Source organism: Cyprinus carpio, chromosome A7 (assembly GCF_018340385.1).
Source record: "Cyprinus carpio isolate SPL01 chromosome A7, ASM1834038v1, whole genome shotgun sequence".
Taxonomy (NCBI): domain Eukaryota; kingdom Metazoa; phylum Chordata; class Actinopteri; order Cypriniformes; family Cyprinidae; genus Cyprinus; species Cyprinus carpio.
In genome coordinates, this window is record NC_056578.1 from 40,333,745 (window position 1) to 40,405,323 (window position 71,579).

Consider the following 71,579-nt stretch of genomic DNA (forward strand, 5'->3'; position numbering starts at 1 on the left):
ATTGGCTTCAGCGAACCCCGGTAATCTCTGGCACAATTTCATGGCTACATGTGTGCTCGTGAGTAAAAAGCCATCTATTTAAAAACTTCTTTTTTTTTTTCACCAACAGTCAGAAAAGATCAAAATAAACATGCTAATCTCTTCCATTTGCATATGGCACACGTGGTCGCCTCCTCTCTTCTCATCTACTCCACACGAGCACCCCGCCTCTTTGCTGATATTCCTTTGAAACTTCAATTGAGGGCAAATGCTAACTTAAGGTCGCTTTTTAAGTTTGCGCATCTCGCTCACGTGTCACCTTGCAAGTGGCTCATCCCCTCTCCTCGCACATAACTGTGCTGTATAATGCCATAGGTGAAAAATGGATTTGGTCTTCATCTACGACTAATGGATTAATATGGAAATAGAACAAAAAGACCCCCTGGGTACCGTGTTCTCTCTTATCGAAAATGCAGCAAAACACAACAATGAAACTTTAAAGTCTCAGGGCCAAGGGGAAAGGCATTGCCGTGGATTAATAAGACACTGCCTTCTGTACAGCTCAGGAAAAATGGTGAAACAAATACCCGTGCTCTTTCACAAGACACTGAAAATGAGGCATTAAGCTGTTTTTACTCATCCGTCAGGAGCTCCAAGTGATGCTTTCGTTTTACGATAGCACTACTAAACTACAGCGAAAATGCAATGGCAAAGTAACAACTATGAAATTTTGACCACCGGCTGTCCGATGCACTCGTACAGGGGACCTTAGCTGACCTGGGCCTGAAGGAAGCCACTATTTTCAAGGATGCCCAGCTCAGCTCTACAATTTCTGCTGGTTTCATGCTTCAGCAAACTCAGCAGGACAACAGTTGAGGAAATAGCCTACAGAACTAGAGAAGTTGTTTATCATCACTATAAAAATTGTTTCATGTTTTATTGAATATTTCGGTTAGCTTTAGTTTTTTATGATACTGATAAATCAAATAGTGAGAAAAAGCCTACAAAATTGGTACAAAAATGCATTGCACTTAAAACAAAATAAATATTTATGTATTTACCCACTTGAAGTTGGATTTGTGCAAAGTTCGGAATTTTGAATCCAGTTTTTTTTTTTTTTTTTTTTTTTTGTCAGTTGATGACTTTTAATCAGAATTTGAAGGAATGCACTGAATTGCACAGGGATTTTAAAAGTCTTCGATAAAGCATTTTAAGCCATGAATCAAACAAACCAACCAGCTATAAGGTGAATCACAACACTGAAATTTGATTTGAATTAAAAAAGAATTAAATATTTGCACAAAACGACATTTTGTACTTCACAGCTTTAGTGATGGAAAGAACTACAATCACATGAAGCTTTGCGGATGATAATCAAATTAAAAACAATTGTGCATTATAAAATATGGAGTTGATTATATCTGTAAAAAAAAAAAAAAAATGCATTATTGCAAAATATGCAGAAGACCAACATGGGAGAGGGCCTTCCCAGCAAGCTCTTTTGGCACAAATTTTCTGTACAGCATCATGGGTTATGCAGTTTTTAATCACAAATTCTGCAGTTGAACAAGAACATAAAAAAAAAAAAAAAAAAAAAAAATCTGACCATGGCTTCAGCAGAAGTATCTACCATCAATAAATGACCTCTGAGTCTTTAAATGTTTACAAGTTATTGTTAAAAATCAGTTTCCCTATGGAGAAAATTACGTTTTACTTTCGGAACCTGACTGTTGCATTTAGTTCAAATTCTATGAAATTAATTTAAATTCTACTTCCTTACATTCAAATTCGAACTGCTATCTGCATCCCGTTTCATACCACCGTTCAAACTCAGTAACTAATTTGGAAGTCATTCTCATCCATTCCTCTTTGACAAGCTCAGTCTGGTTTCATGGAGATTGTGAGTGGACAGTCCACCCATAGATTCTCAATTGGATTGAGATCTCGGCTTGGCCACTTCTAGACTTTAACATTGTTTATAAGCACTTCTTGTGTAGCTTTGGCTTCATGCTTGGGTCACTGTCCTGGAAAATAAATCATCTCCTGAGGCGATCGCAGGTGTCTCAGACTGCATCAGGTTTTCCTCCAGGATTAAGCTGTGCTTTGCTGCATTGATTTCATCTGCTACACCCTCACGATGCTTCCAAGACCTGCTGCAGAACTTCATCACCACGCTTCACGGATGGGATGGTGCATTTCTGATGATGCACAGCGATTGGCGAACAGCAAACATGGCATTTGGTTTGACGGCCAAAAGCTCAATTTTGGTCCCATCAGACCAGAGGCTCTTCATCCATCTGGCTTCAGAGTCTTCCTCAATTCTGGCGAAATGCAGCCAAGATGTCATATGACATTTTCAACAGTGGCTTCTCTCTGTCACTCTTCCATAAAGCTGTGACTGCTGCAGCACCCAGATGACAGTTGACGTATCCACGGTCTCTCCAATCTCAGCCACTGAAGCTTTATCTCCTTCATTGGTCTCCAGTGTTCTTCTTGCATGACCACTCATGTTTTGAGTACATCCTTCTCTAAGTATACTGAAAGCCACAGTCCTTCCATTTCTTTATTATTGATTAAACTGTACTCCAAGGGCAAGAACTAATCAATGACTTGTATCCAATTGTTGCCTTGCGCTCTTCAGTTATTTTTTAATTCAGGTTCTGACACCAAAACTGACCTTCCATATCGAGGTGTATTTATATTAGAATCAATTGAAACCCTCTGATGGTGTACAAATGACAAGCATTTTAGATGACCTCAAGTCAATTGCTTCCACTAGAGAAGATATAGATCAAATTAAGATGCTTAGTACTTGAATATTAATGCTTGAAATCAGTTATTTTAGATTTTTAATTGTAATTATTTATATGATTTTGTATACAATGAAGTATTATGTATATGCTATAGCATTTATTATTTTGATTTAGCTTTTATTTCCAATTTTGATTTAAATTTTAGCTCATTTTAGTAATTTTGTGCTGTCATTATTTTATATATATAAAAAACCTGGAGACAAACAAACTGAATCAAATTAAGATAACAGAAAAATTACAATATTAACTTCAATGACCTTGAACTCAATGCAGACAGTTTTAAACAATTTTCAAAGATGTTCAATATTTTATACAACAAACAGCATTCCAGGTCTGCAATTTTATTTACATTTTAGAAATGACAATACATCGGCTGGCTAATTGCTGAGAAAACATATTACATATGGCTTAGTACTCCAAAGATTGACAGTAATCCATCAAATCTATATTTCAGCCATGTTGAGCTTTTATGATTCTACCATAGGACTGTCAAATGACTTGGCCCCATTGTGTTGCATTTTTTTCCTTCATTATTAACAGATAAACAAGTACCCATATACCAGATTGCTGTGTTTATCAAATAGCTTAACAACTATTAAGTATTTCTTCAACCAAACTTTAGAAATCAGACAAAAGAGAAGAAAACTGCTAAAATCCTAAATTGGGTGAATATGATTAAAAACCATGCGGTTAAACATATGCAATTAACCTCATACATGAACACATTAACATGAATGCTCTAATCTCAACGATAAAAAGATGACCACTCGTGGACTTCATTAATTTATAAAGCAATTTATAGAAATAATGGCTGAGCAGCACTTACATTCAGTATATCTTTACCCAAACTATTCATAAACATACTAAGCTACATTATTTTGATAAGTCCTAACTGTTAACTGAGAATGCATTTGTGCATTTTTGTCTTCCTTGTAAATTAATGCTTTAACTATTCAACTATATAATTGATTCTTTCAAGTCAACAAAAAGAATGAACTTGAGCATGACTGATATCAAGGTATTTTTATTATTGAAGTAAAAGCTCCTTTACAGAATAAACAGGGACTTTTCTACTCAATAATATAGCAGGAAGTTCTCAATGTCGATAAGGAATGTCAACATCCACATAAATGCTCAAGCAAAAAGAGTTAATGGTGTTTATTCCTGTTAAGCATTTGCTCCCAACCAATCCTTAGTGCCTAGAGTGACCAATTAAATGATGACCTTTCACCAGGTGCCAAAACACGCGGCGGAGCCGGGAGCAAAGAGTTATAAAAAATAATTATATCTTGACAAATCAAAACAGAAAACGAAACACAGACACAAAACCTAAAGTAGATGGGAGACGATGTACAACTTCAGAAGCATTGCACAGCGCATATCGAATTCAAAACGTACAGTCTTTACACCGTTGCGCAAGTTTAGTATTGAGAGTACTCCTTCGTTTGAAGTTTAGCGACGATGCGCTCCAGTTGTCTCTTAGCCTCGCATTGAGGGAAGTTGCTCATTTCATAGTATCCTGGAGCGATTTTCACCAGCCTGAAGGATGAGAAGATACACAGAATGTTTGCTTGGTTTTTTTTCTTTCTTTGTTGCAGAAGCATTTGCCAACAATGCACAAACAAATTCAATGCATTTGCATGTTTTATCTTACCATTCGGGTTTGATATCAGTGCAGGTGCGGATGTAGTTCTTGGTGGTCAGCACAAACTCGTTATAGAGAACCCACTCGGGCTTGTGGTCCAGTACGGTGGAAGGGTGCAACTGGACCACCTGGTTGTCCTTCACTGTGAGATAGTGGCCGGTGCGCTCCAGGTGAGCAACCTGATAACACCAGAGACACAAATTAAAGAATAAATCAACCACAAGCTAACCAAATGCGTACGCGGCCATTTCTTCCGGCGGCGTAAGGATGTCGAGATTAACCTGGGCAATCAGTCTCAATAAACGACTGACTCAAACAGAGACATCAGCAATAGAGTGTCTGGTAATTCGTACACTAAGACACAAATTTGTCTCACCGGTAAAGGTTAATGTTGACAAATATTTCATTATTAATGGAGTAATTCAACTAGTCAGGTCACTTGTTTCAGGAACCCCCTCCCAGAGAGTGACTCGATAAAAACATCATTTATTTTCGCTACGCCGGATGAAAATTGCCTTGATTTCTTGTATCCATTCAAACCATCATACTTTGATAGAAAGCCATGCATTACATTAACAAGGTCCAATGGTTTTGAATTCTCAACAGACACAATAACTTTTAATTCAGATGGAGTAAAGGAAGAATTCAAGCTCAACTTTAAAACTAGATGTATTTTAGTTTAGGATTAAGAAAAATACAGTGGACTAAGTATTAACTAAAGCATCTATGATAACTCAAGGCTGTGTTTTATTGTAATATATTCATGGCTGAAGGGTGTTTTGACAACCCTATAGCTAGGACTGTATTCACACACACACACACACACATATATACATAAATACAAACTCAATTGCAAGGGAAAAAATAACAGTATTGCAAGTTTATCTTGCAATTCCATGTTTACATTTTTAAATTCTGATGTTTTTTTTTCTTAGAATTGAAAGAAAAAAAAAAGCCTGAAAGTAACACTGAAACAAAAACATGAACTTATGAAGTAGAAATTCAGAATTAAGCGAATTCAAAGGGCATTCTTTGTATATTGTGCATTTTAACTCTTTCCCTACTACTGTCTTTGTGTTTTCACTTTTATACGGTAGGAAGTGCTACTACTCATCTTCTGAAAAAGTATTGAATCTCAGAATCAAAACAGACAAAAAAGCCACAGAAACAAGCAAACACATATGTAAACGGATGCATATGTAAAATAACGTGATTATGTAAAATAAGTGATCATATAGATTAAATCTTGTATATGTTAGGGTGTTTATGTTAGATTTGTGATGTGGTTTAGCACTGTGAAGCTTTGGGGGTATTGATGGAAATTATCGACTTTTTATTTTTGATTGTTTCGATCACTGATCGCGATCCCATCCGGATGTAATCTTCGATAAAAACATGATTTTCTCATCTTTTTGTTCAAAATGCTGCTTTTTTTTAAAAAAAAAAAGAAACTTACATTCAAGTGCTAATAAAAAAAAGAATGCAAGAAACCAGAATAAAACTTTGTTCCTTTCTTTTGAAAATGCATCTTCTGATATTCATACAACAAAATATTATGTGGGCCATGAAAATTTTTGCTGGCGGTGGCTGGCAACTTTCTAAAAATAAAATAAAATAAAAAAACACTGGCAGGGAAAGAGTTAATACAGCTGGATCACTAACACGGACCAATCAGCAACCAGGACTAGTTTTATATTATTGTCTTCAGGCAAACTCCACATAGTATAACCACAGTCAGTGCATATTTATCAAGCTCAGTTAAAGCGATCCCACAAGGCCACATCCATTTTCTGTTGATATGCCAACACATTATGATTTAAGCCTCTGGGTTGAGGACACTTCCACAGGACAAAAAGAGTAATATCTCAACAGACATTACTATTTACCATAAAGCCCATCTCTGTGTGCAATAACATTCAGAGAGACCTAACACTAGACAACTGCACACATTATAGATGTTCAAAACACTGACTCAAAACGCTGGCACCACTAAAGAAGGTTACTGGCATTTTCATTAATTGAATATTATATTTGTGGCACATTTCTAGACAAACATACCTGCATGAAGAAGCCTGTGACGAGAGCGCGGCGGATGTTGATGTAATAGTCTCGGCTGGTGAACTCTGTGCTGCGTCGCGGCAGGTTGAAGCGGTCCATGATGCGTGAGAGCTGCTGCCGCACGTTATCAGCCGACATCAGCGAGCGGTAGTTAACGAAGTTATCGTAGCACCACTGCACCGACTCGTGGTCTTAAACAGAATGGTTATACATTAAAACCATGTTAAGAGCAACATCCAAGCAGCACTGCAAAATCATCTATACATTAATAAAACACTAAATATGCAGCTTAATAACAAAAACTTTTTTATGATTTAAAGCTGCTGCCTTCAAAGTGAAGCATGTAATTTCTGCTGAGCTCGCGTCACATAAAAAAAATGACTGTTTTCAAACAGGTTTCCCAAACACTTCTCCACTTATCTGCTACTGGAAGACCTCAGGCCTCTAGTTGAGTCAATGTAGTCAGGATGTTCAAACCAACAGAGGTGTGTTTCACTAACAATGTTTATGCTTTCGAAGGAATCAACATACAAATGCTTACTTTGTAGCTGTCCTTCAAATTTGGCTAGACAATACTGACAAATTACACGCTTCACTTTTTAAAATTACAGAAATTAATTCATACAGTGTAACAATGAATGACAGAACTATATATACACAAACAATTAAGTTACTGTAATTATAAGGTAAGTTACTACAAATGCAAGAAATATCATGAGCATACCGGCTATTGGCCCATATTGTTTTTTAGCTGGAAGAAATGTAATAATCAGAGAACGAACATCGTATAAAGCAATTGAAAACCTAATTTTCACTCATTGTGAGTAAAAACTAGGGATGCACCGATAGGATTTTTTTGGGGGGCGATACCGATACTGATTTTAACAAACACTTATTGGCTGATACCGATATTTGTCACTTCCTCTCTTATTTGAAATTTTGGCATCAAAATAGTATTTTGAACATGTTTTAAATCAGCAAAGTTTAAAAACAACTGCATTAAATTATACTAGCAGTTTTATTGCTGCATCATCAAATAATTTCTATTGAAGTCACTTCCCATTTAAACAAGCAGGCATATTAAATAAACAGTGCATATTAAGGTAGTGTTTAAACAGTTTTAACAGGTACAGGTAAAGTAAAATTCACTGTATAAATGCATACATAATTAATCCTTCTCACTGTAATACATTATGATTATCTTCTAATTTGTTTTTGAATACATTTTAATATTTTTGTAAGTTTAACTGTATATAGACTTTTTACTAAGGCGGGATGATTTGAATCTTCTAGTCTACGGAGCTTTGTTTTTGCAAGTTTACATTTTAAAGTTTGTAGTTTTTTGTAATCTGTATATAACCGTTATAATAATTGTGTTTGAGATCTCCTTTACTATACAACGGAGAGAATGCGGGACTTCTTGTCTTGGTTTTTGTTTACCTATGTGTTATGGTGTTTTAGTCTGAAAACGGAGCTTATATAAAGGGTAATGAAAGGCACGCTAGTTCTTATGAAAGTTTAAAGTTATTTAGTTAAGAATAGTGTGTGATATTAGCATTTTATTTGATTATCAGCAGCGCTAGGATTATGCAACAGACATTATACAGCTCAGTGCTTTCAAGCAGTTAATTAATAAACCATCGGTTTGTTATATCGGCCTTGTCCCATATACAGCCGATATGCCGGTGCATCCCTAGTAAAAACTACATATAACAGTAGATGACACTGAAATTCATTACAACTACAGTTCAAGTTAGAAAAAAATATTAATTGATTGCATACCTTGGAATTTTTAATGTTTATAAATTTTAGACCATTTTTTCTGAGAGTAGCAAAAATGCAAAGCTGGGCATTATGAGTCAAACTTTTTCTATCGTTCTTGTGAAATGAAGCCTACAAAAACTATTTATGGAAGTTATTATTAGTAGGTTTAGTAGTTTAAGAGTAATTACTACATTACATTTAAAATATGCTTTGATATGAATATACCAGTATCCAAATGGTCAAATAGTGAAATTTCCTTACTTTTCATGACTGTATCCTAACTGGTTAGAATATATTGTTCAAATACATTAGTGTGTTGCACATATTCACTTTTACTTAAGTTTATTGAAAAATACTGGGGATCTTTTGTGCCCCTAAATGCCCAGCGTTACATTTTTGCAACATTTTTCCAAGTTATCCCCCTCAACACAAACTCTGCTAAAACAAAATGTTTTTTATAACCAAAGGCTTCCGAAAGGCATGTTAAAGGGTGAAAAAAATGCATAATGAATATCAATGCTTTTGTCCCTGGAGGTTAACTGTAAACTCGTTTCTGCTAATTCAAGAATTTATATTGGGTTTATTCCCAAGATTACAGATAATAATACCTATAACTAATCTATTGGCTACAACTCTGAATTTTACGGTCAACGTTTTTGAATAGAACCGGCAGTTCTCTATTAACTTATCTATGCACTAATAATAGAGAGTTTTTTTTTTTCTATAGCAGCTTTTAAAAAGAAAGATGTTAATCTGTCATATTGTGTATAACTAACATTGTGACTTTTTGTTTGTACTAACAAATTAAAATGCTGTAACATGAACCTTGTCAGCTTCACATAAACATCAACCTCCTCTCCTGACTGTTAGCACGCTTCATAAAGCTTCAAATGAGTGAGGAGCGAGAAACCCCATGGGAGTTTGCGAGAAAATATGGAAGCTGATGTGACGAATGAACTGCACACAAACAGTTTTAATAGTGCAGTGCCTCGCAGGCACCGATTTTGATGAAACAAATTAAGATTTTTGGCCACCTACAAAAACAACCTGAAAATAGTTGTAATAGATTTAGGCAATTAGGCTAATTAAAAACGGGTGGAGGGAGTCATCTCACATGATGATGAAGATGCTAGTGTGTGTGTGTGTCATGTATACGTACTCTGTTTGAAGGCGTGGTAGACGTTGAGCAGGGTCAGGTGGTCCCCGTCGATGTGGGCGAACCTCATTTTGGACTCGTCGGCTGCCTTCTTAGCTTCGGTGGGCCGCACAAAGCACTGTGGGACTAAACAAGGTTGGTATGGGCCCCAACATAGCCGCCCATAGGGATGAGTCAAGCGTTCACCCAGACAGGACATAAGGCCTAGTTCTGAGGCTAGAGCATGGCACAGGGTACGCTACACCAAATGGTAGGACGGGGTGGGGGGAGAGATGTTTCTCTCGGCTTTTGAATTGCCTTTCTGCGGGCGAGAGATTGGGGTTGTGCAAATTAAGTTAAACCTGGGGTCTGATATTCTTCTGGGAGTCACTCAACCTGACTCGCGTTACTTGGGTACATTCACAAAACATACTGGCTACATGCACTCAAAAAATACTTAGGCCTCAATTTAGGATTAATGCATTTGAATTGCATATACAATTTCCATTCATCTGAACTGCACAGTTTTGATGTGTTGAAGGAATTGGTGAAGTCTTAATCCGCTTGTTAAGTCATGACATAAGGAATGCTGTTTCTGGGTCCAAGCCTCTACTCATTTTATTTGAGAATAATATCTCAATATGAGTACTATTTATTCAAATTAAACATTTAAGCAGTGCACAGAGTGTACACTACACTGAAGTCTCCAAGTTCATAGCGTCCCAGACACCAATATTTTAAAGTTATAAAAGAGGAATCACTGACTGGCCATCTGGGATTTCGGTATGTATTATAATTTTTCAGTAGTACTGCATCACATCGTGAGTGTATATTAGCACCTTTTGTTGTTTTCTTGTGGCATCTGATTGAGGGCTTGGTCCCGGAAGCAGTGACAAGTGACGCAAGTACGGTGGCCGAGAAGGGCAAAACAGATTACAATTATAAAGACAGACTAACAAATTACAAACGCAAATGCAAATCTAAAAAACTAAATTCAGAAAACACAACAAAATTTCTGAAAACTTCATACCAAATTCCAACATTATACCAAAAATTATACACAATGACAAATTTGAAAACAAAATAAGTCATAAAACACAACAACAAATCAGAAAAACCGGAAGAGGTAGGTATAGTTTGAGACAGTGCCATTGGTTTGGGATTACTCACCACTGACTGTACAAGACATCTATCAATCAAAGTATACAGAAATAACCTGCCGAAAAACAGCAGAGTCGTGGTAGAAAGTTCGGAGATGGTCTTAAAGTAGCTTGGTTTAAATGTATTGTATGAATTGCGCTTTCAATGGAATAAAACATATGGAATGTCTATTTACACTTTGTGCAAATGACCTGCCTTATTGGCATTTTGGCATTAGTATTTTGTCAGCTCCAGTGGCACAGATGGTTAAGTGTCTGCCCTTAGCATTTTGACGCGATCGACCCGGATTCGATCCCACCTTTTGCCAAACTTTTTTTCTTCTCCCTTTCAAATTTCGATCACATTGTAAAGGCATTTATTTTAAGGAAATTATCAAAAAGGTGAAAATATAGTATAGGGTAGGATTAGGGTAGGTGTAGGTGTAGGGAGGGCTTTATTGTACCAATAAGGTGGCATCCATTTAATAATTTTAATTAAAATTATAATTTACACTCAATACGTTATTACTGCATACTGTTTTATAATGTACTGCAATACTGAAGTGCAGATAATTGCCACTATTTGCAACAAGTAGTATACATAGCAGAACATCCTGCTATTTTGACACAGTGTAAATAGGTATTTGCACATAGTGTAAATAACCTATTGCTAAAAACACTGATATTTTCGGCTGGTTATTTCTGTATACTTTGACAGATGTCTCGTCCAGTCAGTGGTGAGTAATCCCAAACCTATGGCGCTGTCTCAAACTATACCTACCTCTTCCGGTGTGTCCAATTTGTCGTTGTGTTTTCTGACTTGTCATTGTGTTTTCTGATTTGTTATAATGTTTTCTGAATTGTTGTGTTTTCTGAATTGTTATTTTGTTTTTTAGATTTGCATTTGTAATTTGTTATTTTGTTTTCAGAATTGTAATCTGTTTTGCCCTTCACGGCCACCGTACGTAAGAGTTAACAAGCGGATTATGACGCCTGGTGCGTTCAAATAATTCAGTCTGCACAAGATAGCGATGAACCTTCTCTACAAAAATCAGCAAGGTTTTTAAACTTAAAATGATGAATAAACAATGTGCATCAGTTTGTTTTAGTTTTAGATTTTTTTCAATTGATGAAGGTTCTGTATTTATTTATCAACGCCATGTCAGCAGCAAGACAATCCTCATGGCGAAACAGAATAAATAACAAAAGTCATTCAATTAAAAATGAGCTATATGAGACATTTAAGGTTAATACGAGACCAGAAAAATTTAAAACATTCAGGTGATATTTTAAATAAATCTGTTAAACACATCTCTGTAAATTGAATCTTTTATACAGTCTAATTATACAGTCTATAGTATTTTGCACAACTGCAATTTGGAAAGTTTTATACAGTGCTAAATACATAATTATTTGATTTCAACAAGTTGCATGTGACATGTTTTCTCAATGACACGCTCTGCGATGGCTTTCATGTTGGTTTGAAACAAATACAATCTTTCCGATGTGACTTGAACGCACCATTTTAACAATCGAATACATTTAATGTGATGCATATTTGCCAATCAGACAAATGAACTGGGTAAAAAAAAAAAAAAAAAAAAAAAAAAGGTCAGATTTCTGCATTTAAATTGTGGCATAGTTTATTATGATTCTTTTAATATAATCAAACAAATGCAGAGTTAATATTCATTTTCAAAATGTGTTTACTCAAATTGCTTAGAATCTCCTGAAAACTTTTACATATGTGACCCTGGACCACAAAACCAGTCATAAGAGTAAATTTTTTCGAAATTGGGATTTATATGTCATATGAAAGCTAATTAAACAAGCTTTCCATTGATGTATTGTTTGTTAGGATAGGACAATATTTGTCAGATATATAAATATTTGAAAATCTGGAATCTGAGGGTGCAAAAAAATCAAAATATTGAGAAAATCGTCTTTAAATTTGTACAAATTAAGTTCTTAATGCATATTATCAAAAATGAAGTTTTGATATATTTACAGTAGGAAATTCACAAAATATCTTCATGGAACATGATCTTTACTTAATATCCTAATGATTTTTGGCATATAAGAAAAATCAATAATTTTGACCCATGCAATGTATTTTTGGCTATTGCTACAAATATTCCCCAGCGACTTAAGCTTGGTTTTGTGGTGCAGGTTCACATATAGTTCAGGTAAAATGTATAAACATGGGTAAAATTTGGCTAGCTGTTAAACAAGCAATATTCAATTAGCTGAAATGTAGGAGATTGAATCCATTTGGATTTATTGATAAATATATAGATAGTTATTATGATTGACGAATATGCATCACATTAATTGTGCTAGTTTCAAACTTTGCAACCCAAGTAGATAGAAATTCTTCATGCAATTAAAAAACAAATCTTAAATTTAGACTTAAATATTTTTTCAGTGTAATTAGGAATAAGGTAATGGTTTTAGTTTATATTTGACTTGATCTGAAGCCACGCATTGTTTGAAGGTTTACTCTTGCCAGATCTGAACTGATGGCTAGTAAGTGTGCTCTTAAGCGGCCGTATCCTATGTCCTTCTCTCCCCCACCCCCCTGCATCAGACATTTAATAGCTTCAAGTAGAGGTCGACCGATTATCGGTTTTGCCGATTAATCAGCACCGATGATTGCCGGAATTATCGGCTAAAGTTGATAAAAGCTTTAGAAGTATTGATCCTTGTTAGACTGTGTTAATTTCAACATTTACTAATACATTTGTACATTTTAAAGTTGCTTCCGTTAACATTAATGAAGTACGAACTAACTTTAATGATATATATAAAATATTAATATTTTTATTCATTTACAAAGTCTGGTTTAGTTTTTGCTTGGTGTCCATTTTCCAAATATTCATATTAAAAACCTACCTAGCTATCGGTATTGGTAAAATCAACTACCGGTCAACCTCTAGCTTCAAGCACCATTCTGATTTGGTAGTCTTACGGTGTTTGGACTGTTTGTGAGCACTTCCTTTGAGAGTCATGCTACGTAATGGCTTCAGCCAAGCAGCTAAATGCAGAAGCAGACTGTTTGATTATGCAACCATTATTATTATTAACCGCAGCTTGAAATTGTGCACATGTACACAATAAAACACAAGACTAAAATTTTTTGCTCTGCTTATTGATAATGAGTGAGCTACAAAGTATTCATTTTTCAAAGTCCATTAGGCTACTCTAATTATTCTTAGATCATATGCAGGGGTCGTGTGTACTTGAGCATATACTACCTGATAGCATTGCGGTGATGGAGAGGATCTCATTGGAGCAGTTGAAATCGCAGCTGGCGATGACCATCTTGGCCAGCTGGGGGTCGAGAGGGAACTCAGCCATCATGGAGCCCAGCTCCGTCAGGTCACCGTCGTCATTCAGCGCCGCTAAATAGTTCAACAGCTCCAGGGCTCGCATCAGGGTCTCAGGAGCTAGCAGAAAAACAATATTCTATTATAATTAGGGCTGCCCTCGATTACAGATTTTTCTGGTCGACCAGTAGTCGTTTATGTTAAGCGGTTAGTCGACTAATCGCACGTTTATATTAATAAACCATAAATCATAGTAATTAGCGTTTAACTGCCTATGTAACACACGAATAAGGTTAGTCGTTTTCCATCTGAATTGGTTCATTTGAAAGAAGACATTTAGCTTTCTGTAGATAGGCCTATATTTCTTATGCCTGAGGCATGAATACACAGTTTTGTTTTATTATTTGACGCGCACAAGTTCAAAGACCGCGATGAGACGGCAGAACGCGAATGTGTTTTCTTTCATTATTTTACAAAATCAAAACGTTTTTTTTGTTTTTTTTGTTTTTTGAGTGTAAAAGAATAGTATTTCAGTCTTTCAAGCTTACAAATATGTACAACTCCTTTTGTATGACCAAAAAATATTTATTGCAAGTGATCACACCGGCACGAGCTTCCTCATTCCTTACAAACATTGAAATAGCGCACATTTTTATAGGTTAACGTTAGAGCGAGCGCCCATGAGAAGTTGCTACTACACGCATGTTTCAGATGATAATCCATATTTGAGGCTGATGAATGACAGGCGAGCATTTGAGCAGCTGTTAACGATCTTTCGTCGCAGAATGCATGACTTCGCCACTTACTGTGGATTTATTTTTTTTGTGTGACTAAGCAACTAAAAGAAATGTGGTCAACTAAGCCTTTACTTGTTGACTAACGATTAGTCGACTATAAGGGGGGCAGCCTTAATTATAATACATTTTTTGTAAAGCACACGCTGTCATATTTTGTGTTGCTAGGAGTGTAATGTCAACGTCACAACACCTGAAAATGGCAAAAACTGCACAGAAATTGGGCTTTGCTCCTTTTTTGTTGGGACATTACATGTGTGTACCGAATTTCGCACACATACGTGAAACGTAGCAGGAGGGGCACTTCATTAAAATTTTGTAGGTGGCATTATCGAGCCATTTTGCCACACCTAATTCTGAAAATTTAGATGTAAATTTTCATCAGTTCTGAGGCATATACAAAGCTTCATGAGTTTTAGAGCATGTTTAGGCCCTCAAAAACACGATTTATTTCTGAGAAGAAAAAGAAGAACCTGTGCTTGGGCCCTAAAAATGCCACAGGAAGTTACCAGAGCATTGGAGGTGTTCTGAACGAGGGTATAGACCCTCAAGACCTGTTTGTGTGATTTTTGCAAAGTATAGACGATACATATCCTACACTAAGTGGTTTTAAATTAGATTTTTCAAATCTCTAACCCCAAGCAAGAGAAAAAGTAACAGAGATAATTGCCTTCAATATCTTATCTAAAAAAAATAAAATACAAAAATGCACATAAGGAAAGCCATTTTCTTGCCGTGAAAACATTGTGGCTGTGGTCTTCTGGACAACAACTAACTTTTAATTCAAGACAAAGGGGGCTAATTTTTCATCTGACATGCAAGCAGCTCCAAACAGCAGCCCCACTAATTCAATTACGGGGAGGAACCTCTACTTAATGCATCAACACTGGTCACACACCAACAAATTCAATTACTGACCTTTGGCTCTAGAGAGTTTGGCTCTAACGACCAGTTGCATGTTAACTGAAAATTAGGAGGAGTTTGCTGAATAAGATGAAAGACTGTGGCTGTCTTTATCAACGAGTCAGGAAAACTTAATTTTAAAAAAGTGCGGTGGTCAGTCTGTTATTATGAATGAGTATTGATCTGGTATATCAAACATACATTTTCTATTTGTTTTGAAAGGATGTTGCATTACTCGTGCTAAAGCAAGTAATACGTTTGAGGCAAAAATTAAGTATAGGTGCCATGCAGTGAACCCGGCTGGAAAAAGTAATTTACACACATCAGAAATAAACTATAGTAGGGAATGTGCCAAAGGGTTAACTGAAGGCAAAATCAATGAGAGAGGAAGCTAAAGGTGATTTAAAGAGAGGAAAGTATAAGTAAGCATTTGGCAAATGGCTTCCATCGGCTTCATCCAGCAATACAAGTCCCTGCAGTTTTTTTTTTTTAATTTGTGTGTCTGCATCTAAACTCACGCTTACTGAACACGTCAATGAATGCATAAGCTGTGATATCCTGGGGATGAAAAACTTAAATTAAATGCCTATATTATTTACAGTATTTGTTTGCATCAAAAATGTTTACAATTTTATAATTATTATTTACATTACATTTACGCTTAGACATTTAGCAGACGCTTTTATGCAAAGCGACAAACGAGCACAATGGAAGCAATCAAAAATCAACAAGACAGCAAAGTGCTAAAACAAGCCTCAGTTAGCTTAATGTAGCAAGGTTTTTTAAATCTTATAATAAAAAGAAAACGAATAGAATAGAAAAAGAATAGAGCAAGCTAGTGCTAAAGGCCTTTTTTGCTTTTTTTTAACTGTATAATAAATAAAAAGAAAACAAATAGACAATACAAAAAGATTAGAGAAGCTAGTGTTAGTTTGTGTTGTTTTTTTAAAGAAAACAAGCAGTAAATGATTAGAGTGCAAGTCTAAAAGGGGCAAGATGTTGTTGTTTTTTACTTATAAAAATAAATAAAGTATAAATTAAATGTATTTATTTATTATTATCAGCTTTTTTCCCTTGCTTTGTTTTGAATTTTTATTTATGTATTTATTTATTTTTTGTTTAAAAATCGTTATTTTAAAAATTTATTTATATTTTTAAACTACATTTTCATTTCTATTTCAATTTGTCAAATCTACTTTGTAGCATTGACTGTCTGGTTTTAAAGAATATGGAAATCACCCTTTTAAGATATTTCAGAACAAATGCATTAAAAACTATACTGAATACGGCCTCGTTTTATATTACCCAGCTATAAATGCAGCGGTATGTCAGGAAGTTTCAACACAAGTTTCAACATTTTTAGGGCAACTTTAGAGATCTTTTAGGGTCATGAACCTTTCAGAAAAGACGATGAGCCAATCACACGGAAACGTTCCAGTCGTTACTATTCAGCGATTACAAGTCTGGCCATCATGCAGTTTTAATGAATCTCCACATCAGTCTTCATACTGCATAAAAGCAATTACACGATCAAAGCAAAGCCGGACTCTGAAATATCAGTCAGTTTAGGAAAGGCAGTGTCCAGCTGCTCTTTACCCAAGCTGCACCAGATACTCTGAAATGACCCGGGCAAAGTATGCAAAACACTTAAAGAGCCAAATAAATTTTAATAAAAATGTACTTCAACACATCTATCTATATATCTATCTATCCCAATTCAAATTAAACTATGCCCTGAAAATTTGTTTTCTTTTTGTGAAGAAAAAGTATATACTTGTGAGTGTGTGCCAGAAGAGTTGGAAAGGTTCGGAACTGCTTTAACGAAATGTTCTGTTGCTTAGTTACGAGCATTCCGTCACCTGTCAATCATCTTGTCAGAGTTAACATCCTCAACATTTAGCTCCATTTAATTTCCTGCCGTATCAGAGAGAAATGAAGAGGCACATTGATCTGCCAATTATGGGTCCTTAATGCCGAGAACTCTCTTCAAGTGTTTGCGTAATGATGCATTTAAAAGTTAATGACCAGTACGTTGAGGAAAAGTAAAACTGACGAAATTTTCATTCCCAAAGAAATGGGATAAACTTTCACAGACGAGAATGTGTTGGTTTGTGTTTTTAATATGTATTAATGCTGAATTACAGGTTTTAACCATATTAAACCGTCTGTCATCGCGACTCATCCAACTAAGCTGAATTCATGTTACCGTAACTCTTCAACCGTTTGCGCCATGAAAACAATTCAAATTGCGTTTCTTAACAATATACAGCTTTTACAGTAATGTCCTGATTTCCCTTAGCAAAACACACAGCAGCTTTCAGGAAGCGTGAAAAGGAAGAATTTGAAAGGAACGCAACAGTTAAGAGTCTAAAAATCAAAATATCATTATAAAAACAAACAAAAACATGGTGAAGAACAAGTATACAGCAGATGAGGCGATTGTGATGATTTTTGATGAGACATTGGAGGAAGAAATGGGACTTTTCATACCGACATCTTGGCATGCGGTGTGTGTGTGTGTGTGTGTATGTGTGTGTGTGTGTGTGTGAATTTGTATGCGTGCATGTGCTAAAAAATATCTTGAGTGAAAACTGTGAAACCAGGTGTTACAAAAAGACTTGTATACATGTTTTATAGTCCAGCTTTCAAGTTTGAAATGTTAGTTTCTTTCGTTCATGTGTTTTCAGATTTTTGTCTAAATAGAAACTTCAATTTTTTTTTTTTTTTTTACTTTTACTGTTTTTAAATTATATTTACAAACTGTCAACACGCAATAATGGTCAATAATGGTAATTTAATGAAAGCTAATTGTTTTCTTTAAAGAAAATGACCCCTTGTACTTGAAGACAACATACGTTTGTTTTTATTTTTAACAGTCAAAAAATTTAAATACACAAAAATTATCTATTTTAGCTTCAGGTTCTAATGGGCTTTTAACACGTTTCTGTAGTTTTCTGATAGTTTTCAAGTATACTGCTGTAAAAGAGCTAATATATACTCCATTTTTTAGTATCAGACTCTAAAGAAACCTTGAAGTATTCGTCAAACTCAAGAAAACTTCAATACCTGGTGGGTCCATGAAGTCAAAGTGCACTAGGTCATCGATACCGAGCTTCTTGAGCTGTAGCACCACAGAGCCCAAATTCGACCTGAGAATCTCAGGGTATGTGTTATCCTGAAGGAAAACAAATTAGCAGATTCAATTTACATGGAAATTTCCCATGTTGTATGTACAGAAAGGGGGCTAGAAGTGACCAGAAGTACTAAAGACTTGAAGGAACCAGGGTCATCTGCTGATCGACCAAAACACGATCCAACCAATTTCATTGGCGTATAATAAATTCAGAACAATTGCACTTCCTAGATGCGTGCAGCCGTTATGATTGGTTTCACAAACCTGCATCTCAGTCTTGTAGGCCTTCTCTGTGTAGAGCCGGAAGCACTTTCCTGGGCGAGTACGTCCAGCACGACCGGCTCTCTGCTGGGCCGAAGCCTTACTGATAGCCGTTACGAGCAGCGACTCGACTCGAATACGAGGGTTATACACCTGTGCGACGAAAAGGAAAGAGCTTTGTGAATAATAAATGCACACCATTGCACCACAGCAATATGCCAAAGCGAAGCCATCCTTCATCTCTGACTGGACTACATGTATGACAGCAGCAGCTGGGCTAGGGAAATGTCAGCAGAATAAATAACTAGCTTTTCCATCTCGAGTCGCTGTCAGCCCCGCCACTGGGTTTATCTGGGGATTTCAGAGGCAAGAGAAACAGATGATGGGGCGAGATTAGACAAGTGAGGCAGAGGAGTGAGGACTAACCTTTTGCTTGGCAAAGCCAGGATCAATTACAAACACCACGCCATCGATGGTCAGGGACGTCTCAGCGATGTTTGTAGAAACCACAACCTACGAGAGCAGAAATAATACAATCAAGAGCTCAAACTGACCAGACAGCTTTTATCACACACAAAAAAAGCACATCAAATTCTTGAAAAGTCTTTCAGAGTATGCTCCATTTGGCAGCATGTGCAAAAGCAAGAGATCTAAACAAATTAGATATTTCTATTTTTAGCGTTTAATTAAAGATTAACATTTTATCAACTCACAAACTCACTGCAGTTCTTATATTGAGCCCAGTTTGGGAAACCTGGTTTAATGTAACATTTAACACATTTTATGATGTTGAAATAAAAAAAAAGGAATATATTTTCGTTCTGTTTTTGCTTTTTTATATCGATATGGTACGTCCAATGGTAAGTTTAAAACAAGTTAGATAAAAAGTAACCTAAAATAATCTAAAAAGTAGTCAGAATAAGTTACCTAAAATAAGTAACCTAGATTACGTCACTAACTACAGTTTTTATCATGTAAGGTGTAGTAACAGATTACAGTTAGTAAGTAATCTCTGGTTGCCATCTTGTGGAACAACTGATTAGTGCAAAACAAATTCAATGTGTATACAAAGAACGCACAGTTACAAAAATCGGGTGGTGTACACATACTATTCTGGTATGAAATTTGCATCACACACACTTTATGCAGACCCTCGCGTACGAGTAATAACTGAAGTATACTTTGGGCATTAGATAGTTCTCCTTTTATACACATGGCTCAAGTAAATTTTTTTCAGCCACACTTCAAAAATCTTAAGAATAATATCACTTTACCTAAGCTGCACAATTTGAGACATCATTCATGCCAATTGCACAAGTGGTGGAAGACAACAATGCATGTTTTACATGTCTCCTTAATCAAACACACCTGATTCAGATTATCAGCTCATTAGATGAGACTCAAGAGACATGACATGGGTTTGTCAAGACAAGAGAGACATGCAAAATGTGCAGCGTTGGAGGGAAGCTCCAGGAGCGTGGTTGGGAACCACTGCTCTACACCAGAAGGGTGGCTTTTTTTAGTACATTTCATTGGCGATTACACAATTCTGCACTGCTCTGGGCAATCAAAAAATCGAATTAAAAGAAAAAAGTCTGTGGTATATGGAGAGGGGTGAAAAAGGCGAAAAAAAATCAGTGGGAATTAAATCCTTAAAGACACTTCAGTGAGCTGTCGCAAGTTTGAGGACTAATACAACAGAACAGGGGAGTAAGGCAACAGTTGCTGACATCAAGTCAAATCGGGAGTGAGCTGGCAGAGCCGGATCTTTTCCGCTGAGCAGCCCGTCCAGACACATTACTACTGCTCTTTTAGCGGCAAGATACATGTCTGTGCACAGCATGCAGCCATCTTCCCCTCCCTAGAGAAGCCCACCTCCAAGAAACTCTATTATTCATGCCATGTCTCACTCCTTCATTCTCTCTCGGTCCCTTTACAGTAGAGGTGGTCTTCATCATGTATGCTATAGTGAAATATTCAATCATCTTTGCGCTAGAGACCACGGATATGATATGCTGAGATGACCGTGTCCAAGAAGCTTCGGAAGAGCTTTATAACACTGCATAGGTACGGGTTGCTTACTGGCCCGAGTCAAAAGAGCCAAATGGTGTTCATGAATCACAGGATGGAAAACGTCAATCCGAGTCAAGTCAGAAGTAGGACAGAGTCTCTCGATAATTTAAAGGTTTGCTTTGTGTAGTGTCCCAGAAAAACCTGAGCAGCCAACGGAGTTGTAGCTGGATGCCATACAGCTAGAGTTCTCTTCTTCATTGTGATGTACATTCAATTAAAATGGAAAAAATGTAGGGCGAGGACTTGGTTCTATGCATCGGTCTGATCTGAATGTCAGCCTGCCTGCAGTCTATAGTAATAAAGAGATGGAGTTTAAATGGACTTAATGACTGGAGAAGTCTGGCATATGTCAACAAAGAGAAGACTGTCGCTTCAATGGAAGATTGAGTTATGACATTTTGATCAAAAATAAATGTTAAAAGTAAGACGAATGCATGGATGCATTGTTCATTAAGATCAATAACATGCATTTAGATAATGGATAAAGTTTCATGCCACCTTTAAGTATAATATTATAAACTTAAGTATTATATTTTAAAGAAATTGTCTATATTAATTCTTGACTTAAGACTTAAAAAAAGTATCCTAATGGAAATTACCAATGTAACTAAACAGATAAGATTCCAAGTTAGCCAGGCCATGGTCCCTTAATAACTTTTCTTAAAAATGAAGTAGAGAATTTTTGCACCCTTTTACAGAAAATAAATTTAAATATCTTTCAGTAATACACACACAATCTGAGCTATAATTTATGCCTACAGCAGAAAACATGCTTAAAGTTTGTTTGAATTCCTAAAACCCTAAGTGGGAGCAATAGTATTGCAGATGCTTGCTTTGGCAAGCTCCACTAAAAAGTTTTTTTGCAATGTGAATTTTGAGTTTCATTAAACTTCCTGGCCTCTATTAACAGAAAACAAACAAACCTCATATTTCATGTAACTCACCCTCCTCAAATGCCTTCGAGGCATTTAAATCCTACTTTTATAAGTGGATTTGTTTGGCTTGGTTTGATACTGCAGCAGAGGGTCTATTCATGAAGCCTTTGACCTGATGTAATTCAGCTGCTGAACAGAATCATCTGCCTATATATTCATGGAAAGGCTGGGAGAATTCACAAAAAAAAAAAAAAAAAAAAGTATGTCTGGAGTCTGGAGACTGAGGGCTACGAACCAATGCCCACAGAGCATACTCTTAACAGACTACTGAATGACAACGAGGTCCGGAGCACTTCAGACACAAGATAAAATAAACCAGTTCCTAACCAGTCTGCATCCTTTCAGAAAATAGGACCACCTGGGAAAGACCTTTGAGATTAAATATATTCCAGAGCGGTAGCCATGGAAATTATCGAAAGGTGAGCTCCACTGGAATGAATTGCACAGCAAAAACACTAAATGCATTACCAGTACTTAGTCATAGTCGTTGAACCGTGAGGTGTTGAGAAATTGCATCTTTTAGGAGGCAATGATCCATGTGCAAGTGGTCTGGAAAAAAGTAGGCTGGCTGACCGAACAAGGCTAATGCCAGCAACATTTCACATGAATAAGTGCAATTTCAATCCTCTCCAATGAGTCTCTCATTCAACGTTCCTTTTTCACACACACACACAAAAAAAAAAAAAAAAAAAAAAAAAAAAACTAGATTGGAGACACATACAGGTCAAAAGTTTGGAACAATTAAGATTTTATGTTTTTGAAAAGTCTCATGATCACCAAGGCTGCATTTATTTGATTCAAATTGTGAAATATTATTACAATTTAAAGTAATTATCTATTTGAATATATTGTAAAATGTAATTTATTGCTGTGATGCGCAGCTGAATATTCAGCATCATTACTCCAGTCTTCAGTGTCACATGATCTTTGGAAATCATTCTAATATACTGATTTGATGCTCAATTATAAAATTATTGTTGGTGCTCAATTAGTAATAATAGTTCATATCAATGTTGAAAACAGTTTTTGCTGTGTAATATTTTTGTGAAACAAGGTAACATTTTCAGGATTCTTTGATGAATAGAAATTTCATAAGAATAGCATTTATTTGACCCAAATGTCACTTTTGATCAATTTAATGTGTCCTTGCTCGATAAAAAGTACTTAAAAAAAAATTCAATTTGGGTGGCAGTTTATTACTGTACCCACAAAAGTATTAAGCAGCAAAAACTGTTTTCTACATTGATAATAAATGTTTCTTGAGCAGCAAATCAACATATTAAAATGATTTCTGAACCATCATCTGACACAATTGGAGTTCAATTTTAAAATGAATTAAAATAGAAAACAGTTCTTTTAAATGATAATATTTCACATTATTATTAGTTTTACTGTATTTTTTGACCAAATAAATGGAGCCTTTTAAAAAAAATAAATAAATAAATAAATAAAATTCCTTTACCTTTTGACCATTACTGTGAGTTTGCAAACAGTCACAAATGCTTTCGCAAGTGCATTTTTGCATTACTGTGGCTATAAAGTTAGCTTCAAATGTCCATGCCATTAAATCAGATGCACTGCCATTTAGGAAACTAGCTATAAACACGCTGACAGGACTGAACCAGACATTTCGTCAGCAATAGCATGATATCATTGTACCTCTGGGTTTTTAAGTAGCACGAGTGGAAGGAGCACCAAGCATTATCATCATTACCGGCTGAATCGACAACCCTCTAAAACCAATGTACTTGTCTTCAAATTAAAACCGGCATGCTTTATGACTTGGCTTAGACTGAAGAGTAACGTATCAAATGTTTTAGGCCCGGACATGGTCTCTATCAGGTTAGATGGATCTAAATCTCTTGGAAGACCACTTTCCGTCCGCATACAGTTATTAACAAGCTAGATTCATTAAGGATTGTTTTAGGTGGTTAACATACACGGCAGCCTCACTTATTCCTTAATTTTTCTATAACCCTCCACTCCTGCAGTCAGCACAAGAGAGATCTTACCACAACACAATTAACTCAAGGATTGGATCAAGAACGCTGCTGCCAAAATTTGCCACAGTCCTCGATTTCCCTACATGTGACTGCTAAGCGTCACGTGACGTTACATCCCAACTAATTAATTCACGCATCAGCAGCGCAGTAGAGCTGCTGGATTTGTCCTGAAGGAGGATGTGACTGCACAGGTGCGAGTCTCACAATATCCACACACGCATCCCGTATCTGCCAAAGGTGGCTTATATGCATTGTGTTTAATATATGCCAGAGGGTCTGAAGGGTTGACATTTTACAAGGTAATCTGAGTCTCCTTATGTACTGCTGCCACTGAAGGACAGGAAAACAAAGTGGGTGCCAAAAAGTAAATTCAAGACACTCATCCTCAAAAAAAAAAAAAAAAAAAAAAAATTAGCTTTTCTAAAATGAGCTAATGCTACAAATATTGAACATTGTCAATTTCATTGTTCAATCCATTTAAATGTCAAATTTGTTAAACTAATAATTAACAGGCATCATAAAAAGTACAATTTATTGTTTACATAAACTGGATCTGTAGTTTCCAGCATGCTTTGCATAGGACTGCATTACGAGAAGTCAGTGTTTATTGTTTAGTTATGTTGGCCATTGAGAAGAGTTTATTTATTTTATGTTATACATTTTATTTAATTTAGCTAATACTACCATTTTTCTGCATGTATGTACTGTACAGGTGGAAGAATTGACAATAAAGCAGACTTGACTTGACCAGTCTCTTCAAACTTTATCTCATCACACATAATAATAAACAAAACAGACTTTACCATGCTGTTGCTAGTTATTAACCAACACAAGAATTTATATTTATTAAGTTTCTTCCAGGGTTATTCGTTAAATAAAACTGAAACCATAAATTCCTAACTTAAAATAAACATTAACTGAAATAAAATAAAATATACAAAGGCAACATTTCTCATTTTCATTCAATCTAAACTTGATGTACTAAAATAACTAAAACTGATATACAAATTAATAAATCAGTATATATATAGACATTTGAAAAAATAAAAATATTTAATAAAAAATTAACTATTAAAATGAAATTGGAAAATATAAAAAAAAAACATTCAAAATATTAATTAAAATAATGATCGTATCTTAATGATACAAAAATAACCCTGGTTAGTTAAATAATAATAAATAAAAAAAAAACATCGTGCCGAAATGAAGTTATTGTATTGTGGACCTAAACTAATTACATGGAAGATTCTTAATTTAATAAAGTTCACTAAACAAACTATTTTTGAGGGCATGGAAAGTAGGGAATCATCATTCCTTACCTTGTTATTCTGAGCTTTTGACTAAAAATATCACATTATATATTTAAAAAACAAAACAAAAACAAAAAAACATTTTTTTTTTATAAAATACCACAGATTGCACCAAAAACAATTGTTGTGAAAATCTTTTGTTTCTAGTTTTTTTTTTTAGAATGTTTCTGAATAATAAGCAGTTCTCGGTTCACAACATTTGTTTGCATCACAGGGGTTGCAGCATATTCACATCAGCCCCTGTGAATCCACGTCCACTTTCATTTTCTTCTGAACCGCGCAGGCAAACAGCGGCGGATGTTTGAACTTCTGAAGCAGCTTATGCCCGGGCTTACGAGTAATCAAACCTCTGAGAAACCCAGAGCCTCTTTAAACATGGAAGTGGTCAGGGGAGAGATGAAATGACACAATGCCCTGGTGGAGGGGGATGGAGGAGGCAGATACTTGATATGTGAAGCAGGAGGATGCTGATGCTGTTCGGTACATCAAAACACAAACCAGGAGCTAAGACTTCGTTGCAGCTACAAATATAGCATTATGTTGAAGGAACAAAAAAGTGGAAATTTGCGGTTCAGTGAACGTTTGCATTCGTTCATTAGGACATCAGCAATCTCTGCCTGCCAATAATAACGCACAGAGCCATTTCTGTAGGGGAGCGATGACTCATTAATCAACTCCTCATCAGATGTTCGGCTAAATGTTTGCAAACTCAAAGCTGACGATCAGATGTGATATTCTGTCAGATCTTTGGCCAGTCACGCAGGCGTCCAGGTGCTTTTCACATCAGGCTTGTTTGAGAGACGAAGAAGTGAAATGGGAGTAGAGAAAACAAGAGCGATTGCGTCTGCACAACCTCCTGCTAAGAGTAAAGGATGACAGACGATGAAAGACACTTTACAGTGGATGAGCTCTGATAAAACATCTAGAGTGAGTTTCATTTTTTCAAAGCCAACATGCCAAAAATGCCAGACGACCATATTCAAGTCGGGAAGCAGAACAGGAGGGAGCGAAAGCAAACCATCCAAAACCGACTGCTCCAAAACTTTTCAAACGATCGAAGGATGAGTAATCTTTCTTTCCAAAATTAGAGAAAAGAATCATATGCTGACAAAAGCAGCATATGCTATGAGTCATTGCTTTACCAAAGCTAAAGATGGAAGGAGAGAAAAAAAGAAAACCTAATTTCCCGTTCCCTCTACTGACAGACATGAGTCATTCTCTTATCCTCTTCTTTCTTTAAATAGATTGAAGATGCTACTATAGCTGTGCGATACAATCACATTTCAATGATACCATACTCCACTCACGAAAGTGAAGGGGATCCATAAAATGTTCACTACTTTTACAATCTCTTTATGTTGTCTCTTTAAGTTTTGCTTGAGTGGACTTTTAATGCATGGACAAAAATTATGAGAGAATCCTAAAATTATTTGTGTCCGAAAGATGAATGGAAGTCTTAAAGGCAGTTCTCACAGAACACGTCTTTGTTTCTAAAAAGTGCTAAATGCCTCCTCCGCCATGTTGCCATTAAATAAAACATTTGCCATGCCAACTTGTTACTGTAAACAAAAGCAAGCAACGCTTGCCCCACCTCCGGGGTCTTCTGATTGGTCCACTGTTTTGGAACTGACATTAATGAGCGAGTTGTGGGTGAAAGTTTTAATTACTTTAACTTGATACAGCGTCTTAAAAACCGGCGCTCATGTGCGAGACCCCATACAGGTCCATTTACCACAAGTTTACAGAAAAACAATAGAAAAGCAGCACATTGGAACGCAAAAATGCGTTCTGTGTGAACGGCCCCTTATGGGTCTGGAACATCTGTCTGCGGAATATTCTATTAAAGAATCAAAGCATCTCTTGAACCAAACCAGCTGGGTTTGCTGCAGTTGAAAGCTCTTAAGAGTCATATGTGTGACGGTGATGTGTACCTTCCTGCCGATGGCTCCGCTGGGTTTGCGGGGTGGAGGCGGCTCGAAGATCCTCTGCTGTTGCTGTGGTGGCAGCGTGGAGTAGAGCGGGATGATTTTAATGTCCCCAACATCAGGGCCGAGATCGTCAATCTCACGTTTGATCCGTTTGCAGGCTTCGTCGATTTCCTAGAAGGTGAACAGACTGATGTTAAAGGCCACAGACCGACAATCAGGTGCAAAATTAACACCTGCCAAGTGCCAAAAGACATTTAATAGAGTTACTCAACATATTAGAACCTGCAACATAATACAAGGTAGCACTACATATTTGGACAACTCCAAAAACATACAGTTGACTGCCATTTCCATCTGAAATAAACACTAGTGGCAGTAAAACAACAACTTTTATTACAAATAATTAGGATAACGAGGCAGATTATAAGACTTATATTCACACAGCTCCATGCAAAATGCTGTTTTGACCTCAAAGCACTTTTTTTTTCTGCTCACTAAACATCTCACTTTGAAAGTGTAGCGAAACCTGCAAGAAGCAATGCAATATTTTGAAGATGACACCATAGGCATGTTTTTCCAATGAAGCTCGGTAGTTTTATCATGAAAGTTCAGTATAGAATGGCAAGTTAATTCTTTCAGATCTCTATTTGGACCCAAAAGCCACCAAACAAAAACTAGAACATATTTATAAGGATGTTTCAATTGTTTTGCCCAAACAGCAAATGCCATTAAGGTCCACTGTTGACCCCACTGACCTCCATTCTACGGATTAATTTTTTTTTTTATACATCTTTTTTTTATGTTTTTAATGTTCTCTTCTTTGGAGAATTGATTGTGATAATAAACAATAGGAATTACTTTCATATGCATCCGTACGATCCAAATAAGTGGGTTGTGTAAATCCACCCTCTCTTTGTCCAACTTCACCTCATAGCAACCCATTAAACTCCACCTTAGCCACTTTTACAAACATCATTAACTGCTGGACCAATCCCCCAATGCTGGAAACACCAGCACCACTGAGGCTCGTGTGGTTTAGCTGCGGTACACTTGACGTGCCAGTCGTGTCAACCGAGTGAGAAAACGAAAGCTGGAGTGCAAGGCGTGTGTGGTGCTTGGGTAAGATCCCTATGGCTGTGCCATCAGTGGCAGTCACAAGGGCACGTGTACACTCACACGCATGCTTTATTATTCCAGATGGCAATGTAGTAGAGCTAATGTGAGATGAGAAAGCCGCAATGATGCATAACCAGGAGCAAATCACAACAGATCAGTTAAGTGAAGCTGAACGTTACAATACATAGTGGCTTGAGATCTAGAAATACGTGCCAGTCATCAGAGCAAATTAGAGATCAGAGCAGTTTGAATGTTTTAAAAAGCACACTGTAGTGCAGATTTAACAAAAACATGCTATACAAAAAATTATTACTATTAACACTGTTCACTAAATGCCTTTTATAAATCAGAGAAATATTCACTCTGACACCAATGAAGAATGCTTAGTATTTACTGCAAAGCTTTGTCTTTTCTTCATGCATGAGCACATTACGCTCAACACAAGTGGCACGAGTCCTACTCATTTGAAAGTCAAAGCTTATGCAGTACCGCCATCCTCAGGCCAAAGTGTGCATTGAGACTTGAGCAGGAAATGGTAAAGTCAAGCAATGCTCTCTACAAAAACTTCAGGCTGTTGTAATAAAGCATTTATCGATATCATGACATGCACTGCACCATTGAAAGCCCCTAAAAGTCTCTTACATCTTTTACTTGAGACCCTTTCATTGCATATCAAAGCAGCCATAGCTGATCATTTACCCATAAAAGCATTAAAGCTCATAAGCGTGCTGATATCCCAGACACGGTAGTCCGTGCACGCGCCGAATCGCTCCCTGGGGCACAATATGCGCAGAAAATGGCGCCGGTGGCTATGTGCATCTTAATCAAAGCTCTGCCACAACGGAGCAGGACAAGGCAAATCTGAATGGATTGATCAAATTAGCTAAAGTATTAATAGTCCATCAGCCCTTGGGAAGCGGCAGCTGTCAGGAGGACTGCTATCCGTGCTGCCAAGGCACCGGGGAGAGAGGGACACACGGCTGTGCCAAAGCAGAAGAGCCTGCACCTGGAGCAGGACACCAAATCGAGACCCTCGCTTCTCGCAGTGGCACAATACAATACTGGAGGAAAATATTTTAAATGGACGCTATAATCTACATGCTGCAGATGCAGATTAGCTGGCACAGATCTAAAGGAGAAAACTAATCTTAATCAGTGGTAATTTAGGCCTGATTTGAACAAGCAAAGTTGAACAAATCACCGAAACCGTATCAGTGAGGTTTTTTTTTTTTTTTTTTTTGAAAGATCGTGTGGCTTAAAAACTAATTGCTATTTCTTCTGCAGAGTTTCAATGCATTAGCGGGAACCGGGAAAAGATAAAGAAGCTAAAACGAAGTGGACAAACAGCGTAAATTGCTCAACTAAAAGGCACCTTCATTGACCGAAAGGAGCAAACTGAGCTATTATGTGACCAGCCTAAAAACCATGTTCTTGGCCTAGATTTAAACATGTTCAATCATTCTTTAAATGGGCGGAATATAATGCCCAACTCCACTACAAGATGGGAAATGCTTAAGCAGAGCACCCTTTGAACTGCCCAAGTCCATATGAACTCTATTAACCTAATTAAAAGCACATTAACAAGCGAGTTCTGCTACTATACAGCCAAGAGATGTCCAAATAGTCAGCATGTTAGTGTGAGTTTAAGTTGCACGTAAACATACCAATTAAAGGCACAGTTTACCCAAAAATGAAAATCGTCCTTTGTTCTGTTGAACATAAGATATTTTAAAGAATACTGGCAATCAAACAGTTGCAGCTCATTTATGTGGAGAAAAAAGACAATTAAATCAAAATGAGATATAGACTAGAATGTTTGAATATTATGCCGCTAAAAGACTATTTAAATATGAATCCTGCATGTTCTGCGTGTCTCTGTGTGAATGAATGACGCAGATGCATGGCTTCATTTACTACACAGATCCTGAAGCACGCGTGACACTCGCAGTGTTTTCAGCCTCTGCTGCCTCAATATACGAGTACATGAAATCATGAAACTCATCTTCAGAGTTGCTATGACAGCATTTTATCACTTCACTTGAGAAAAACTATGATATACAAACAGAAACAGGTTTTCACAGCAACCCATTAAAATAAAAGTCTGGTTTAACTAGAAGTATCTGTGACAGAAATATGACTTAATGTAATAATAAAACTACTACTAATAATATTATTAAAACATTTTTTAAGGAATAATCACACAACCTTTTCTTCATGTTTTAATTTTAACTGTAAACCTCTGTTGTGCAGCATTTTGTTTGCCAAAAAAGGGGGAAGGGTTTGTTTAATTTTCTTTAATTTGATTAAAACAAAATGTTTTATGCCTTCATTTATTTACCAGAAAAAATATAAATACACAACAGTATTTAAAAAAAAAATAATAATAATAGTTGTTTTTATAAAATCAATTAATTAGAGATGCTTTTGATTATTAAAATTTAATTAAACCATTAAAATAGATTCCAGAAAACAAAAACAGAAAAAACAATTTGCTAAAAAAAGAAGTGAACTTGATAAATAATTAAAAAATATTTCATATGGCCCTAAAAATGTAAATTGTTAAATATTCAATAAAGTGCTGTTAAATTGTGACAGTTTCATGATTTCAGTTAATTAGACATGATTTTTGATTAATAGAATTACATTTATCCATTAAAACGTTTTTTTTGTTTTTTTTTTGGATTTATACATCACATGAACGCTGAATAAATAGGGTTTCCTGACAAAAAAACAAACAAACAAAAAAAAAAACACGAATAATTAGGTTTGTTAGGATAGGACAATATTTGGCTGAGATAAAACTATTTGAAAATCTGGAATCTGAAGGGCAGTACACACCGGGACGAATATCGGCGGGCGTTATTCGCCAGCGTTTTTCAACGCGTTTTTTGTGTTCACACCCAAGCGATTTTCGCTGACGATGAGCCGAGTGAACATGCAAATTCATTCCCTGACATTAGATGGCGCTTAATGTAAAACAGAAATACTAGAAATACTAGTTCTTTTTTATCAAGATTTTTGTAATCGCTGTCACGATTGTCATATAGTTCTTTGTGTTCCGACACCAACGAGACCAGCAACTCTACATTCATCTTGCCTTGCATCTTCTTCGTCTTATTTCTTCCCGGCAGTGTAGACGCTACTTGGCGTATATCTTCTTCGCCGTTAAGTATGTGTGCTCAGCAAGACAGTTTTGTGTTTGAGCGCCCCCAAGTTGTGTTTTACTGTAACTTCAGAAGCTCCAGACACGTGTGCAAAAGCGCCATTCTCATTGGTCATATAGTTTTTTGACGCGGTGCGTCAAACCAAAAAAAACGAACCTGAGGCGTTTTTTTAAAAAAATGACGCTTTTACGCGTGGCGCGTTTTTCGCGTCGGTGTGCACACGCACATTGGCGCCCTTTGTTTAGTCATGAGGCGTTAAACGTCGGCGAATATCGCGCGCGAAATTCGTCCCGGTGTGAACAGGCCTTGAGGGTGCAAAAAAAAAAAAAAAAAAATCACCTTTTAAGTTGTCCAAATTAAGTTCTTAGCAATGCAAATTACTAATCAAAAATTAAGTTTTGACATTTACGGTAAGAAATTTACAAGATATCGTAATGATTTTTGGCATAAAAGAAAAATCAATAATTTTGACCCATACAATGTTTTTTGTTTTTTTTTGGCTATTGCTTAAAATATACCCCAGCGACTTGAGACTGGTTTTGTGGTCCAGGGTCACATATGGGTTTGGAACAACATAAGGATTAGGATATTCAAAATGACAACAGGATATTTTTGGGTGAACTATCCTTTTTGGTTGAGTAAACAACAATTTTTTTTTTTTTTTTTTGTGAATTATCCCTTTAAGAACGCCATATTTAGATGGACTTTGTGTATTAAGACTTTAGTGATTTAAACATTGCTCTGTTGGATTGAGCAGCTTGACACACAAACTGCTTGCTCAAATAATGGCATGAGTTTAGGGCAGGACTACATGAAAACACACATTAAACATATCAAAAGAGCAAACACAGAGTCGGTCTGTGCTCGCTTGTATCCTCTGACATTCTGGACTTGATAATGATTAGTTCACAGCAAAGAGAACAATCCTGTGCATCGATAAACCTCCACTCAATTATCATCCGATGCTGGTGGAGACAGTCCAACTGCAACTTACTTGAGTTCATTCATTCTGCAACGAGCCAGCGATCAATCTCACACCTGCAAATGAAAACGGATGTACACGAGCAGACCCACTGGAGAAACTAATGACGGGAGTCTGCCGTTAATAAATAGGGTGTCAAATTATCTGATTAGATAGATGGTGTGAAGATATGACTTCTCTTTGAAAAGGGAAGCGAGAGACAAATGGAGACAGTACTATGTTCAGTCTGACTGTTTGTCCGTTCTTCTAGCCTGCTTTGCTTATGCAGTTTTTAAATTGACCGAATTGTTGGATTCCTGCAATTTGCATGATTTTTTTGTTTGCCGCCTCATTAACTTTATGCAAAGCATGAAAGAAAATTAAGTTAATTTGCCTTTGATCTCTGCAAAAAGAGAAGAGGAACAGGACAAATCCACGGGGAACGCTGGTGATTCTCCATCTGTGAGCGTATTTATCATTTGGGTGGGTCCCTGACCCTCCACTGCGCTCAGGTGAGCACTGGTTGCAGGAGACGTAAAATAATAAATGGCTTAATTTCAGGGCTGAATCTGGGTCACTCTTCGCCATCTCTCACAGGCTTTTGTCTTCGCGCCAAGGCCAGCTGTGTTCATGGCCATTATCAATCTAAGCATTGATCTCTTCTGCACTATTTAACTGTTGTGTGTGAGGCGGCTTGAAAAATGACACAAATGACAAATGTGGCTCATCTTGAATGTAAAGCCACACACAACCAAAACAAAGTACCCACAGTTTGGCATATATTGTTTTCTGCAACAATATATATATGTGTGTGTGTGTGTGTGTGTGTGTATATTTTAAACAAACTGATCACTGGCAAAACATCTACTACAATATAATATTTTAAATATTTTTAATATCTAATATTTAGACAAGAGGCTAATTCTGAACAGCGTCCAACCATACAGCTGTCAGTGATAGTTATAACATCTAACCAGCGTTGCTTAATTGATTATTTTTATTCTATTATAGTATTTATTAGTATTTTAAAATAGCCTTTATTTTTTACATATTTGAGATCTGATTGTGTTACGGCCTTTGTTCACCCTCCGGAGCCGTGTGAGACACTTATTTTTAATGGAAGGGCGCTTTTTATTTCACGTCTTTTGGACTGAAGCAATGCAACACCCGCTGAGTGCCATGAAACCACTTGAAAAAAATCAAAGGCAGTTTTTAATATAACTCTAACTGGATTCGTCTGAAAGAAGAAAGTCATATACACCTAGGATGCCTCGGGGGTAAGAAAAACTAACCCTTTAACAACAACACTGCTACTAAGGAGCTTAACAGGGCAACCAGTTAAACCCTGAGCTCTTTTTCAAAATGCTTAAACAAGCAAAGCGATGTTTCGCTAGTGTTGCTGTATTTACATTTTTATTTACCTAGCAGCCTCTGTACAGTGTCCTTGAATAAAGAGTAAAATGCTTGGGTTTCAATCAGAGTTCATACAGTTTTTAAAAGTGAAATTCAAGCACTTTTCAAAAACTTTCAGGCACTCAGTGTTTTTCAAAAGGATGAGGGAGCGGTTTATAATAAACTTTTAAGGAAAAAAAAAAAAGCATTTTCAAGGATGATACTTAAAATTCAAGGACTTGAAAACATAATGGTTAAAATCAAGCATTTTCTGCATGAACCCTTTTCAGGAGGACATAAGAGACGTTACCTCCTGTCCGGTGAGGAAGAGCAGCACATCTCCCTCATCTTCCTCACACATGTGGATCTGGATGACCGTGCGAATGGCTGCTTCCAGGTAGTCCCTCTCCGGCTCGGGCGTGTAGAAGATCTCCACGGGATGCGTCCGGCCGGGAATGGTCAGCAAGGGGCAGCTGTCGAAATAAACCTGGAACTTTCCAGCGTCCAGAGTGGCGCTCATTACGATGACCTGGGGAGAAATACATAGAATAAACAGGCTTTTGAATGGACAGCATTTGGTAAAAGCCGCTACGTTTTGCCCGTGTCCGCAGCGAGCGCGTCTCGTTCTCTCTGGAGACATTATGATTCTAATGGAAGAAAAAAAAGCACAGAGCCATTCTGAGCTCCACCCGGCAGCTTTCCACATCAAGACACGTTATAATTGCTCTTAAAGTGTATTAAACTTTAAAGCTGCATGGGGACGCTGGGCTGAGGGATCACTTGGAGTCACCTAGACCTTATTTAACACTCTCTGAACACATGTATAACCTTTGATTTGTTCCTGACAACAACTAGTCATTACCCATCTGCTTTATGAGATTCGCTCCAGCACATTTCAGCCATAAAAACTGTCTGTGCTTCTGCTCTCCTTGGGCTGATGGCTCTCAAACACGCTGACCCAGCAGCTTTACCTCCACTGAAGCCACTGGCTGTGCATTTCTGAGCGCAGTGGCCACGTTTGTCTTCAAACAGACGGCCACACAGATGTCAGGTGTGTGAGCGGCTTCATCGGCAACAGTCCGATGAAGAATATAGAGAGACAGACACACTCACAGAATTTTGAATTTGTTAAGAAAACAATTTTTCCTGGCTCAGCTTGATTCAGTCTCCACAATGAACTACTCAACAGTTAACGTTTCTGTCTATTACATAAACAGGTATTCGTTCAGAAACAACTTTGCAACAATGCATGTAAAAATCATAATTTTAGCCATCTTGCTTACATGTATACGGAAATGCATTAACCATAAATATATGAATATACAATATATGTAATGGTTACCTTTTAAAATATTCAGTTTCTGGAAGATATCGCCTTATTCATCACATAATCAGAATACTATCAAAGCAAAATTGTGTGTATTATTTTGCTTTACAAATTCACCTTTACAACTAGTGGTTAAAAAAAAAAAAAAAAAAAAAACCTGTTTATGAAATGAAACCTGAACATCTGGGAACAAAATCCTCCATCAGGGTTTCTGCAGGCTTTATGAGATACATTCAAGACTTTCACTTCATTTTAAGACCAATTAAAGAACTTAAGGAGCAAATATCTAAAGCTTGAATCAAGGTATATTTACTTGAGAAGCAAAATTACATAATTAACAAGAACAAATATCAGCTTAAAAAAAAATCTATTTAATTCAAAGGGATATAAGTTTTCAAACCCTACTGACAGACATTTGTTCTTAGTTTTAAGCATAAACTCAATTTTGTAAAATTTCTCACAAAGTCAGTCAATTATATTAGACTCTCAAGTAAATTTATCTTGATTGAAGGGTGTTTGTATATTTGTCCTGAAACAAACAAAATACTGATACATGATTTTTTTTTTTTTATGAATTTAAGACTATCTGTTCAGATTTAAGACCTTTTAAGGCCTTAATAAATAGGAAGGGTGAATTAAGACTTTTTAGGACCCGCAGAATCCCTGCTATAAAAGGTCAAATTTATATCTATATCTGTCTATCTATATAATAATATATTTAACAAATATTCTAAAATAAATGTTAAAATAATTATATTATAAAATATTTATTATTAAATGTTTTCAGCTGATTAAATGTACATGTTACACTGTAGTTCCCCTAAAAATGCAAGCAATGTTAATGCAACAATATTTTTCAATTAAATCAATTCAACTGATTTTTAGAATTTTTGGGTTGATTTTATTCCACACTATGAGTACTTGAAGAGTACTTACCCAAGAAAATATAGACTGCTATAAAGCTACGACATGGATTAAAGGTTAGGTTTAGGTGTAGGTTGAAGATTAGTGTCTAGTTATTATCCAGTTATTGCAATGACTATAATAAGTACATTATATGTACATATGAAACATGATTGTAGTATAAAGTGGCTAATTTTCTCATTAGAGCTGTAATAAAACTGAAGTAACTGATGACTGTAGAAAGTGAAAAAAAAAAAACATGTAGGGTAGGAACTTGATTTTATCCATCAGTTCTTGATTAGATGGAGGCATAACTGAATGTAATCTACCACCATAAACTTAGGTTGTGATTTTTTTTTTTTTTTTTTTTATTAATGATGGTTAAAAAACAAATGAAATGCATGGATGAACTGTTCACAATATGCTCATTTAGATGCATTTAGAAAATAGGGTGATTTCCATTTCATGCTGCCCTTAATATTCTTCACTCCACATCCTCCCCTTTATATGAAAAAAAAAATAATATTAATAACCAGAAGGTGGTGCAAGCATACAATCAGCATGACATACCTTAAGGTCAGATCTCTGCCGAACCACTTCTTTGAGGACTCCCATCAGAATATCTGTGGCTAAGGTGCGCTCGTGAGCCTCATCGAGAATAATGACACCGTATCGCTCCAGCAGCGGGTCATTCATAGCCTCGCGGAGCAACATACCGTCTGTCATATATCTGTAAACACAACACACATTTATTCACTCATCTTTATCTCAGATGTCACCAAACAAGGCCAAACGGCATTTGTCCAAAAGCACCCACACTACTATTCATCTTGAAAAACCAGGTACACATTGTGTCTAAACCTTTGCTTTCTACCAGAACTGTTACTTACTTCAGAATGGTCTTTGCAGAGCTACAGTCCTCAAATCTGATGGAGTATCCGACCTCCTGGCCCAGCATGATGTCCATTTCATCAGCCACTCTCTGAGCCACACTCATGGCTGCCACCCTACGAGGCTGTGTACAAGCCACGCCGCGCTTGGGGCCCGGGAGGGCCCTCACCATGTCCACACACCACTGAGGGATCTGAAAAACAAGAGTCGACCAAATTGTTAATCAAAAAATACGGAAACCCATTCGATATGACTATGCAACAACAATATAATGGCACCAACAATTATCAATATTCTAAATACTTTATTTAAATTATAAAAATTTAATCCATAAAAAAAGTATTATTGTACTGTAAAAAAAAAAAAAAAAAAAAAAGTGTTGATACATTTTTTTTTATAATTCAATAAAATAATTGAATAATTATTATTATTATTAAATATAATATTGTTTGATTATTATTAGTTTATCATTAAAACTTTTATTTTTTTATTTTATAAAAAATTAAATCAAAGAAATATTATCATCATACTATTAAAAATATTTAATTAAAATAGCAAAAAACAACAATAATAATAAAAAAAAACAATAATAATACCATAAACTGTAAAAACGTTTAACTATTGCGCTTTGTTTTGGCAAAAAACTGCAGGGAGACATTAAAGCTTCTTTTATTGAGAACAGATTTATAAATGATGACTCATTAAAAATTTGGGAAGATGGTTGGCGCACGTGACATTTTTTAAAAGCATGTTATAAGTGACCCAAACTCACAGCGTTCACAGTCATGAAGCTTAAGTTAAACCACAGACTGCAACTTGATAACTGCACTAAGCCTTCCTGCACTCTCACGCTTTAACCAAAGGTGCTTACCGTTTTGTTATAATGAAGAACAATCTAAAAAAATTGATTTCCCGATTTTAATCGATTCTCATTTTTATGAAACAATATCGATTCATAAATCCCAAGAATTGATTAGTCTAGTTTGTCAGATAATGAACGGAACATTGTAGTGCTCCTCCCGTCCAATAAATCGCAATAATCTTAGTGCTTTGTTACTTTTGATATGAAACAAAGTCTCAGATTTCAAATTCTGTCCATTTTATTAGAATATTCAAATATTAAATGCGGTTTTGGCATCATCTTCTCTGCTTTAATAGTGGTTACATAATAGTGGTGCCTAATTATGACTGAATGAGAGGTTAAGTCTCAGATTTCAAATGTTTGCATTGAAATGCACCATTTCTTTTTCTAAGTCATTCACTGCTCTTTTTCACACAGCATCTATAGATATTTTTTGTGTGTGTCCAATATTTTTTTCTGGGACAACCTTCTGATGGATTTTACTTCAAAGTAGTATTTTACTTTAAAATGTGAGTTCCGTTCAGGTTTCATGCCATTGCGGCACGTTTTTTCGAAGGATTGTTTTACAATTTTCACAGCATAAGCTATAAAGCTGTTTCCCATGTATAAGCTGTGTGTTTACAGGAAAAAAAAATAATAATAAAATGCAATTTACTGCAATTTTATTCTGTTTTATTCTTATTCTTCGTGAAAATTATGTTCTGAAAGATTCCTTAATAAGCTTTGTTCGGGATGTTAAACTACTTTAGGAGCCTTAAGGACTGCCATGGTGAAAACATTATTTGAAATCTCCCTTGTGAAATTTGCTAGAGTATATATGGGTCAGTGTTTTGATTGCAGAAGAGTTTGACAAAGGATAACCAACACATAATATTCAACACAACTCCAGCCATGTTTTTGATGAGGATATGACAATGCAAAATGGTTAAAATCTCTAAAAAGTCTATGTTGAATGATAAAGACCCTTTGTTAATAATTTACTTGGGGATATGAAAAAAAATGGGGCAAAACTAAAATATAAGTACATAAACCGATTCATCGATTAATCGTAAAAATAATCGACCGATTAATCGATTAGCAAAATAATCGTTAGTTGCAGCCCTAGTTTTTATACAAATCAGCAAATTTCACCCTTCCATATTATTGACTCTCAGGTATATTTTACCACATTATAGTTGAGAAAATTTGCCATGTCCTGTACCTGATATATATCCAAAATAATCGATAACGAATCTAAATCTTGTTAAGGATAATCAAATCAAATTGTGAAAATTGTGTCAAAACCCAGCCTTACTAATTAATTTAAGATATTTTGGAGGAAAACCGGGAGGCTTGTGATTGTCCCATTAACTGCCAAGTAAATAACACTGTCAAGGTCCTGCGCAGGCAGCTTACGCTCTTCATTGTCAGCCGCGCCACAATGATAAGTTTTCTACATATATTTATGCTTTGATTTAAAAAAGAAAACAGCGCATCCTTGTGGCGCAGCTGAAGCAGAAGAGCGTAAGCTACCTGCATTCAGCTCATATTCTCCAAAATGGCGTTACGCTGATTTGGAGAGAGACAGATGAGACAAATTGTTGAATAAAGTCGTTATTTTAGTTTTATTCGCGTACAAAAAGTATTCTCGTCACTTCATAACGTTACGGTTGAATCACTGATTGCAGATGAACTATTCTGACGATGCTATTTATTTATTTATTTGGCAGTCTATGGGACAGTCACAAGCCTCCCGGTTTTCATCCAAAATATCTTAAATTGTGTTCCGAAGACGAACAAAGCTTTTACGGGTTTGGAACATGTTGTAAGTGTATAATGACAAAATTTTCATTTTGCGGTGGAGTATCCCTTTAATACCTTTTATATCCATTGTTGAAAGGTCTCAATGCAAGGAGCTTTTGGCTACAGAGGCCAAAGCATGATCTTTTATGAAAAGCTGTAAAGCATAAGGAAGCCCTTGTTTGGACTGACCTGTGTGGTCTTTCCAGAGCCTGTCTCTCCGACGAGCACAAAGCTCTGATGCCGGTGGAGGATGTCATTAAAGCGCTCTTTGTACTCCCAGACGGGCAGCTGCAGCCTCTTCTTGAGGATCTCGTAGAAGCGCGGCGTGTGAGGCAGGTTGGTGAAGGGGTTGATCTGCTGCTGCATGGCCGTCTGCTTCAGAGGGAGCATCCCAACGCCGGGCACGCTGGAGATGAGAGGCGCACTAGACGCCTTGCTGTCTCGATCCCGGTCTCGATCACGGTCTCTGTCTCGGTCACGGTCGCGATCCTTCGAACGGTCATCCCGATCTCTGTCTCGGTCCTTACTGGTAGGAAGACAAGTAATAACACAAGGTTTCAGTTTCCTGGCAAAGTCAGCACTCCGACCGGTAATATTCATGAGAATTTGATATTCAAACTATGTGTTTGAGCAAGCGCCTGTGTGACTCTGTTAGCCAACTCTTACATAACACATCTTATTAATGAGACTTCAGAGTGTTTCACAGCTGTTGGGTTTCAGTTTATTTGGGGAAACCCGATTAAGCCTTGCGGTAGTAAACATCAGTTACTAATCTGTGCATCTAATTAACCCATCAAATAGCAACTTAATGATTGGCCAGAAGAACAAACTGTTCTTTCGAAAAGGTCAACAAGTACCAAAACTATATTATAAGTTGAAATAATGCAGACTGGTGGCTTTCACAGTAGCATGTACTATCGGAGCTCTGAAGAATCTGAAGAATCCTGAGAAAAGTATAACAGGTTCCAAAAAATATTGAGCAACAAAAACTGTTTCCAACCTTGAAATTAAATCAGCATACAAGAATGATTTGTGAAGGATCACGTGTAGGGCCCCATGAATTCAGTTTTATTTTATTTTCCAAATTCCGTTTTAATTTTTCTGGATTCCGTTTTAATGGTCGATTAAATTTTATTAATCAAAAAGCATGTCTAATTAATTAAAATCATGAAACTTATACATTTTCACATCAATTTATTAAAAGCTTAACAGAAATTACATGTTTAGGGCCCTATGAAATGTTTTATTTTTTTCTTCATATGTTTTTTTTGTTAACTAATTCTGTGTTTTAGCATGTCTTTAAATTATTTAAATGCATAAAAACAACTTAATTTATTCCATTTTTTCTTAAAATCCCCCTGAGAAATTTGGTTGTTTATTTACATTTTTCTGGTTATAAAATGAAGGCATAAAACATTAATTTATCTTTTACTTATTGAAAATTAAGCAAACTTTATTTTTTGGTAAACAAATTGGATTTAAAACATGGAAGAAATGTTGTGTGATTATTCCTTAAAAAATAATGTTTGTTTCTTTGTAGTAGTAGTGTGTACTATTTACATTATGTACATTCTGCTGAACAATAGTAATACATTTCTGGCAAATACTTGTCTTTATGTGGAAAATACTTGTTGGGTTGCCGTGACTACCTTTACAGTTCTGTGTATGTGATATGGCACTAGTTTTACTCAAATCAAATGGTCAAATGCTCATGAAGTCACTCTCAGAGCAGTTCTGGGGATGTTGTTCATGTGTCCTAATTTAGTGAGACAGCAGACGCTGAAATCACTGTGAGCGTCACATGCACTTCTGCACCAATCATTAACAGAGACACGCAGAACATGCAGGATTCATATTTAAATCGACTTTTCCGGATTAATATTTACAGATATTAGTCCATATCACGACCTACTTTTGATTAATTCATTCAAATTTTGACAAATTCCGTGACATTCCGTGTTAAATTGTGAATTCTGTTTTTATGACCAGATTGCGCGATTCTGTCCATGTTTTGCTTTGACCACAGAAATAAATTATATTTTTAATTATATTAAAATAAAAACTGCTATTTTAAATTGTAATAATATTTCACAATATTAGTTTTTTTCTGTATTTTTGATCAAATAAATGCATAATTGATGAGCAGAAGAAACTTACTTAAAAAGTAATAAAAACCTTACAGATCACAAACTTTTGATTGGCAGTGTATATTCCAAAGTGACTTGTACAGGGCTCCACACAAAAAAATCGAGTAAAGAGCCATTGGCTCCTATAAGAAAAAAACTTAGGAGCCAAATAATTTTTTTAGGTGCCACAGAATAAACGTGTTTTATTTATTTTACGATTGTTATTATTTATTTATTTACATTTTAACATTTCAATCATACTTTCATGTGTTTATGTCTCATCTTTTCTTGACTTTATCAGCATTTTAATCCATCTTGTAGATGACCTGGGAACTAAGGTTCACTTAAAGTGGGAACTAAATGTCTTTTCCAGCTTGAAATCTACAGTCACAAAGAATTGTTCATTACACAGAATCTGTGACTTTATTTTGGTGCATAAGCATCACTTGGCCACTGAGTGTAGCTTGGGCTCCTCCTACATGAGACATTTCAGTAAGTTGTACTGTAGGATCTCTTATAAAATAGCCTACCTTTTGATGTTAATTCATGTTCATTATGTACTATATTAGTAAAGAGAAAGATTAAATGGGTTCACTTGCTCTTGAACTGAGGCGCTAAAGCGACCGCGCCTGCTGCATTAAGAAGCGCCAAAACTGTATTGTTTGAATTTCGTTATGAATTCGGAATAATTTTAAAGCTGGTACTTTCTAAAAGTTACAAAGCACAGAGCTTTTTGCGATTACTGGACAGCAGTTGCACTTCAAATAATGAAGTTCACGCATTAAAAGAAAACAGACCAAGATCTTGTTTAGAAGAAGCCATATTAGTAATTATTATAAACGAGAATTGTTAACGATATTGCCAATATCCACACAGCTGACAGATTTACCTGTTCTAGTTTGTTCAAGTTGTGCACGAAATAGACGCTGTATTTTCTGCACTTTCCCTTCTTCCGTCTCCGTCATTTCTCTCTCGCTGCACAGCGGAGCTGCGTTTATCAGACTGTGTGCGTCAGCACTGATGTGCGGCAGAGAAGAGGACTGTCTGAAACTCTCTTTTTCCACTAAAACTTTAATTTAATACGTGAACATAAAAGATTTGACCGCAAAACAATTAGGAAAAAAAGGCATTACATTCAAATTTTTAAGTTATAACATGTAAATATATACCCAGATAGCAATAACACTCGGGCTGATTCTGGCTGAAATGCGTCTCTGTCGGTTCAGTCTCGGCATCGGTGAGAAGATAATGGGACTGAGCGACGCCGACTCTACAAATCTCTTCTGGCTGACAGACGGCTTTTTCTCTATGGGTCGATCTCGGCTGAAAGCTGTTGTACACTGTTGTGTGTATTAACCTTCGGCCTGAGCTCGTTTTATCACAGACGGGGCGTTGCTAGAATGAAGCAATTCATCCGCCTGAGAAAACTTTTTTAGCGGTTAAATCCTGAGGAGCTTTCGGCGGGTAGTCGCCAGTGGCGACCTCAGCAAAAACGTCACTCGCAAATTAATATTTATGGTCGCAAATGCGACTGTTTTAGTCGCAGTTTGGAGCCCTGTTTTGAGTGTTCCTGTGGCTCAGTGGTAGAGCATTGCGTTAGCAGTGCAAAAGGTTATGGGTTCGATTCCCAGGGAACACACATACTGGTAAAATAAATGTATGGCCTAAAATGCACTGTAAGTTGCTTTGGATAAAAGTGCCTGCTAAATGCATAAATGTAAATGAAAAATAAAGTATATTTATAATGCAATGCCTTTATCACTGCTTAGAAACAACAGTTATACTAGTTCATTCAATTTTCAGATTAGTTGAGGGCCAATAAACTTCAATTTTCTTTTTGTCTGGAATCTGGACAATTTATAAAATAAAAAGTCTACAAAAAAAATAAAAATAAGTTGAAATGGCAAAATCTCAAAATTATATTTTACAGTGCGTTCTTTACCCCTGATTTAGAACACTTTCGAGAACCGATTCAACCGAATCATTTAAAAGATCCGACAGAAAAGTACGAATCATTTAGAATTTAGAACTTCGTACTAACCATTAAATCCAAACTAAGAGCAATATATATATATATATAAGACGATAAAGGGTTTAAGCTTAAAAACAATAATTGTAATGCTCCAAATTGTTGTCGTTTTCCCCAAAGAAATTAAAACATTTTCTGTTTAATTTAATTGCAATTTTGTTTTTGTTTTTCTGAGCAAAAAATAAACATCACACATTTGTCCCTGATTTACAGAGGAGACCCACTAAAATGCCATTCACTGTAACAATCTTGTCAGGCATATTTACAACAAAAATTTACTTATGACACATTAAAAGACTAATTACTTTGACCCCAAATACTAATGAGTTGTAATTTTACATCTTTAAAGTTTGCCACTAGCCTAGGTTTTGCCCATTTGTCAGTAACAACATTGTACTCATTTAAAACACAAATCGAACACGCTCCCTTATTCTTTTATATATTTTAATATGCACACGTCAGAATAAGCATGTTGTCAGAATTTTTACATAAATATTGTGTTACACTGAATGACAATGTAACATCATTTCAATTTCGTTCTCCAAAAACTCATTTGAAACCTTAAAATTAGACACTTTACTTACATTCAATGTGCTTTCTACGGACATAAAATCACTTTTGTAAATTTATTTGGATGCGGACAACTTAACGTCTTTGACCTATTATATATATACCGTATATATATACACTGTATATTAGATTCAACTTTATTGTCATTATGCAGAGTACAAGTACAGAGCTAATGTATACATGCATCCATAATGTAATACATAACGTTACTACATATAGCACAATGTCACTGAAAACTACAGATATACAAAGTAGGCCTCGCTTTAGCCGTATGCAGTCAAAAATCTGCCTCCATAACATAAGATCTCATGATTTGCAGGTTCACATCGCAAACAATCATCGCTTTAGTTTGTTTTTAGTTTGTTTCTAGCGGATGGTTTCAGAGGCGCATTCCGACAGCGGCGAACTCACGACTACACGACATTATCTCATTCATTAGCGGCCTTCTTTAACAGACATCTCTCCACACAAGGCCTCCTCTCCGCTTCTTTACACACTGTGAATCAGGAGAATGAAGTACCTAGTCTAAAAACAAACGAGTGATGAAGAGTAAATCGCGCCTGCTGTGCGTCAAACACGTGCTGCGGCACCAGAGCCACAAAGACTCGCGCTTCTGTGCAAACAAGCCGCTTTCCCGCATGCCACGATCACCCCACCGGATAGCAACCGCGCATTTTATATGCAGCATTTATTAGCAAAGATGTCGCTGTCCGTGCCGTAATGTTAAAAGCAGCTCAGCTCGAGAGTGTGAAGATGCTAGCACGAACTAGCCGCTCGCACTGCTGAAACTCACCCGTCAGATGACCTCTTCTTGCTCGACGAATAATCATCGCCTAAGTCCAGCCGGTGCCGTTTTGACATCTCGTAATAGAAATATCAATAAGGATAAAGAGAAAGAGTTTGGTCGGTTACTCCAACGCAGCCGCTGCTCTCTCTCTCTCACACACACATACACACAGCTAAACGACAAGATGGCGACCGGAAGCACGTGCCCCGTCATTATTATTATGAACTCTGCAGCAGACGCCTCTGTTTATGCGTACTATTCATGGCGCTTCTCAGTGTCTTTCGGCTTGAGATGCAAGAGAAGAATATTAAAAATGTAGGTTGGGTTGTGGGTGCCTTGCATACAGTACGCGGAGGTTATTATCTGTAGCGCCGCTCGCAGAGCTGCAGTTCCTGTGTTCACCGCTGCGGGGCGCTGCTCGTTTCCTCGGATTTTCTTTACTAACAAACTGATGGATTTTTATTATTATTATTATTATTATTATTATTATTTTTTTATTTATTTTTTTTATTTAACCTCCTGGGACCCAGGCATGGACTTTTCTCTTCTGCAGTGGACATTATATTTTAGAGAATTTCTCTGAGACCATACAAGCCTGTTCAGAGCACATTCAGGGCTTTTTTTTTTTAGGGATATCACATGTTTGGAGGTTTCCCTCTATTTATTTTTTATATATATATATATATATATATATATATATATGACTGGTTTTGACAGAATTATCCAATTTAGCACTCTTAGGGAAAAATGATAATGATTTGTAATTATTATTTAAATCCGTCTAGCTTTCAAATTGTTTGTCATAAATAAACATCTTAGAAAAATGTTATGGGGTTTCAAATCTGAATGTGAATTGTTGTTATGAAACGGCATAATTTTCATACATGTCTTCTTTAGTGGACACTGAGACAGACATCATGTTAAACCAGGCATTTGGGGAAACAGAACAAGTCAACAGATCAATATTCCTATGAAATATGAGATATTCTTATAAATGTTTCCAAGGTATTACTCCCATTATAACACTCCTTTTTTCATTTTGGTTTGCCACAAGAACACATTAATATGCAAATCTGATGCGGTGTATACAGTAGATACACTGAATGAAATGGGAAAACCAATTTGGACATTTTACGCACATATTCCATAAAGTACAGTAGTATATCAAATAATTCATAACATATTTCATAACATAGTCAAGAGTCATCTTTGTGCAAAGTTTTGCTAAAAATAGCCTGAAACCTAAAAACTAAGTAATTGTTTTTGCCTATACATGCCTTTTCATGTCTTTTTTTTTTATTTATATCCTTTATATTATTATTTTTTTTTTCAATATTTTGTTTCTTAGGCTCCAACTAATGTAATGATATTAAAAAAATATTTTAAAAAAAATTCACAAATTATTATTTTTTTTTCTGGTTCTCTTATTTTTAACAGAGTACGCAAATTATTGTGAAAAAAAGTGCGAATTGAATGTAATATTTTGGACACTTAATTGCATGGTATTTACAATGAAATTAAATGTATTATAGTTCATATTTGTATTAAAAGCAGTTAGTATGACACTAAAAGGTGTCTCAGACATAAAATTAAATGTCTTAAACTAAAATGATCTGTTACACATCGAGTCTGATGACATGTTGCCTGCTGCAAGCATCTGATTTTACTGTGCGGATTTTTAGGTAAAGATTTGAGAATGTTTTATTACTCAGAAATCACTTTTCAGTATTATTCCCGTATAATGTTTAGTCAATATTTCTATCCAACATATGACTGGGAACTCACCAAAACCTGTACAGGCATTCCTTGAGAGTATCCTGAATGAAGTCTCAGAATGTACTGAGCTCCTGTACATTAAATAATATACGGCAATGAATCAGCTAGTGCAGAAGACAATCATTGCCATCGACAACGGTAATTACACAGCCTAGGCATGGCTAACAAGCTACATTATAGCTACTGGATCATTGCTCACGGCTGGGAACTGATGGGAAAAACAAAGTTAACGTTAACAAGACTTTGCACTGCTCTCTGTATAAATCTGAAACAGGGCATTTTTATTTCCACTTTCATAGACAATAACAGGCCAGTTGCATGTGAAATAGGCTTGTCAGGTTTAGGATAGAGTCTGTAGATATTCACAACAGTCCATAATGAATATGAAGTGTGGTTAAAAACAAACTTCAAGCGGAATTGCATTTACAGAGGATTTTGGTGGCTCAGTAAAATCAATTTCATGTAGAGGACTACCAGTTAAAGACCAACACAACTAACAACAAATGCTGAAAATCCTTTACCTAATTTGGTCTTCTTTGTCAAAAATTACCTTTTAAAAATAGCTTGTGAATCTCTCATTATGCTATACTATTACCAAATCTTGGATTCAATCTCTTGGTCAGCTTTCCGCCACAATAATTATATTTAAGTATGTTTCCTAAGCTTGGTCTTCAAATGCCTTCAGCTTTGCACATTTTGTTTGTCTCCCCAATCAAACACACCGGATTCAACTCTTCAGCTTATCAAAAGAAACTCAAAGACTCGAAACAAATCTGTCAGATTAGAAAGATGTCCAGGATGTGTACTGTTATTATGGATATTAAAAATATTAACTAGAGGATTTACCTATTTACTGGAAAAGTTGACATGCAAACAATTTTCTGAAAAGACTACAGATGTGGCACGTATTGACTGAGCTTTATTTTTTAGAGTGAAGGTTAATCATCGTCCCATTTCAATCACAGTTCTTAAATGTAAACAGTATCAAGTATCAAATCACAAACAGAATGCATTTTTTCTTCTGCTCCACATCCGCCGCTCTCATCTTTTTCACTCGTTTCCCTCCTCCACCTCTTCTCCAGGGAACGGTTCAGTCTCCTGCCACAGTCTTGGAGAAGTAATGCCGATCACACAGCAAGCGATTCTCTCCCCAGTATTCCCACTGAGTTTGCTCTCCTCATCCGACCCCATTCCCAGATCATCCTCCTTCTCATAAACCACCACCGCACGTCCCAGAACGGAATGACCCCCGAACAGCTTGGCCTCCGGGAGCCTCATGAACTTCCTTATAACTCCTTGCTCAGAAACAAAGTTGCCCAGGTCTCCGGGATGACCGGGATGGTCGACCGCCTGTGGATTGTAGTGAGCACCAGCAGTGACGCACCCTTGACTGAGGTCTCCGTACTGATGGATGTGGATGGCGCGCGCTTGCTGATCATCGGCAGGCAAACCATGGAGGTTGATTTTCACTTCTAGAGTTCCATTGGGAAAGATCTGCTTGAAAAGCACCTGCCCAACGATCTCTGGCTGGCTGGGTGGTAAATTAGTGACGGGAGTTACTTCACAAGTGCCGTAGATTGTGTTGTTGAACTCCACGACTTCTGGCTTTGGAGCTTCGACGATCTCAAGAACAGGACTGTCAGAGAACGCTCCACTTTGAATATGCAACGCCAGCAATATCAGAGGAAGCTGTAGGATGATTTTCTCCATGTTGCCGTTTAAAGCCTAGAATGAAGAGTGGAATCAGTGAAATCATGCAGTTTTAGGAATGTAGTATTTTTGATAGAGGTGCAAGTCAAGAAAATAGTTCTAGCGAGTGCACATCAAAGTTCTCGGTTTTGTTCTTTTCTTTAGGCAAACTTCAAAGCTTTCTTCCAGGGAGCTTTGTGAGGGGAAGCTGCATTAGCTTGAAATAGCACAGCCAGATTAGATAAAATCAATTATATTAAGCCTTAAAGTCCCCATTAAATCAAATTTAGTACCAATATATTAGTCTTAAGGTTATCTATAAGGCACTGTGCTCCAAAACAGTGACAATTGTCCCGTCCTCTCTTCCTGTTTCAGTTGAAATTACGTCACCACATAGAATAACGTTGCGTGTTCAAGCATAAACCATATAAAAACATGGACGTAGTGTCCATGACGTCACCCGTAGTTTTCTGAAGAGTGTTTTTGAAGCTCAAAGTGGGCAGAGCGGGCCATCGCCATCTTGACAGTGCGCCACCACGCGTCACTCCCAGATCATTGAAAATGGGCAAACCGCTGCAGTCCATCTGTCACTCAAGTGTCCACGTCCTTAATTATGCAGAACTTGACATAATGCTTAATATAATTTAAACAGATGAGTTATTTAAAAAAAAATAATAACTCACCCCCTACCAGTTGTCATGAAGGCCAAAATTAGCTATATAGACAAATCATTTTTTGTACTAGGCTGTAAACATGTTCTTTCTTCTGTAAAGTTGGGCATGTTAACATGGGGAGTCTATGGGATTGAGCCTCTAGCGGGCAGTTGACGAATGAGTTTTAGTCACTTCCTTGTTGGCTTCACGAGAGAGCAGGAGGTTGCCGCTTGGTTTCAAGGTACTTCAGGGGACCTTAAAGTTCTGCATAATTAAGGGCGTGGCCACTTGAGTGACAGGTGGATTGCTGCTGCTGTCACCACCATTGAGCTAGGTAGGTGTGGTTTCAGCAACCCGCTCCCGCCTCTTTATCCGGGAGTGACATGCTGCCAAGATGGCAACAGCCGGTGTTCTGTCGATTTGGCCTACCTGGTCAGATTTTGTTACCTAACATTAAAACAGTGGGTAGTACAATAAGACAACGAAAAATGCTACCTGTAAAGTTACGGTTTATTAACGTCTACACCTACCACAACCCTAAACCTACCCTTACAGTAATGCTGATACATTATTTGTTGTTCAGCATGAGAAAGAGACACAATATTGATGTGCGCGTGCGCAGTAAACCTGGTAGGAAAATCTGACTGGTGGAATAAAAAGTCAGGACACCGGCACCTATCGCAAGCCGTTTAAGCATTTAAACCTTGGTTTGACTATCCATAAATATAATTTCGGATAGTCAATTATAATTCGACTAGTCACAATGACAACAAGAGATATCTGCAATTATAATTACACTAGTAAGAAATCAGATTAGAGATGTCTAAATACTTTATGACTAGTCAAAACTCCATTTAAGATATCTGTAATTACTTTATAGATATCTTCTATAGACGCGTCATACAGCCACAAATATAACAAGAGATCTCGAATTCAATTTCGACTAGTCACAATTATAGTTTAAGATATCTGAAATGCAATTGCTCCTAGTCGAAATGCTGTTGTGTGACGCCAGAATAAATTTACTCAGCTCCTCCCCACCTACTCTGCTAACTGCTAACAACATAATAAAAGTCTGCTTTTGTTGTCACGGAGAGAAAAGCTACTTGATGAAGTGCTTCATGGATTATTAAATAAATCTGGATGCAGCCTTGTGTGGTAAAAGTTCTCCAGCGTGCATGCGTGTATAGCACGGTGTTTTAATCAAATCATGTTGCAAAATGGACCAAATGCAGTGTAATGTTTTAATAAAAGGTAGAAGAAAAAAAAAAAAAAAAAAAAACTGCTCGTCTGAATCCATTTATTATATATTTAGACAATGAAACGCAATGTTTTTTTTATTCATTATTATTATTTTTAAAGAAAGGTAGGTCTAGTTTGCAGATTTTATCTTACCATTCATTCTGTCTTTTTCCTCAGAACTGCGATATATACACAATGCGAGATATAAATTTTATAACCGAAATAAAAAGTTGCTATTTCTTCATTAAATTAATTTAGTGGCGGAAATGAGCTTCCATAAATAGCCCACAAGGTGGGAGTATTGTATTATAGAAAGATCCATGATGATGATGATATTCTGCTGTGTTAAGTGATGAGCGCCAATGTATTCTTTTAGGCAGCGGCTATTTGCACTAGGTGTAAATAGCATATTTTCTACTTATTTCAAAAAGTGGCAATTATCTGCACCTCAGTATTGTAGTACATTATAAAACAGTACACAATAACTTAGTGTAAATGATCATTTTAACTCATTTTTAAATGGATGCCACCTTACTGGGACAATAAAGCCCTCCCTACTCCTACCCTAATCCTACCCAATATTTATTTTCAACCTTATTTCCTAAATTATTGAAAATAAATGCCTTTCCGATATGAGATTTGAAAAAGGAGAAAAAAAAAAAAAAAAAAAAAAAAACACCCAAAGACACAGGACCTTTATTATACAACTCTTAGACAAAACTGCGAATGACAACAGATTCCAAGCTAGGACTGGTTAAGTAAAATGTTTAAGGTGGGGCTCAACAGAGGTGTATTTGCATGCACATTGTAGATATCTATAACGTATTTTGACTAGTCAAATTGTTAATTCCAGATATCTACATTGCAATTACGCCTAGTCACAAAGCTAAATGCAGATATCTCTAAATCTAGTTCTTCCTAGTCAAATCTGATTGGGATATGCATAACTAAGTGGCAGATATCTTTAAATGGGTTCTGAATAGTCATAATTCCAATTCAAGATATCTTTAAATATGATTTGCCTAGTCAAATTTCCAATTCAAGATATCTACAACTAATTTCACTAGTCATAAATACAAATGTATTTTGGATATCTTTAAAAATATCTTAAATTGTATTTTGACTAGTCAAATCATATTTAAAGATATCTTGAATTTGAATTACGACAAGTCAAAACTCAATTGAAGATATCCGAAAATATTTTTCAATGGAAGTCACTGGAAGATTATGATTAGTAGTAATAGCATTGTAGATATCTGGAATGTGTATTATGACTTGTCATAATCACATTGTAGATCTTAATTCCAATTTCAACGAGTCATAATTGCAATATAGATATCTGGAATTACAATTGGGACTATCCGAAATTATATTTATGGATAGTCAAAACAAAAGTTCTAAATGTTAAAACGGCTTGCCATAGGCATAAGTTTGGCCTCAGTAACAGCTCACTACCAGTTACAAAAGACACTGCAACAGTTTATCACAGGCAATTCCACACACACGGACTGCTTTACATATGAGTTTGTTTTGAGTAAGTGATAGCTAACTGTTACAAAATCGACATACATTACATAACATAACGTTACCCAGATATTAACTTACATTATACCTGAATTACATTGAAACGCAATGTAAAAGATTTTAAATGTATCTCTCACCTGTGTTTGTGTGATATTGTTCTGGGTCGGTGAAGACGGTGTTTGAACTCGTTCACAGCACTACAGCTACACGTTTGCTTAATCTTCCTGCAGAAAGACATTTGAGTAAAGCATCCTTTTATATCGGTCATATGACCTCACACGGTCCTCTTCCGGGTGACTCGCGGAGATAAAAGAAGAAGCGCTCTGATTCGCCGCCGCCTCCTCCGACCAGAACAATATCACACAAACACAGGTAAAACATGTCTTTATATGAAATTCGAATGGTATGACAATTAGAGATTAGACTGTACAGAAACTGAAATCTACTAAACGCTAATTCACACTAGTTTGTACACGTAGTCCCGCAATGTTGATGTTAACATTAAAAATTTGAGAACAAAATAGACCAATAATAATTTGCAAGGTTTGCTGTGATGAGAAAGCGATCGATGTGCACAACAAAAGATTAAAACTTAATCAAATTTAAAATCTACTTTGAAGTAACTAAACTTGACATTATTGGCTCACTTTTTAAAAGTGTACTTGAGTGTCTTAACTTAAGTGGACTGATTTCATTAATTTTATATTATCTGCAAGTACAGGTTTTGAAAGATTTGAAGCACACTACAAGTGCACATTCGTTATAAAGCGCGATTGTTTTTCACAAGTGTACACCGCAATCCAAAAATTACAGTTGTGCTAATTTGCCCTTAATGCAATCTATTATTGTTGTTGTGTTTTTTGATGATGTAGCTTCCCCTCACAAAGCTCCCTGGAAGAAAGCTTTGAAATTTGCCTAAAGAGAACAAAACTGAGAACTTTGATGTGCACTCGCTAGAACGGTTTTCTTGACTTGCACCTCTATCAAAATACTAAATTCCTAAAACTGCATGATTTCACTGATTCCACTCTTCATTCTAGGCTTTAAACGGCAACATGGAGAAAATCATCCTACAGCTCCCTCTGATATTGCTGGCGTTGCATATTCAAAGTGGAGTGTTCTCTGACAGTCCTGTTCTTGAGATCGTCGAAGCTCCAAAGCCAGAAGTCGTGGAGTTCAACAACACAATCTACGGCACTTGTGAAGTAACTCCCATCACTAATTTACCACCCAGCCAGCCAGAGATCGTTGGGCAGGTGCTTTTCAAGCAGATCTTTCCCAATGGAACTCTAGAAGTGAAAATCAACCTCCGTGGTTTGCCTGCCGATGATCAGCAAGCGCGCGCCATCCACATTCATCAGTACGGAGACCTCAGTCAAGGGTGCGTCACTGCTGGTGCTCACTACAATCCACAGGCGGTCGACCATCCCGGTCATCCCGGAGACCTGGGCAACTTTGTTTCTGAGCAAGGAGTTATAAGGAAGTTCATGAGGCTCCCGGAGGCCAAGCTGTTCGGGGGTCATTCCGTTCTGGGACGTGCGGTGGTGGTTTATGAGAAGGAGGATGATCTGGGACTGGGGTTGGATGAGGAGAGCAAACTCAGTGGGAATACTGGGGAGAGAATCGCTTGCTGTGTGATCGGCATTACTTCTCCAAGACTGTGGCAGGAGACTGAACCGTTCCCTGGAGAAGAGGTGGAGGAGGGAAACGAGTGAAAAAGATGAGTGGCGGATGTGGAGCAGAAGAAAAAATGCATTCTGTTTGTGATTGATACTTGATATTGTTTAAATTTATAAAGCTTCCAAAAGGGTTTTTTGTAGCGATGCAATAAAAGAACCATTTTTGAACCTTTCAGTGATCATTTGTTCTTGGTGTGAAGTACATTACAAAGATCTTTTTGTGGCTATCTGGATGTTAAATGTTTTTTATGGAACCAGAGACACCAAAAATAACTTGTTTGTTCTTTATCTGTGTCCTACATTAATAAAGTGATATTTAAAAAGTTATTGAAATTTATTTCCATTACAAACACTGTGGTCCCACTTTATATTAGGTGACTTTAACTAGTAATTGTATAGGTTGTTAGGTACAATGTACTTAATGTGTTCCTGTTGAATTGCAAATCCCTTTTGCTGCTATTGAGGTGTGTTATGCTTATGGACCGATTTGGTGATCTAGTTAGGTTTAAGTGTGGGTTAAAGTGTAGTGTTGGTGGACAGTGTAACTAGATCTTATTACAGAAAGTTTTTTTTTTTTTTTTTTTTTTTTTTACATGTAAAAAACGCATATGCACACAATAAGTGCAATGTATCAAATTAATTTAAATGTAGTTGTTAAACGCACAACATAAAGTGTGTCCAACACAATTATTAAAGGTCTCTTTTAATGTTTCCGAATGTCTTCCTGGGATCCAGCTATTTAGTGAAGTCTGCTTTATTGTCAATTCTTCCACATGTACAGTACATACATACAGAGAATCGAAATTGCATTACTTTCAGACCCCCGGTGCATACAGATAACACTAACAGTAGAGCCTAAAAATCTAGATCAAATACAAAATATAAGATACAACTATACAATAAGGGAATGTAAAAAAAAAAGACATAAAAAATAAAAATAAAGTTAAATAAAGCAGCGCAAGGCACATGGCAGATAGTGCAAACCAGTGAACAAACAGTGCAGATAAAAAGATTTTTAGTGCAAAAAATAAAAGCTTATTCAGTCTGATTAAAGTGACAAAAGTGCTCAAGAGCAGTTATTTTATTTAAACTGACTGATGAGGTGGTAGAATGACATCAGTTCCATGTTGAATGAGGTAGTGAGCAGACCAATGCTGCACAAAGTGACTGGTGCATGTTATCGTATGTTAGTGGGGGGAGGGTGAAAGGACCTGGGGATGTGGGATCTTGGGACCCTTGGGGCGGGAGTGGTGCCTGGGGCAGAAGAGGGACGGGGGGGGCAAGTTCGGGAGTGAGTTCGCTTCCTGACAGCCCTGATGGAGTTGAAGCTGTCCTTTAGTCTGCTGGCCTGGCCTGGAGGACTCCGCAGTCTCTTCCATGATGGCAGCAGACTGAAGAAGCTGTGTCACAGGTGTGTGGCATCAACTGCGATGCAGAGGGCTTTGCGAGTGAGACGGGTTCCGTAAATTTCCTGGAGGGAGGGGAGAGAGACACCAATGATCTTCTCAGCTGCTCTCACTATGCATTGCAGAGTCTTCCGGCAGGACGCGTTGCAGGCACCATACCACACAGTGATGCAGCTGGTCAGAATGCTCTCGATGGTGCCTCTGTAGAAGGTGTACATGATGGGGGCTGGGGCTCTGGCTCTCCTCAGTTTGCGGAGAAAGTAGAGACGCTGTTGTGATTTCTTGGCCAGTGCTGCGGTCCTCTGTGATGTGCACACCCAGGAAGTTGGTGCTACTCACTCTCTCCACAGTCGCACCGTTGATGGTCAGAGGAACATGCTGAGTGTGTGCTCTCCTGAAGTCAACAACAATCTCCTTCGTCTTCTCCACGTTCAGAGAGAGATTGTTGTCACTGCACCACCCGACCAGGCGGCTCACCACGCTCCTGTGGTTTGTCTCATCCTTGTTGCTAATGAGACCCACCACAGTCGTGTCATCCGCAAACTTAATGAAGAGGTTGGAATTGTGTGACGGTGTGCAGTCGTGGGTCAGCAGAGTGAAGAGGAGGGGGCTCAGCACACATCCTTGGGGGGACCCAGTGCTGGATGTGTTGCTGCCCACCCGTACTGCCTGAGGTCTTCCAGTCAGAAAGTCCAACAGCCAGTTGCACAGCGAAGTGTTGAGCCTCAGCTCGACCAGTTTGTGAATGAGCTGTTGAGGGATGATTGTGTTGAATACTGAAGTGAAGTCTATGAACAGCATTCTGACGTATGAGTCCTTTTTGTCTATATGTTTGAGTGCTGAGTGGAGGGCAGTGGCGATGGCATCATCGGTTGACCGGTTGGACCGATATGCAAACTGGAATGGGTCCAGGGAGGGGGGAGGGGGAAGGGCAGACTTGATGTGGTGCATGACTAGCCTTTCAAAGCACTTCATGAGGATGGGAGTAAGTGCAACTGGATGGTAGTCATTGAAGCAGGATCGAGATGGCTTCTTCGGGACTGGAATGATGGTGGTTAAACCATAAATGCCACATCTGTAGTCTTTTCAGAAACATTATTGTGTTTGCCATGTCAACTTCTCTATAGGTAAATAGGTAAATATTTTTAATATCGATAATAACAGTACACATCCTGGACATCTTTCTAATCTGACAGATTTGTTTCGAGTCTTTGAGTTTCTTCTGATAAGCTGAAGAGTTGAATCAGGTGTGTTTGATTGGGGAGACAAACAAAATGTGCAAAGCTGAAGGCATTTGAAGACCAAGGTTAGGAAACGTACTAAAATATATAAATATAATTCTTGTGGTGGAAAGCTGACCAAAAGATTGAATCCAAGATGAAGACAATAGAAGCAATCAAAATCAACAAAAGGGCAATAATACGCAAGTGCTGTGACAAGTCTTGGTTAACCTAATGCAGTACATATAGCAAGGTTTATGTTTATATATATACAGTATACACTGTATACACACACAGCAGTAACTCTGAACTAATGTGAACAAAGAACGCTTCTCTGCGCTGGTGTCCTCCCACAGGTTAAGAGATTTTAAACAAACACTGTTAATACACATGCAGTTAACCAAATGGAACAATACACATTTTAATGCTATAAAAGTGTGCACATCGAGAGAAATAAACAGCAGATGTTAATGGTAACAACTTCTTTAACTTGAGCAAACGCTGCTAATACAAATATAAATTTTTTAATAAAGTTAATAAAACGAAACAATGAATGTTTTAATGCTAGTGAATAAAAAAAGCGATCCACTCGCAAGCCTCTGCTCATCATGACAGTACCTGGATCAGTGAGCTGAGTCTCGGGCCGATGACGTCACTCTAGGGAGGCATGTTGTACAAGCCCCTGCCCCTTGACTCCACCCCCACGTCAAAACAGCGCCAAAAAGCGAGACGCGCAGAAAAATGAAGCGCAAAGGAAAAAGCAGCAGCGCAAGCTCAAACTAGACTGACACGCAAAATAAAATCAGTGTTGCAAATAAAATAATAGGTATAGTCTGACCATAGAAAATATGTATTGCAAAAATCATTGCTTTCGCGCGGTATCATTTATGTTTTGCAATTCTTTATTTTTGTTTGCAAAAAGCAAAAATTATTTTCCTCAATACTTTAATTTTCGTTTGCAAAACTTTATTTTTTTGCGTAGGTTATATATACGGCATTATTTTGACTCCATACTGGTTGACTGTTTTATGTTGATAATGGACAGACTGCGATGTAAGTTTGAATTGCTAGAGTATGTGGGGTGTGCGCGCGACCAAACAGCTAAGACATAAAAAACAAAAAACTTTTTGGAGTAATATATAATACGCAAAACTGTTTACTTTTATTTGTGCACACTCACAATAAAAACAGAAGATTTGTGCTCTTGTAAAATAGGCTAAAGCAAACAAACAGAATGCGCGTCGTCATCCTTTCCTTTCCGTGAACTTGTTTATGGAGTGCCGCGACACTTCTGTTTTAAATCCTTTATCTTAATTATTTAAGTCTGATATATTTCGCATATATATATATATATATATATATATTATATATATATTTTTTTTTGGTTAAATTTTTTTTTTTGAAAACAAATTGTTATTTTAGGCCTATTACTTACATAGGCTATACATTTTCCTCAAAGCATCCCATTTTGTCCCAGGGCTTGAGAACCTTTGCTCTAGTTAAGTCCAAGCAGAAACTTGTGAATGATGCTCTTATGTGGCGTCACCGTTCAGTGACATCATTGAATGCTCCGAGAAAACGTATGGTCAGTGTCGGTCACAGCTTTTATTTGCTGTCAACCATTTGTAATTTATTTGTTTTAAGGTTATAAACTCTGATTAAGACAAGTGTGGTATAAAAGCTTTGTTTATCAGATGAATAAGCAGGAAAACGTTACATTGCGACCATGCTTTTAGATGCGTTCCAGCCCATAGAGCCTTACGCGGATTATGTCTCTAGTTTTTGTGTAGAGTTTCAGCGGTTTAAATGATGTTTTTGAATTGTTTCTTTTCCTAAATCCTCACCGTCTAACCCTCTAATTTCGCGGGTTTATTTGATCGTATTTCACTTTTAATCACTGTTTTCGCATCTCATACTGTGGTAAACACGCGGGAAGAGAAATGAAAGATTTCATGTCCGTGAATTAAGAATTCGTTCGATTTATTAATTTATTCCCTCATTTAAAGTTAAATTATGGGTAAGGCTATTTTAAGGAACAAAATTAATGAAACACAGTTGCCACAAATTAATAAATCTTAGGAATGAATTAACAAGTTGATAGCCTTTCTGTTCTGTGTTCGGCGGCCCTGCTAAGCGCATGAAACAACTATCTGGGGAAATGACATAGTTACTATATTTCTATTGCTTTCCATGTTGAAGAATGTTGTGTTGTTTCTATTTTAATGTACTTTTAAAGTTTAAATCACATTAAAAGCTTAATTCGTACATTATGAATGATGATGCAGTTATATAGGGTGAATTCAGGTAGAGTGGGACATCAGGTTGAGTGGGACACTTAAGCTTTTGGGTACTGTAAAGGGTTAATTTTGTAAGCCACTTACAACAATTGTTACTGTGTTGTAGCTGAATGTCTATTGGATATGAAATAAAGGTTGAGATTGATGTGACATCACAGATGTGGTCCAGTTGTTATTTTATAAATTGCTTGACTCCTGGGACCTCACGGTAAGCCACCCGGCATGTGTAAATCTATTTTAGAATAATAAGGTTGATAATTCTGTCACTTATGATGTAACAATAAAACTTTTGCTTTTACATACATTTATACTGTCTGTGTATTAGAAATTAATAACAATGAGCATCTAACTGTATAAAATATTTGTGAAAATTAGATTCACAGCACTGTCCCACTCAACCTGACAGTGTTAGGTTGAGTGGGACAGTTTTAGGGCTAATGCTTGCAAACACAGTGCAGCCATTTCATGAACAAGAAGATAACATTTTAAAGTTATAAGTAATAATAATGTGTCTGAATATAAAATTTTTATAAAATTTGTATTTTTCAATATACACAAGATGGCACCCATACAGAGAGGAGAGGGACAGCGAGAGAAGTGACAGGGCAATACAGAAAAGGAAAAGACAGCAAAGTAGGAAAGGAAGAAAACTAAACCAGTGGAGTGAAGAGAGAATGGAAGGGGCTATTGAAGAATATGAGCAGGAGGTGACTGAAGGACACAAACCAAAATTAAAGCAGGCCAAAGCAGACAAAAAGAAACCAAAAACAACCAAAGTGCATAAGCCTGCTGGTGTCCGCCCCCAAAAAGCTGCCGTTCCTCCCCTGCAAACAGTTCAGGGAAGTGACCCCTGTACTGGTTGCAAGGGGGTCTGTGGGGATGCAAGCGACCCAAAGCCCAATGAGGAATGGGTGGCTTGCTGCCACTGCCAACGGTGGTATCATGAGTCCTGCGGAGAGCTCAATAGACTTATGGATGACGATGACTTCATCTGTCTTGGATGTGTTCACTGAAGTTGTTAAAAGGTGGTAAAAGGATGTAGGCTTAATGAAAGTTCCATTCATTGAATGTAGAGTGAAGTTTACAATTTTACAATTTTTGCATTAGTTCCAGAAATGCATTTTTAAAAAATCCTTCCAAGTATTAATTAATTGAAGGTCTCCGTTGTTGTATTTTGCGCTTCATAATGCGCCACACATTTTCAATGCATATATTCTGGTTTTATTTACGTTTTACACAACGTCCCAACTTCATTGGAAATGGGGTTGTATTTCTCATGCTCATTTTAACCATAAAATAGTGTCCCACTTTCCCTAACAAAGTGTCCCACTCAACCTGATGGCTTCCAGTTTGCTGAAGAGGGTGTCAGATGGTGTTTAAAGATGAACAGTTTGTTAATAAATACATAATTTGGGAAAATTTCACCATAGTGGCCTTCATTACAATCTATTTAAACAAAACACATATAATATTAATACATTCTAACTGATTTAGGTTGTTTAAAATGCAATTTACCAAAAAGTGTCCCACTTTACCTGACTTCACCCTACCGTCACTCACAGCCGCTCGCACGTGTTTTGCGCATGAGCCGCACGCAGCCCAAAATAAGTTAATCGACAGCATTAATCGTCAGCATCTCTTATCGACAATTAATCGACCATCGATTAATCATTGGCATCCCTAATTTAAAGTGTTTTTTGTTCTCTGTAGAAAGAAGAAAAAGAACATACAATAAAAATGCTGAAAACTGTGGTTATGAAAGGTGTTAGTTTTGTATTAGGGTTTGTTGTTTCCACCACAAGAATTATAGGCTATTTAAGCATGTTTCCGAACCTTGGTACCTTCAGCTTTGCATTTTGTTTGTCTCCCCAATTAAACACACCTGATTCAAATGACGTGTCAGATTAAAAAGGACATCCAGGATATGTACTGTTATTATGGATATTAAAAATATTTACTAGAGGATTTTGACATGGCAAACCAACAAATGTTTCTGAAGAGACTACAGATGTGGCACGTATTGACTTCGAGATTTATTTTTCAGAGAGAAGGTTAATCACTGTCCCATTTCAATCACAGTTCTTTTAAAATGTAAACAGTATCAAGTATCAATCACAAACAGACTGCATTATTTCTTCTGCTCCACATCCGCCACTCATTTTTTTCACTCGTTTCCCTCCTCCACCTCTTCTCCAGGGAACGGTTCAGTCTCCTGCCACAGTCTTGGAGAAGTAATGCCGATCACACAGCAAGCGATTCTCTCCCCAGTATTCCCACTGAGTTTGCTCTCCTCATCCGACCCCAGTCCCAGATCATCCTCCTTCTCATAAACCACCACCGCACGTCCCAGAACGGAATGACCCCCGAACAGCTTGGCCTCCGGGAGCCTCAGGAATTTCCCTATAACTCCTTGCTCGGAAACAAAGTTGCCCAGGTCTCCGGGATGACCGGGATGGTCGACCGCCTGCGGATTGTAGTGAGCACCAGCAGTGACGCACCCTTGACTGAGGTCTCCGTACTGATGGATGTGGATGGCGCGCGCTTGCTGATCATCGGCAGGCAAACCATGGAGGTTGATTTTTACTTCTAGAGTTCCATCGGGAAAGATCTGCTTGAAAAGCACCTGCCCAAGGATCTCTGGCTGGCTGGGTGGTAAATTAGGGACGGGAGTTACTTCACAAGTGCCGTAGATTGTGTTGTTGAACTCCACGACTTCTGGCTTTGGAGCTTCGACGATCTCAAGAACAGGATTGTCAGAGAACACTCCACTTTGAATATGCAAAGCCAGCAATAGAGGAAGCTGTAGGATGATTTTCTCCATGTTGCCGTTTAAAGCCTAGAATGAAGAGTGGAATCAGTGAAATCATGCAGTTTTAGGAATGTAGTATTTTTGATAGAGGTGCAAGTCAAGAAAACTTCTAGCGAGTGCATCATAGTTCTCAGTTTTGTTCTCTTTAGGCAAATTTCAAAGCTTTCTTCCAGGGAGCATTGTGAGGGGAAGCTGCAGTAGCTTGAAATAGCACAGCCAGATTAGATTGCATTAAGGGCATAACAGCACAACCGTTAATTTTGGATTGCGGTGTACACTTGTGAAAAACAAACGCGCTTTATAATGAATGTGCACTTGTAGTGTGCTTCAAATCTTTCAAAACCTGTACTTGCAGATAATATAAAATTAATGAAATCAGTCCACTTAAGTTAAGACACTCAAGTACACTTTTAAAAAGTGAGCCAATAATGTTAAGTTTAGTTACTTCAAAGTAGATTTTAAATTTGATTAAGTTTTAATATTTTGTTGTGCACATCGATCGCTTACTCATCACATCAAACCTTGCAAATTATTATTGTTCTACTTTGTTCTCAAATTGTTAATGTTAACATCAACATTGCGGGACTACGTGTATAAACTAGTGTGAATTAGCGTTTAGTAGATTTCAGTTTCTGTACAGTCTCTAATTGTCATACCATTCTAATTTCATATAAAGGAATTTTTCTTTTAAACCAACTAATACTCCTTAGAACTGGTTCTTTTTGAAATATATTTCTACTTCAAGTCTTGTGTAATCCCACGTATCTTTAAAACTGGAATGTAATCTAATTTCAGACATTTACATGCGTTTCATTAACATAATACTTTCTGGATTACAATCCGCCATCAAAATGAGAAGTTTAATTATTCCAGCTGCTGCATCCTCACATGAGATATAGAATTGAGATATTGCCTACCAATAAGGGACTCCTTTGTGTTTACAGACGTGACTTAATGACGCAAAGACGAACGGCGGCGTGCTCATATTTCCCGCGAAAATCTGTGTACCACTCAAATTAGAAAACATTACTACAAGTTTACAGTTGTGAATCGGGCCAAAGTAAGGAGATAGTTTTGAACACTGGCTGGTTATGTACGTGCCCAAAAATTGATTTCGGATAATTGTTAAACAAAAAGTTACGGACTGCAGATTTTTATTTATATGCAGCTTTAAGAAAGATTTTATATATAAGTCAATAATTAGTGATACCTAATGATATATTAAACATATCGTGAGAAATTCAGCTATATCTCCCAGACCCACATACATTGCATACGGTCCTTACACTTATATTATACCTGAATTACACTGAAAAGCACTGTAAGCGCTTTTAAATGTGTGTTTTACCTGTGTTTGTGTGATATTGTTCTGGGTCGGAGGAGGCGGCGGCGAATCAGAGCGCTTCTTCTTTTATCTCCGCGAGTCACCCGGAAGAGGACCGTGTGAGGTCATATGACCGATATAAAAGGATGCTTTACTCAAATGTCTTTCTGCAGGTAGATCAAGTAAACGTGTAGCTGTAGTGCTGTGAACGAGTCCAAACACTGTCTTCACCGACCCAGAACAATATCACACAAACACAGGTGAGAGAGACATTTAAAATCTTTTACATTGCGTTTCAATGTAATTCAGGTATAATGTAAGTGTAATATCTGTATGCAAGTAACGTTACTGTTATGTATGTATGTGTGTAAAGTAACGTGTTCGATATTATTTACGGGAGATAAAGGAGTCGATTGAACACTGAGAATGAGCAACGTGTGTGGGAAAACCATAAGTTTGGAATCGAGCCAAAAAAAGATTTTCGACACTAGATGGTGGGCTAGAACATAGTCCAAGAATAATTTAAGAAAATGCAAGTAGAATTGCTTGTGATAAACTGTTGCAGTGTCTTTTGTAACTGGTAGTGAGCTGTTGCTGATGCCAGACTTACCTGCCGACCCCTGCCCTACGGTCTCGTGCACTTAAAAGACATTGTAAGTCCGCAAGTGCAGTGTTTCATTTGGCGGTTGGCGGTGCCTATGGCAAGCCATTTTAACATTTAAAACTTTTGTTTTGACTATCCACAAATATAATTTCGGATAGTCACAATTGTAATTCCAGATATCTATATTGCAATTATGACTCGTCGTAATTGGAATTAAGATATCTGCAATGTGATTACTACTAGTCATAATCTTCCAGTGACTTCCATTGGAAAAATATTTTCGGATATCTTCAATTGCGTTTTGACTAGTTGTAATGCCAATTCAAGATATCTTTAAATATGATTTGACTAGTCAAAATACAATTTAAGATATCTTTAATTCCACATTTTTAAAGATATCCAAAATACATTTATAACTGCAATTCATTTATGACTAGTCAAATTAGTTGTAGATATCTTGAATTGGAATTATGACTAGTCAAAACCCATTTAAAGATATCTGCCACTTAGTTATGCAAATCCCAATCAGATTTGACTAGGAAGAACTAGATTTAGAGATATCTGCATTTAGCTTTGTGACTAGGCGTAATTGCAATGTAGATATCTGGAATTAACCATTTGACCAGACAAAATGTTTATAGATATCTACAATGTGCATGCAAATACACCTTTGTTGAGCTCCACCTTAATCATTATTTAACCAATCCTAGCTTGGAATCTGTTGTCATTCGCAGTTTTATCTAAGAGTTGTATAATAAAGGTCCTGCGTCTTTGGGTGATTTTTTTTTTTTTTTTTTTTTAAACCATTTTATACAGAAGTAATTCAAAAGTATGGAGAAAAAAAAAATAGCTGGAGCATGTGTAAAAGTGGTAGGCTATACAGGCAGGACTTAAATGGGGTTTTGTCCTGGTTTATATCGTAATGTTGAGACGTGTGTGTGTGTGTGTGCTGCGGATTAAATTGTTAGGCTTTATTTACAAACGAACACATGCTTAAGCCTTATGTCAGCCGTTGCAACATTTGATATAATGGTAAGAATCAGTGTCTATTTAAGTGCAAGCCTGCCTTGTTGTCAGAGACTACTTGCACTATCCGCCACCAACATGATTAGGATAGTTAACACTAAACGACGCTGAATCAGCATCAGTTGTAGTGGATAAGTGGTTAAAGTGTGCTTCCCTGAGTTTGCGTCAGCCTCTTGCAAATTTTTTTTTTTCTCCTTTTTCAAATCTCATATCGTATCGGAAAGGCATTTATTTTCAATAAAAATTAAGGAAATAATTAAGAAGTTGAAAATAGATATTGTGTAGGGAGGGCTTTATTGTCCCAGTAAGGTGGCATCCATTTAAAAATTTGAGTTAAAATGATCATTAACACTCACTACGTTATTGTGTACTGTTTTTATAATGTAATACAATAATGAGGTGCAGATAATTGCCACTTTTTGAAATAAGTAGTATAAATAGCAGAAAATCTTGCTATTTTAAGTTTAAATATAATCTATAGCTATTTGCACCTAGTGCAAATAGCTGCTGCCTAAAAGAATACATTGGCGCTCATCACTGAACACAGCAGAATATCATCATCATGGATCTCTTTCTATAATACAATACTCCCACCTTGTGGGCTATTTATGGAAGCTCGTTTCCGCCACTAAATAAAGAAATTAATAAAGAAATGGCAACTTTTTCTCGCATTGTCTATATATTGCAATTCTGAGAAAAAGTCAGTATGAATGGTAAGATAAAATCTGCAAATTAGGCCTACCTTTATTTTTATTTTTTTTTAATTGTCTACCTTGTTTTTCATTGTCTAAATAATAAATAAATTCCGACGAGCAGTTTGTGGGTTTTTTTTCTTCTGCCTTTATTGAACATTACACTGCATTTGGTCTATTTTGCAACATGATTTGATTAAAACACCGTGCTATACACGCATGCACGGTGGAGAACTTTTACCACACAAGGCTGCATCCAGATTTATTTATTAGCACTTCATCAAGTAGCTTTTCTCTCTGTGACAACAAAAGCAGACTTTTATTATGTTGTTAGCAGTTAGCAGAGTAGGTGGGGAGGAGCCGCGTAAATTTATTCTGACGTCACACAACAGCATTTCGACTAGGAGCAATTGCATTTCAAATATCTTAAACTATAATTGTGACTAGTCGAAATTAAATTAGAGATCTCTTATTACATTTGGGGATGTATGACGTGTCTATTGAAGATATCTATAAAGTAATTACAGATATCTTAAATGGAGTTTTGACTAGTCATAAAGTATTTAGAGATCTCTAATCCGATTTCTTACTAGTGCAATTATTGCAGATATCTCTAGTTGTCATTGTGACTAGTCGAATTACAATTGTGACTATCCAAAATTATATTTATGGATAGTCAAACCAAGTTTTAAATACTTTTTATTCCACCAGTCAGATTTTCCTACCAGGTTTACTGCGCACGCGGACATCAATATTGTGTCCTTTTTCTCATGCTGAACAACAAATGTATCTGCATTACTGTAAGGGTAGGTTTAGGGTTGTGGTAGGTGTAGACGTTAACAAACCATAACTTTACAGGTAGCATTTTTCGTTGTCTAATAGTACTACCCACTGTTTTAATGTTAGGTAACAAAATCTGACCGGTAGGACAAATCGACAGAACACCGGCTGTTGCCATCTTGGCAGCATGTCACACCTGGATAAAGAGGCGGGAGCGGGTTGCTGAAACCACGCCTACCTATCTCAATGGTGGTGACAGCAGCAGCAATCCACCTGTCACTCAAGTGGCCACGCCCTTAATTATGCAGAAATTTAAGGTCCCCTGAAGTACCTTGAAACCAAGCGGCAACCTCCTGCTCTCTCGTGAAGCCAACAAGGAAGTGACAAACTCATTCGTCAACTGGCCGCTAGAGGCTCAATCCCATAGACTCCCTATGTTAACATGCCCAACTTTACAGAAGAAAGAACATGTTTACAGCCTAGTACAAAAAATTGTCTATATAGCTAATTTTGCCCTTCATGACAACTGGGAGGGGATTTATTATTATTATTATTATTATTATTATTATTATTATTTTAAAATAACTCCCCTATTTAAATTATATTAAGCCTATTATATTAAGTTCTGCATAATTAAGGACGTGGACACTTGAGTGACAGGTGGACTGCAGCGGTTTGCCCATTTTCGATGATCTGGGAGTGACGCGTGGTGACGCACTGTCAAGATGGCGATGGCCCGCTCTGCCCACTTTGAGCTTCAAAAACACTCTTCAGAAAACTACGGGTGACGTCACGGACACTACGTCCATGTTTTTATATGGTTTATGCTTGAAACACGCAGCGTTATTCTATGTGGTGACGTAATTTCAACTGAAACAGGAAGAGAGGACGGGACAATTGTCACTGTTTTGGAGCACAGTGCCTTATAGATAACCTTAAGACTAATATATTGATACTAATTTTAATTTCATGGGGACTTTAAGGCTTAATATAATTGATTTTATCTAATCTGGCTGTGCTATTTCAAGCTAATGTAGCTTCCCCTCACAAAGCTCCCTGGAAGAAAGCTTGACTTGCACCTCTATCAAAAATACTACATTCCTAAAACTGCATGATTTCACTGATTCCACTCTTCATTCTAGGCTTTAAACGGCAACATGGAGAAAGTCATCCTACAGCTCCCTCTGATATTGCTGGCGTTGCATATTCAAAGTGGAGCGTTCTCTGACAGTCCTGTTCTTGAGATCGTCGAAGCTCCAAAGCCAGAAGTCGTGGAGTTCAACAACACAATCTACGGCACTTGTGAAGTAACTCCCATCACTAATTTACCACCCAGCCAGCCAGAGATCGTTGGGCAGGTGCTTTTCAAGCAGATCTTTCCCGATGGAACTCTAGAAGTAAAAATCAACCTCCATGGTTTGCCTGCCGATGATCAGCAAGCGCGCGCCATCCACATTCATCAGTACGGAGACCTCAGTCAAGGGTGCGTCACTGCTGGTGCTCACTACAATCCGCAGGCGGTCGACCATCCCGGTCATCCCGGAGACCTGGGCAACTTTGTTTCTGAGCAAGGAGTTATAAGGAAGTTCATGAGGCTCCCGGAGGCCAAGCTGTTCGGGGGTCATTCCGTTCTGGGACGTGCGGTGGTGGTTCATGAGAAGGAGGATGATCTGGGACTGGGGTCGGATGAGGAGAGCAAACTCAGTGGGAATACTGGAGAGAATCGCTTGCTGTGTGATCGGCATTACTTCTCCAAGACTGTGGCAGGAGACTGAACCGTTCCCTGGAGAAGAGGTGGAGGAGGGACACGAGTGAAAAAGATGAGTGGCGGTTGTGGAGCAGAAGAAATAATGCATTCTGTTTGTGATTGATACTTAAATTTAAGAACTGTGATTTGAAATGGGACAATGATTAACCTTCACTCTGAAAAATAAAGCTCAAAGTCTATACATGCCACAGTTGTAGTCTTTTCAGAAACATTTGTTTGCCAGTCAACTTCTCTAGTAAATACGTAAATATTTTTAATATCCATAATAAAAGTACACATCTTAGACCTCTTTCTAATCTGACAGATTAATTTCAAGTCTTGGAGTTTCTTCTGATACCTGATTCAACTCTTCAGGTTGTTTAATTGGGGAGACAAACAAAATGTGCAATGCTGAAGGCACTAGCGGCACCAGGATTTTTATTGTAGGTGGGTCTCCAGAAAACTGGATGGGCTGATACCTGATAGCCCCCCCCCCCCCCCCCCCCCCCCCCCCAGGTTTCCCTTCATCTGTTCCAGCACTTTTCTGCGGCACAGAAGACAGCAACTTGTATCGCTGTGCTCAGCTCAGTGCTGAAGCAGACAAAGAAAAATAATCACTCACTACTCATAGGCCTGGGCCAAAATGGGTGGGCCCGGACCTATAATTGTAGCGCTGTGGCTGGCTGAAGGTACCAAGGTTAGGAAACATGCTTAAATGTATAAATATAATTCTTGTGGTGGAAACGAACATATTAATACAAACCCGATTCCTAAAAAGTTGGGACACTGTACAAATTGTGAGTAAAAAAGGAATGGAATAATTTACAAATCTCAAACTTATATTTTATTCACAATAGAATATAGATAACATCAAATGTTAAAAGTGAGACATTTTGAAATGTCATGCCAAATATTGGCTCATTTTGGATTTCATGAGAGCTACACATTCCAAAAAAGTTGGGACAGGTACCAATAAGAGGCTGGAAAAGTTAAATGTACACATAAGGAACAGCTGGAGGATCAATCTGCAACTTATTAGGTCAATTGGCAACATGATTGAGTATAAAAAGAGCCTCTCAGAGTGGCAGAGTCTCTCAGAAGTCAAGATGGGCAATGGATCACCAATTCCCCCAATGCTGCGGCGAAAAATGGAGCAATATCAGAAAGGAGTTTCTCAGAGAAAAATTGCAAAGAGTTTGAAGTTATCATCTACGGTGCATAATATCATCCAAAGATCCAGAGAATCTGGAACAATGTGTGTTAAGGGTCAAGGCCGGAAAACCATACTGGATGCCCGTGATCTTCGGGCCCTTAGACGGCACTGCATCACATACAGGAATGCTACTGTAATGGAAATCAAAACATGTGCTCAGGAATACTTCCAGAAAACATTGTCGGTGAACACAATCCACCGTGCCATTCGCCGTTGCCGGCTAAAACTCTATAGGTCAAAAAAGAAGCCATATCTAAACATGATCCAGAAGCAGGCGTTTTCTCTGGGCCAAGGTTCATTTAAAATGGACCGTGGCAAAGTGGAAAACTGTTCTGTGGTCAGACGAATCAAGTTATTTTTGGAAAACTGGGACGCCATGTCACCCGGACTAAAGAGGACAAGGACAACCCAAGTTGTTATCAGCGCTCAGTTCAGAAGCCTGCATCTCTGATGGTATGGGGTTGCATGAGTGTGTGTGTGGCATGGGCAGCTTACACATCTGGAAAGGCACCATCAATGCTGAAAGGTATATCCAAGTTCTAGAACAACATATGCTCCCATCCAGACGTCATCTCTTTCAGGGAAGAACTTGCATTTTCCAACATGACAATGTCAGACCAAATACTGCATCAATTACAACATCATGGCTGCGTAGAAGAAGATCCGGGTACTGAAATGGCCAGCCTGCAGTCCAGATCTTTCACCCATAGAAAACATTTGCCGCATCATAAAGACGAAGATGCGACAAAGAGGACCTAAGACAGTTGAGCAACTAGAAGCCTGTATTAGACAAGAATGGGACAACATTCCTATTCCTAAACTTGAGCTTCTTGTCTCCTCAGTCCCCAGACGTTTGCAGACTGTTATTAAAAGAAGAGGGGATGCCACACAGTGGTAAACATGGCCTTGTCCCAACTTTTTTGAGATGTGTTGATGCCATGAAATTTAAAATCAACTTATTTTTTCCTTAAAATGATAAATTTTCTCAGTTTAAACATTTGATATGTCATCTGTTGTATTCTAAATGAAATATTGAAATTTGAAACTTCCACATCATTGCATTCGGTTTTTATTCACAATTTGTACAGTGTCCCAATTTTTTTGGAATCAGATTTTACAAAACTAACGTCTTTCTGCATATTTATTGTATGTTCTTTTTCCGTCTACAGAGGGGAAAAAACACTTAAATATCAAGAAATGGCTAAAAACATATTTCATTATCATTTGACCCTCTAACACTTGCACTCTATTCTATTTCTATTCTTTAAAAAAAAGAGTCTCTAACACTAGCGTTCTCTGTTCTTTCTATTCTTTTGACTTGTTTTATTTTTATCATAAAAAACCCTCTAAAACTAGCGTTCCCTATGTTCTTTTTCTATTCTATACTTTTCTTTTTTATCTCATGTGTGTATACTGTATATATAAAAACATAAACCTTGCTATATGTACTGCATTAGGCTAACCAAGACTTGTCAGCACTTGCGTATTATTGCCCTTTTGTTGATTTTGATTGCTTCTATTGTCTTTATTTGTAAATTGTTTTGAAAAAAAAAAAAAGCATCTGCTAAATGTAAATGTGTGTGTATATATACAAAATAAAATCTCTCACTCTCACTCTCAAACAATTCAAAGCGACAGATTGCAGCCAACAGAAGTGACATGACTTCCACTCACTAGTAAATAATATCTGAATACGTCAAGAAGTTTTCCCGGCCACTGAGAGACTCTGTTTCATGATTTGTGCTGAACAACCACAGACAGACAAGCTCCCTCGAGTCCCAAGGCATGAACAAATCAAACAGAATATAAATAAGGGCATAAAACGCAATGTGCCATGCGCTTCCTCTTAAGGTCTATTTGGGACAGTGCTCTTGAAGGGAGAATTGCTGAAATAATTGGATGCAATGAATTACTTTCAAAAGGGAGATGTGATGTCTGCTGTGAGAGGACGCCATGGGCTAAGAGAACAGATTTGAGTTTAGGATTAGTGCTTGAACTAATAATGTTTATGCATAAAGTCTGAATCGGGATTGCTCTAGTGTTTGCCTGATATCGTCAACTGAAAAAAATGATAATATTTTACTGTGTCTTGATGTATTCAAAGCTGTGAGCTTTTTTCTGATTCATGTACGCTGCACATGTCTGATGAGAGCTTCCATACTTTCTGGAAACATTTTGGTCCTTAAATATATAGATATAAGCCAAACTATATTTATTACTTTCATTGCTTATAACACAGCACAGGACGAAACTTTAAAGCCCTTTGAGTATTTACTACATTACTTAAAGGAACAGTTCAGAGAACTGTTTTCCTTTATAATTTCTTTAATGAAAAAAAAAAGTGGAAAATAAAATATTTCACTCCCGTCATCATGCTTCCATCAAAATCCATTATTTTCCGTATTTATGCATGTGCTCATGCAAAATGAATCCCTCAAGATTTCATACAACCGCCCTCTCACCTGCTTTTGAATCTCTTTAAGTTTCTGAGTGAATAATTCAACAGGGTATGCACACATCCTCCCGTACAAATGCAGCGTTTCTTGTGTAATAGGACCAACGAGCAAGAGAAAGCAGCTGTTGAATATGTGTAACAGTGTGCAGACAGTGACTGACGAGCTGTCGATGCAGCCGAACAGAGGACTCAGCCGCTGTCACATCTAGTCCTAGTTAAGAAGTGTTCCAGCGGTGGAGTGAAAGGCAGTCAGTGGCAGCAGGGGACTCGTCTGTGACAGGAGATGGTGGAGATGACAGGGGGCCGACTCTAAAGATTTGGCTCCTGCTTGTGG

At 37.2% G+C, this 71,579-nt stretch overlaps 4 protein-coding genes and 1 pseudogene across 5 annotated transcripts; 2 read left to right on the forward strand and 3 right to left on the reverse strand.

Moving 5' to 3' along the window:
* Nucleotides 1-3,800: 3,800 nt before the first annotated feature.
* On the reverse strand, nt 3,801-45,310 carry dhx15 (DEAH (Asp-Glu-Ala-His) box helicase 15). The gene is made up of 14 exons (XM_042761151.1): nt 45,116-45,310; nt 39,787-40,123; nt 36,953-37,146; nt 36,633-36,792; nt 34,143-34,361; nt 27,203-27,370; nt 19,377-19,463; nt 18,954-19,103; nt 18,623-18,731; nt 13,788-13,979; nt 9,419-9,541; nt 6,496-6,686; nt 4,447-4,616; nt 3,801-4,331 (listed from the first exon to the last, which is right to left on the reverse strand). The coding sequence occupies exons 1-14, from the start codon at nt 45,181-45,183 to the stop codon at nt 4,214-4,216; spliced, it is 2,286 nt and encodes a 761-aa protein (XP_042617085.1). The 5' UTR covers nt 45,184-45,310; the 3' UTR covers nt 3,801-4,213.
* A 2,474-nt stretch (nt 45,311-47,784) lies between these two features.
* Nucleotides 47,785-52,268, reverse strand: LOC109074296 (extracellular superoxide dismutase [Cu-Zn]-like). Its single transcript, XM_042761152.1, has 2 exons — nt 52,131-52,268; nt 47,785-48,610 (listed from the first exon to the last, which is right to left on the reverse strand). The coding sequence occupies exon 2, from the start codon at nt 48,593-48,595 to the stop codon at nt 47,936-47,938; it is 660 nt and encodes a 219-aa protein (XP_042617086.1). The 5' UTR covers nt 48,596-48,610; nt 52,131-52,268; the 3' UTR covers nt 47,785-47,935.
* LOC109074294 (extracellular superoxide dismutase [Cu-Zn]-like) lies at nt 52,262-53,840 on the forward strand. Of its 2 annotated transcripts, none has more exons than XM_019090348.2 (2): nt 52,262-52,365; nt 53,034-53,840. In XM_019090348.2, the coding sequence occupies exon 2, from the start codon at nt 53,049-53,051 to the stop codon at nt 53,706-53,708; it is 660 nt and encodes a 219-aa protein (XP_018945893.2). In that variant the 5' UTR covers nt 52,262-52,365; nt 53,034-53,048; the 3' UTR covers nt 53,709-53,840. The 2 variants fall into 2 exon arrangements, with proteins under 2 accessions (XP_018945893.2, XP_042617087.1); XM_042761153.1 differs by having other exon boundaries at nt 52,291-52,361; nt 53,032-53,840.
* Nucleotides 53,841-60,633: 6,793 nt separating this feature from the next.
* Nucleotides 60,634-62,873, reverse strand: LOC122145696 (extracellular superoxide dismutase [Cu-Zn]-like). The gene is made up of 2 exons (XM_042761154.1): nt 62,753-62,873; nt 60,634-61,431 (listed from the first exon to the last, which is right to left on the reverse strand). Exon 2 carries the CDS (start codon nt 61,414-61,416, stop codon nt 60,760-60,762), a length of 657 nt encoding a protein of 218 aa, XP_042617088.1. The 5' UTR covers nt 61,417-61,431; nt 62,753-62,873; the 3' UTR covers nt 60,634-60,759.
* On the forward strand, nt 62,852-67,784 carry LOC109074293 (annotated as a pseudogene).
* Nucleotides 67,785-71,579: the final 3,795 nt, after the last annotated feature.

Coding starts and splice junctions, on each gene's coding strand:
- LOC122145696 (XM_042761154.1), bottom strand. CDS start 61,416: ATGGAGAAAATCATCCTACAGCTTCCTCTATTGCTGGCTTTGCATATT.
- LOC109074296 (XM_042761152.1), bottom strand. CDS start 48,595: ATGGAGAAAATCATCCTACAGCTTCCTCTGATATTGCTGGCGTTGCAT.
- LOC109074294 (XM_019090348.2), top strand. CDS start 53,049: ATGGAGAAAATCATCCTACAGCTCCCTCTGATATTGCTGGCGTTGCAT.
- dhx15 (XM_042761151.1), bottom strand. CDS start 45,183: ATGTCAAAACGGCACCGGCTGGACTTAGGCGATGATTATTCGTCGAGC. Junction 27,371..34,142: donor TCTTCCTCACCGGACAGGAG/GTAACGTCTCTT, acceptor TTCACCTTCTAG/GAAATCGACGAAGCCTGCAA. Junction 4,617..6,495: donor TCACAGGCTTCTTCATGCAG/GTATGTTTGTCT, acceptor TGGTGTTATCAG/GTTGCTCACCTGGAGCGCAC.